This window comes from Homalodisca vitripennis, chromosome 8 (genome assembly GCF_021130785.1).
Source record: "Homalodisca vitripennis isolate AUS2020 chromosome 8, UT_GWSS_2.1, whole genome shotgun sequence".
In the NCBI taxonomy this organism is placed as follows: domain Eukaryota; kingdom Metazoa; phylum Arthropoda; class Insecta; order Hemiptera; family Cicadellidae; genus Homalodisca; species Homalodisca vitripennis.
The window spans coordinates 126,704,223-126,776,311 of NC_060214.1; the positions used below are offsets into that span (position 1 = coordinate 126,704,223).

The window sequence follows — 72,089 nt, forward strand, 5'->3', positions numbered from 1 at the left end:
ATATAAAAACAACATAAAATACAGGGTGTTCCATAAAATATTTTAAAGTTGGCCGCCATATTGGCAAAAATTATGAAAACTTCCAGTCCACATAGCTCCTGAACCATTAGAGATATTGAAAAACTCTCAAAAGCAAAAATGTATTATTTTGTTGAGTAGAATCTAAAAACAACATAAAATACAGGGTGTTCCATAAGAGATTTTAAAGTTGACCGCCATATTGGAAAATGGCGGCTATCTTCAAAAAAATTTGAAAGTGTATCCCTGAGTGAAACTTAAAATTGGGCAAGTTCCAAGTTTAAAGTGTGGTGCTAAGTCGTGTAATTAAAAAGTTAGCTATGGGATCACTTTAAAAAACTCACCCTGTATAGTCATAATAAAATAAAATTTTCATTTTCATTTATTGTCAATTTTGCATTGCTATAGACAACATTAAGAAAAATAATGTATAATACATTACACTATACAAAACATACATACTATACATTATGTTAATTTAAAATACATAATAGTATAATTAGTCTAAACATGATCAAGTGTAAGACTGTGTCCACACTGCCCAAAGGCCTGTTCCATCCAGACACATTGAAGCGCTTATATAAAACATGGAAAGAATACTATAATAGATTCAGGTCAGTGCAAACAGAAAAATTCATCCTCAGAAAGTGAGAAACTGCCACACATCCATCTATTCTAAGGTAAATTAATATTTGTTGTAAAAAATTCAAGTGAATAAAAGGCCTTACTTATAAGCCAACGTGACAATTTACATGAATATGGTTGAAATTCTAAACTTCTGAACTCTTGTGGTAGTTTGTTAAAACACTTAATTTGGAAATGTCTATGACTAGCTATAGTCTTCTGTATATAATAAAGGTATAATAATATCCTGTGCCCTTCGAGTATAATAGTCATGGACCTCATTAAAACAAACAAATTCATTTTGGTTTTTCTTTACATGTATTAAATTTTGAAATATAAAAATAGAAGGAACTGTCATTATATTAAAATCAATAAAACATTGCTTACAATCATTCTGATAAGCTAAATTGGCCAAAATTCTCACTGCCTTTCTTTGCCATGTGAAAACCTGGCTAGCACCCTTACTATTTCCCCACAGCATTGCAGCATATAGCAAGTGAGAGTGAAATTCACTAAAGTAGGAGATAAGCATCATATCTCCACCAACACAAGATTTTAATTTTCAAAGTAGAAAACAGGCCCTAGACAGTTTTGAAACTACTGTGTTGGTGTGAGCCTCCCAAGAAAGCTTCTGGTCAAAAACCACTCCAAGCAACTTAACTGGTTTAGAAAAATTTTCTTTTACGTTCAACTTTTTCAATGTGAAGCAAATTGATTCTGTTTTATCAGTATTGACTTGTAGATTATTACAATTAAACCAAGAATAAGCAACCTCCATTACCTTATCACTATGTGTTTTTACCTCATCATAAAGAGAATTAAAAGTCATCAGCATAAAGAGTGGTCTTACATGGAACATTGAAAGGCAGATCGTTAATGTATATAATAAACAAAAGCAGACCCAGAACAGATCCCTGTGGAACAACATTTGAGACATAAAATTTAAAAAACAAACAATACACTTTAAAATTTACTATGAAATATTTTAATTTCATATTTTAAAATATGTGTGATTAACAAGAAAAAATTAAATGCATTCTAAAAATACCTGTGACTATAATAGTAAAACAATTTTTAAACGAATTTAATTTCTAGTTATACAATAAACAACTAGATTAATACATGTACTCCAATTTCCCCACATTTGAATTACTGCTTTCTTTGGAGATGCTGCTACTGGTCCCCTCCTTTCTGTAACCAAATGTTCAAGCATATTAAGAGGCCATCATGATAAGTAAGTTCATTCAATAAGTAGTTTTTCTCATTATATCGGACACATGTAGTTTAATAAAATAATTTGAGTTCATTAAATTAGCATCTGACTACTTTTATTCTTATAAGCTGATCGAGAGTATTTGGTCAAGATAACATCAAATGTAATCGATATTTGCAAGTTGTCTGAATTATTGCATCACAGAGGAACAACAGCCAGAGATGATATTTTTAGTTGCAAAGGGTGTAAAAAGTAGTGAAATCCATGAGAGAATGTTGAAAGTGTACATGACTATAAACATGTATATTACTTATTGGCTGATCCTATGAGGTCAATCCTTGGTCTTTATGGCTAATGGAAGGAGCATTATATGTAATGCCATTAGCCATTTCAAACTTATCAGACAGAACATATCGTGCATGTAAAGTAAATACATAAATTAGTAAACAAATTCTACTTAGAAGTTATGTTATTAAAATTAATGAAACAGCCAAAAGATTTTATAGAAGTCTCTATATTATTGAATTTATAAAATAATTCTTTTAATATCTCACGATATTAAAAGATTCACACATTACCGATTCACATTGGTAATGTGTGTGTTTTAACCAACAAATTATCAAGTGCAATGTTGGACATAGTGTCCTATAAAACTACAATATGTTTCCAGATTATCATACGAAATTTTGTGGTTATCCGTTTAATGGTTTTTGAGATTTATGCAAAGATACGAAGTATTATCAATTTCTCTTATCCGGATTGTTTAACCTGGAATTTGTTAACTTATTAACTTTGTTAATATTGCATTTGTCATATCTAAGACTCAGTGTCATTGACATTAAAACGGAACTACTGTATTATTATTTATTGGTTGCTAAATTATAAAATAAATAGTAAGTAATCCAAAGGAGGAATTCAATTTTAATATTCAAATTCGCCAATTTTTATTACTGAACATTGTGTTAGTATGTGTCTATACACACACAAAAACAAACAAAAAATATATGAAAACAGATAAAATAACAATCAAGCTAGTAATACTTGTAATTTTTAAGGCTTGATACTCTTTAGAAAACAATCTGCCACACAAAATAATTGCTGTAGTGCCAGCTAGCAAGATAAATAGAAGGGATATAGGGGGGGGACCTTAGCTTGGATATTTATTACCCTTTTGCTACAATCAGATTTGTATCCTTTTCTAAAAAAAATACGGCTTACAATGTATTCCTTTATTACAAATTATCCTCTGTATATTTTACTAAGAAAAATTTTTTATATTGTATATTTTATCTGTTCCGAAAAAAGTGCAAATAGTAAATAAAAATTATACATGATGTTAATAATACGATATAGGTATAATTTGTCAAAATACAGTAGAACCCCTCATATCCGGCCTCGGATTATCCGGCCACTTCCCGGAAGCCAATATCGAAATTTATTTACCACGGCTTGCAGACACGCAGTTACACGCACTAGTCTCCCACGACTCTTGCGTTATTTTGGTGTATCTATTTGTTTACATTTTCCTGTGTTGTCCTCAGTTGAGCTAATAGGTTTAACCTGTAAACAGTTCGTTGATTATTTCCAGTGCGGTTAGTACAGTACAGTACAATTGTTTTGTTTCGTCAAGTGTTGTGTACTGTAGGTTGGTTTATCCGGCCAGGGGCTCGGTCCCGTGGTGGCCGGATATGAGGGGTTCTACTGTACTATTAAAATATGTGGTATACTAACGTTTCTTATCTTGTGTGCCTCAGTTTCCTTTGTAGAAGCCATCTAGTCATGACCATTCCTGCAGCGGCCTTGGTTGTATATTCAATATGAGCTCTAGACCAATGGAGCTGTAAAATACAAAATAAAAATTTCAGATGATGCAAGCATATTTTTGTCACCAAAGGTCTGTCCTGATTGGTAACAATGAGTATTTTATTAAAAGCAGACTTCTATATTTCTTTCAATTTTAAAAATTTAAATTTATATACATTATTTTTAATAAATACGAGTATGTTATGGAAAAGTATTACCTAAAGTATTGATTTACTGCAATTAGTTTTTTCTTTTTTCCCTGCAAGAATCGATTTCTATGTACAGCTGACATCTAACAAAAACAATTATATTTCTTACTTATGTAGTTGTTTTTATTTATAAAAAAAGATTGTAAAAATTAACTGGTTTTTTGTAGGGCAATTTTATAGTGTATAACGTAAACTACTTGATAGCGTTGTAGTATTGTCACTACTGTTAAGCTATTGAGTTTTATAATTTTCTATGATTTAGTCTTCATGTATTATGCAAGAAAACTTTAGAGATCAGTCAATTGATCTTAAAATATATAGTATTAATATAGTACAATACAGTATATAATGTTTAGATTTTAGTATTTTATAAAAATTTTCCTTTACCTACCATAAAAATGTTAGTTTGATATAACAGAATAAGAACAGGTGCGTATATTCGTTGTATATTTTTGAATTAGTCCAAAAATTAATAAAGTTATACATTTCAAGTTTTGGTCCAAAAGACTGTTACACAACTGCATATATATGTATATATAGATCATCACATACGGACATTGCTCACATCTACACGTGAATAACCACAAAGGTTTCTACCCGCCGCATGAACTTTACCATCGCAAAGACACTTTTGGGCTCACAAGATATACAAATATACTATCAATTATATACAATGGTTGTAATAACGATTGTATATAATTAAAAAACTGCATACAGTGTCTGATATATTGCTTTGTGATTACACTTGCAGTTACCCGTGGCTTCGCACGCAATGTTACAGGCTTTTTACGTGTATGAGTAATTTTGGTTTCAGTCAATTATATTTCCAATGTCAATGTTGCGTTTGCTTTGTTGCCTCGACCAAGATAATCACTAAAACAGTGTATATTTATAGCCATTGTAATTTAATTCAATCTACTTTTACTACGATCTGATTTTACTAATGAAATTAAGTTTTGAACGTTATTAAAAACTTAAAAAATAAAAACTCCTCTGGATTTGAAAATTTTACTGTTTTCTTCTTAAAAGCTATTTCAAATCATATCGCACCAGTTTTAACACACACACACTAAATTTAAGTTTTAAATTATGGTTAGTTTTAGTTTTAGTATATGGTGTTTCCTGTAATATTAAAAACTAGCATTGTTGTTCCAATCTTTAAAAAGGAAAACTTCATAAAATTGGATAACCTAAGACCTATTAGCTTACTTTCAGTCTTTTCAAAGGTGTTGGAAATAATAATGAGAAATAAACTTATTAGTTACCTACACGGCATCTATTTCTTCAATCCAAACCAATTTGATTTTATGAAGGGTAAATCAACAGACGATGTGCTAATTAAATTCACAAATAAAATTTACGACGGTTTAAATAATGGTTGCTAAACAACAGGGCTTCGTTGATTTCAAAAAAGCATTTGACCGTGTAAATTACAAAATTCTTTTAAATAAAATGGAGGGAGCAGATGTGAAAGGTTCTGGACCAGTCCAAACCCATTCAGAACCATTATGAATGGCAGGACTCAGTGTGTGCAGATTGGAGAATGCCTGAGTCAGCCTTTACAGTACCTGTGAGGGCAGGGGTGGAACAAGCCTCGGTTATCTCAGCAACCCTCTTCTTAATTTTTATAAATGACCTTTAAAATTTTAAATTTGTCGGTAATAGAACTGCATTCGCTGACAACATCGCTTTCTCATACTCCGAAATAGACAAAGTTATGCATTAATATAAATAAAGTTCTATATTTGTTGACCCAATGGAGTTATGTCAATAATATGAAAGTTAATGTTAGTAAAACCAAGTTCATAAACTTTGAATATCTTGTGCCAAGTTACAGATAAAGTTAGTAATTTTAAGTACCTGGGTGTGGTTTTGGATGAAAAATTAAATTGGGACGAACATGTAATTAATTTTCTAAGCAATCTTTGCTTAAAATTTTATATCATTCTTTGATACATTCAAAACTGCAATAAGGAATTACATGTTGGGGGAGGGAACTTTTACTTACCTTATTAATAAAATCAGAACAAGTCAAATTTTTTTATAAAAATAATTTTACATAAAAAAATGCTGGACAGTTAATTTCCTCTTTTTTGCTCATTGAATATTTTACCCGTACAACACCTGTAAGCGTACAAATTACTGCGGTTATTTTATTTAAGGACTGGCAATAGGGGTAGCATAAATATTCCTCATTACATTAGAAGTTCTAGACAACGGATGTTTAGATTACCAAAGGTTAATATAAATCCATTTTCAAACATTCCTTTCAGTATGCGGGACTCAAATGTTTTAATAAATTACCCCAGCATCTCAAAATTATTCAGAACCTACCAAAGTTTGCAAGAAGCTTAAGATCTGGTTACTTGAGCATGACAGTTTGGAATTTCTTAAGGAATTGTTGCAATAGTGCAAACATCTAATCAATCAGTCTTGATAATCTTTTATAATCTTTGTAAGATAGTCTGGTTATTATTATAAACATGATCAAAGACTAATGTCCTAATACTGCTCTTTATTATAATTATTACTGCTCTGTATTTGTGTTTATAATTTATCCTTCTGTATAATAGTGTATATTTGTCAAAACTGTAGCCGACGCCACTGAGCTAAAGGTTTTAGTTGTTATGTTACTGGACTCTTTCAGTTTGTTAACTATTTTGTTTTTGTGCATTTTTGATTTGACTTTTTTGTTCCGAATAGCTGCCACATAACTTGATAACGTGGCAGTTAATTTCTAAGACATTGTTGCATGTACATTGATTGTATAAAAAGGGAGAAATAAATCATTTTCATTTACCTTGTTTCCCAATGTAGAAAATATATACACGAGATCTCGTACATACACAGATCTGAGATGCCTGCTTCTGTCAAAAGGCAACTAAGATGGGTTTTATGACGGTCTTTAAATTTATAGTAAAAGTTATATGGTAACTATGGCTTTTAAATGTTCATTTCATTACTGACCAAGCACTGCGTACGTCATATTTTCTAAAATTTACAGTTCAAACTATGTTTAACAAAACTTTTAATTTTCTTCTATTTCTTTCAGAATAGGTTGAAATAAGAAGTGTTACTATCAAGATTACTCTATGCCTTCAAAATTTAAAATGTAAACAAGTTAAAAATATTGGTTAAATGATATAATCATATGTTTGTGCTGTTATAAAACAATTTTTATACACAAAAATTTATTACATTTAACAGGTGCTTTAAATTAATAATATTCGTTTGCTGGAATGCAACTTTAGACACCAAGATGGTGTGTTTTGTAACTTTAGAGAGCAGTGAGGAGTAGCTCGGAGGGATTTTTGAATTAAGGCCTATATTCATCCCAGGTATTCTAAGAATGTCCATGTAAAATTTCAGTACAACGGTTGAATGGTTTATGCATGAAAATAAACAAACAAACAAAGACACTTTCGTGTTTATAGTATTATTAGGGGATTAAGAAGTGTTCTTACTGAAAATGTTTCATATATGGACTTATCATACGTTGTTCATTGTTCATATCAAATGTTGAGTTGATTATTGTAATTTGTCATACTAGTAACCATCTAATTATAATTTACTAGAGTACTGAAGTTGTCTTTGGCGAACTATAAATCAAAATTAATACAAAATATTTTAATTGCTAACAAGTAAAATATTTTGTATTTAGGTAGTTACCTGGTTTCCTAGATCTAAATCTAGGAAAGCAGGTAACTACCTAACAGAGTTCGTCTCTGAAATCCAATATTTTACCATTGAGCTATACCTGCCACCACCTCTTTTGACTTTTAACGTTTAAATTGTTTTAAAATTTCAGTTTTAAAATGTAAATGATCCTGAACTAACAAAACCTGTAAGTGATCCTGAGTTTATAGCTAATCATTTCAACCAATTCTTTTCTGAAGAAGCTGAAGAAACCCTAAAACAGAAACCCACTTTACCTAATTTTCAGCAACCAGTTACATTCAACTATTCCGGTCATTTTAGATTTAAACATGTCACTCAGAAAGATATTCAAGATGCAATAGCTTCCTTAAAACCTAAGCTCTCCTGTGGAATTGTTGAGATGCCAGCGAAAGTAGTAAAGCATTGCGCTCTGCAACTCGCGGCTCCTATTGCTGCCATAGTCAACAAGTCTTTTGCACTCAGCCAGTTTCCAGCCTCACTAAAAATCGTAAAAATGTACCCTTTACATAAAAAAGGCTCACACACTGAAATAAAAAAACTATAGACCAATTTCATTAATTTCTCCATTTTCTGAAATTATTGAAAAGATTGTCCTGACCAATTATTAACCTACCTTAACCTGCATAACAATAGTTCTCTTGGTTATGTTTTATAACTGAACAAATAATTATAATACCAACCACCCTTGATAAGTAAAATATTATTATGCTTCCTATATTTATTTCATTTCATTTTACATTCCTAAGGTAGAATAGTATGATTTTACATTCCTGCATAATTACAATTGAGAGCTTCGCAATTTCAACGGTATGCGAAATGTGGGTATGTGCGGTATGTGGGTACTTTAGAGCACATTACTAATTATTTACATACAAATTCTGGTAGCTTACACTTTTTCTGAAATTTGTTAATATTGCTTATTTATGTTGCTATATGAATTTGGACTAATGTAATTTGTCAAATGGGGACACACTGTATAAATTAATCCTAAACAATGCAATATTAATAAAAATATAATTTGAGAAAGATGCCAACAATTCATCCAATCTGGACTTTAAAAATTGCATCAATTCTCAAAAAAAAAAAAAAAAAAACTATAACATTTATAAAATCTTATATAGCTTACGTTTTAATTTCTTACAAGCATTAACAAAAACTCATATGGTAGTGTTTCTACAATTGTTCTTACCTATGTCCTGTAGGCAGCTGTTGTTTTGTTCATGTTTAGTTGATTCACATAGTTAGGCCACAGGCATCATCACAAAACCACAAAGTTTTCGGTACAAGTTAAATACCATCTGGAAACTCAGCGATTGCGTAGCATTTATCTGTTCCTCTCTCAATACAGCAAGGCAACTGCAATAAATTACAATCTGCATTAAGTATTGAAGTACAAATGTAAACTTTGAGATATGGCTAAGCAATTACATAGCCAATAATAAAAATATGTTTGTAAATACTTTTTGTATATTGATACACATTGCCTACATTGAATACAAGGTAGACACGAACACCTTGTATTCAAGTTGCGGTCCGAGCGCCGATGAGAAGGGACGTCTTATCTCGTTCCGGCCTTATCTGAGCGCCTGCCTTGACCTGCCTAGTGCCTACATTACTGTACATGTCTGGTCTGTTCTAAGTTTGTATATTTCGTTCTTAATTATTTTTGTTCTATTTTCTAAATTTCACTATGAGTGTTAAGTGTGGGAAGTGCGACGCCTTGACCACCGCCGGTGACGCGGCCGTGAAATGTACCGTGTGCAAGTCGTCGTTTCACAACACGTGCGTGCGGAACATCGCGAAGACTAAAACTCGTTCGTGGAAGTGTGAAGGGTGCAGTGATGAGACTTCGTCAGTTTCGTCTGTTGAAAAAGACTCTAGTGAGGACAGAACATGGTTTCTAAGTGCCCTGGAAGACTTGAAAATTAAAATTAACTCTAACACCGATGAAAAAATACTTGGTTTACAAAATGAGCTGTCGCAATTTAAAGCACAACTTGAAGACATATCGACACGAACTAACGTTATGGAATCGTCTCAGCAGCACCTAGTACAACGCTGTGACATGCTGGAGCAAGAAAACGTGCGACTCCTAGGCGAGGTTCTCACAGCCCACGCGAAACTCGCAGACATTGAGCAATACACTCGCGCCAACAACCTGGAGATAATCGGCATACCTGTCACCGCAGAGGAGGACGTCTACACCTGTCTGGAGATGCTATCGGGAGTCATTGGCGTAACCTACAGACGAGATGACGTCTCGATCGCCCATCGGCTTCGCCTTTATTCCAAGAAGCTCTCGTATCCGCCGATCATCGTGCAATTTACTACAAGAACAGCAAAAGACACCTGGCTGTCAGCGGTGAAGCGGAAGAAGACCATCGAGACGTCGGAGATAGCAGCGGCCCTACGACCGGGGAAAGTGTTCGTGAACGAACACCTAACGGCCTACAACAAAACCCTTCTTGGACGTGCCAGACACCTTCAGCGGAACGGGAAGCTGCATTTCGCTCGATACGTCAACGGGAAAATCCTCATTAAGCAGTCCGAGGATGCAGCTCTCATCCGAGTCCAGAGGATGGCGGATATGGACCAATTTGACAAGTGATGACAATACATTTTCAGTACCGTATATCTTAAATGAATGTATAATCTTTTTTTTTTTTTTTTTGTTTAGAGACGTTTGTTTGAGGTGTGTGTTTCTTAGTTTTAAGGATGTATTTTGAAATTATATATATATATATATATATATTCTCAAGTAACTTTATAGAGAATTTAATTCGTATAATTTGGGAAACTATTGAATCACAGAAAATCACATAAAATTTACCTTTAGTAAGTTGAACATTTATAAATCTGTCTTTATATTATTACAAAATTCAACTAATATTAATTACATGTATTAATTACTATGAGTAATAATGTTTTATATATGTCACCTAAGATGTATATCAGAATAGTTCTCACTCACATTTAAATGTTTTATATTATTGTTTTCATAATTTGTTACCTTACGTGATTTTTTAGGAATTAATTTCATTACAGTCTAGTTTCATTACATTTTAAACAGATGTCTATGTACAAGATGTGTAATTTACTATTTTTAATCACTTATTATGTGTGTAAAATAATTAATATAGCAAGGCCTTTTGCTTTTCTTTTAGAGTATAATTTTAAGTTCATTGTTACATAAGGATTGTTAGAATGGCGCGGGCAGGTGGGCTGTTGCTGGATGATGTTCGGTGACAGAGATGAAAACACAAACTTTGTATTTAATAGCTGTTTGGAACTGGATAGTGATTTTGATTGCAATCGTTTTTTCAATGATGTGCCAGTAGACGGTAGTTGTAAAATTTTGCACACAAACATTAGAAGTTTTTCAAAAAATTTTGACAATTTTTTAGTATATCTAGAGTCTCTTTCAACTAAGTTAGATATCATAGTTTTAACGGAGTGTTGGTTGAGTGGGGGGAGATAGCTCACATTGACGGGTTCGACTGTACAATGACAGACACACAAAATAACAGGAATGACGGCGTCATTGTGTTTATCAATAAACGTTTATCTGCTACTGTTACACAAATAAACATTAACCAAGTTTTCGGCTTATCTTTGGAATTCAAACTTTTTAATAAAACGTTTAACATTTTAGCTGTATACAGAACTTTCGACAGTGATATTGTTTCTTTTGTAAATGGGTTAGAAAACTTTTACAATAGCGTAAGCAAAAACAAGACGTGTGTATTTTTGGGTGACATTAACATCGACCTACTTAAAACTGATACAATTACCGACTCTTACCTGAATTGTTTACTGGGCGCTGGACTTACTCAGTGCATTGACAAACCTACCAGAGTGACACATAATACATCTACTTGCATTGACCACATTTTTGTTCGTTTTCACGATATGAGAGGTGTTAAAGCCGCTGTTGTTCATTCATATGTCACGGACCACTACAGTACTGCACTGACTATCTCTACTACTGATAACATAAATACTGACACTATTACAGAGAACCGTAGTCGCACCTACATTGACCACGCACTTTTAACTAGACATATCTCACAAACCGACTGGAGCCCGATTCTTGATAATTATGATGTTAATCAGTCTTCAGCTTATTTTACTACTACATTGAGCAGCTGTATTGAAGCCTCTAGAAAAACAAGCAATCATTGTTCGTCAAGATTCAAAAAAATAAAGCCTTGGATAAATTCGGAATTAATTAAATTCATTCGTAAGAGAGACAAATTAAGTAAAAAACTAAAAATCAACCATTCAATTTATTACTGATAAATACATTTCGATCCTTGCGACATACATTGAACCAAGACATCAAAAAAGCAAAAAAAGATTATTATAGGGGGAAAATAAATGAGTCGAGCAGAAATCCAAAATAGTTTTGGGAAATTATTAACGAGCTGTCTGGTAGACATAACCACAAAGAATCGTTCCCTTTCGAGAAATACCTACCTGGCTCTTCAAATGACTTGAATTTAAAATTGCAAATTTCTAATGATTTTAATTCCTTTTTCACGTCTGTGGGCTCTAGGTTAGCCGGCTCACTCAACTCTGGAGGGGCTCCGGTCATCAACGACGCAGACTATTCACTTGACCCTAACTTTACTTTCAATACTGTCACTCAACTCGACATAGTACGTTACGCCATGGGTCTTCGCGGAGGGTCGGCACCTGGTCATGATGGTATCTCGGCCTTCGTTCTTAAGGATAACATACATTTAATCTGCGCACCTCTCTTGCACATTGTAAACCTGAGCTTGACTTCGGGTGTTTTTCCGGATAATTTAAAATTAGCAAAAATTATTCCACTGCATAAATCCAATGACTTCACAGACATGAATAATTATCGTCCAATTTCTTTGTTAAGTGTTGTAGCTAAGATCATAGAAAAAATTGTCAAAGACCAACTTGTTTTCTATCTCCAACAGTTTCAAATTATTTGCAATTCTCAATATGGGTTTAGAAATGACAAAGACATATCTGATGCTTTATTTCACATTAACAAAGGTATAAATGAGGCAATATCGAATAATAAACGTAGTATGCTAATTTTTTTAGATTTAAAAAAAGCTTTTGATTCAGTTGACAGAAACTGTTTGTTACGAAAACTTGAGTTCATCAGGGTGCGGGGTAGCGCCCTCGCGTGGTTCCGTAGCTATTTCACAGATAGGCTACAGATTGTTTCGCTAGGCGAGGTGTCAAGCGATGTTCTGCCAGTGGACTACGGCGTAGTCCAGGGTTCGAATCTTGGCCCTGTTCTTTTCTTAATTTATATTAATAATATTTCAAAGCTTCAAACCAATGGTAAATTAACTTTATTTGCAGACGACACTCTTATTTTCATTACTGGTTCAACGTGGAAGGAGGTAAAAAACAAGGCAGAATCAGACCTTTTCTTACTAAATAATTGGCTTGACCAAAATATTTTATCCTTAAATATATCAAAAACCAAATTCATGCCTATTTCGTTACGTAAAACAACTGATTACCAACTCGATAATTTAAAAATTCATGTCTGTGGAAGTCCCTTTAATAACGCGTGCTTTTGCAGTGAAATAAACAAAGTGTATTCGTATAAATACCTAGGAATTTTATTTGATTCAAATATGAAGTGGACTGAACATGTACAATTCTTAAAAAATAAATTACGGAAATATATCTTTGCTTTTAATCAGCTTAGTGAAATATTAGAAGAAAAAGAAATTAAAATGGCCTATCATGCTTATATTCAGTCTTTGTTATCGTTTGGTATTATTGCATTTGGAGGAGCTTATAAAACAATTTTACAACCGCTTTGTGTAATTCAAAAATCTATTCTTAAAGTAGCCTTTAAAAAACATCGGAGATATCCAACTGATAATCTTTTCTCAGAAATTGGTGTCCTAACAATTCGTCAGTTGTTTGTAAAATTTATTTTAGTTCATATGTATAAACACTCAGAAAACATTTTCGAAAGAGTATCACATCCTCATAACACCCGCTTTTCTGAGAATGTTGGTATAGTTGTTCCGCAATATGTTAAAACCTTTTCCAAAACAAACTGCTTCTACTTATCTCAAATTATTTATCGTAATATGTGTCAAAAATACCAGAACGTTGATTTGCTCAATTTACCCTCTCTCTTTATTTTCAAAAAGCAAGTGACAGAGTGGCTTATTGCGCTGAGTTCGGAGGACACCGAGGCTGTTATCTCTCTGGGCCGGCCTGACCGTTGACCTCACAACATAACATAACACAATACAATACACTCTCACCGACTCACTTACTGGACCCCTCCCCCACATACCATCACCAATCATCTACTATTAATAGGCACAAGTTCTTTCAGACATAATTAGAATGAGATAGTTATACATTACATATTAGACAGTTCCAAGCTGAAACCCAGACTTACTTTTTCTAAATTATAATAAACTATGTTTATCATTGTTATTTTATTTATTTTTTATTGTCTCTTTCTTTTTTTTTTAATCGTAATATGTTAGTTAAACTTTCTTTTAACTTCTTCATTATCATTTCCCATATTATTAACTTAGCTCACACTGCAACTTAGTCTACGCACAGGCTCTTGCCCATGTAGACTATTTCCTTTTTTTTATTATATTAAGGTGTTTTTAGTTATAATTAGTTACACTTATTTTAAGATTATTAATTTAAAAAATTAATCAACAATATGCTTATTTTTTTTCTTTTCTTTCTTTAGGTATGCACCATGTATATATACTTGTGGTTTGGGAATAAAACGATATTTCATTCATTCATATTTCATTCATTCACCTCATATTTTCTTACTGTACACCCACAGTAAAAATAAAATATCAGCCTTTTGGAGTGGAACACAAATTTGTAGCATACTGAACTTTTTATGTTCTTTTTTTTAAAATATCCTATAAACAATTAATGCTCAGTTTGGTGTCGCATATCATAAGACAAAAATAATGAGGGAACAAACTTCCATAATCAACAATAAATTTGTGGTGTAATTTCTTCGTTGTATATAAACCTGGACATCAAGATTATTGACAACATACATGTAAAGAATCAGCAAAACGTTTAAAAACTCATTATTTTTAAACCTGGACTTCAAGATTATTTACATAAAGAATCAGCCAAACTTTTAAATAATGATTTCTTTCTATACCTGTATTTTAAGAGTTTTTTCACTTACACCCAAATAGTCATAATGACAACGAACAAATCCAACCATTTTTGTAAGGGAGATTTAGTCTTTGTCAAGATGAAAGGATACAGTCATAGGCCAGCAAAAGTTATTGACATGATAAAAAAATTATAAAAATAACTCTTATAAATTAAAAACCCTTTTTTTGGCGACAACACAGTGGCTCAAGTAAATGAGTCAAGCTTACTCAGAAAACATCCACAAATATGGCATCCCATAAGTAGACAACTTTAGAAACAAAGTCTTCAATAAAGCACTAATGGAAGCCAAGTCAGCAAACTTTAACCTCTGACGATACTGTTCAATCTGACATCAGTCTTAAACAAGGTAACTACAAATGTAAGGATGACCATCAAAGAGACTAGAGAGACATCCAAAATAGCTTTCCTGTTCCCCATTTCAGTCAGGACACTTTTAAAAACCCAGATTGTGAAAACCCTCTAGAACAAAGCACAGCCAAAATTAGCTAAGGTAATGTAGTAGAAAAAATCAATAACTACTGGGAGTTGGAGGAGACGGACCTGGAAACATTCCCTTACCCTGGCTACTGAAGTAGGGAATGCCTTACTGCTTGAAAATACAGAGCTCAAACAAGGTATTAATAGACTTCTTAGTCAAATAACTGAACTCAATAACCAAGAAATATCCCTAGAACAAAAATTACAACTCAAACAAGAGAAATCAGCACACGAACATGACATTGAAGACAGGCTCATGTGCAGCCAAGAAAAAGTGAAGAACCTTATCTCAAGGAACTCTGAACTGGAACAAGAAATTACTTTCCTGAACAGAAAACTAGCTAAAGAATATAAATTAAAGGAAGAGCTACTTATACAGTCTAACAATGAAAAGACCTTTTATAGTGATGAAATAAATATTCTTAATGCTAACATTCTAAACCTTAAAGGCAAAATCAATGTACTAAACACTGCACTTTCAAACTTGGAAAATAAAAAAACTGTTGTGGAGGAAAGAATAACTCTTACACTAAAAACAATGAAAAAGTCGCCAAAAAAAGTAGAAGAAGAATGAAAGTTATCTATAACCCTTAAGCTACATCAATGAACTACTTCGAAAACTAAAAGACCAAGAGGGAATAACGAGAGACTATCCCTTTTAAACACTATATATACAAGATCATATTGTTTCAGGCTCAAAGGGTAAAACTCAATTTTTAGGAGGTGGTGAACTTAATATCCTAAATGAAAGCTTATGTTTCACAAGCCCCTCTAATAAACAACATAAACAACAACAACAAACCCCTTCTATACAACGACTTGTTGATAATCGAAAAATAAATAAGCCGACCTTGCCTGTGACACACGAAAACCAAACTTTAGGAGACAGTAATACTACACAAAAAAAATACATACTCTCTCTAGCCAATGCTAAGAAGAGGAACGTGTTTAGAGTCTCCTTGCAAGTAGCAAAAGCTGCAGAAAAATCAAACCACTTGAAATTACAGCTACCTGTCACCTCAAACATAAAAATGAATGTAAGAAAGTCCCCACTATTGAATGGTAAATTGAAAAGAAATGATGAAAATTATGAAGGTTTCTTCTTTAAACACATTATATTCTACAAGGAGCACATAAAACAACACTATGGCTACACTGAGCAAGCAAACCTATCATTGGCCTCTTCTGTTACTAAACCATTAAACTCTCAGCCATTGCAGTCTCTATTAATCACTAATAACCAGTCTCTTCAAGAAAACCATCGCTCAGAACATTTTTTAGAACATGCAAGCTTAATCAAGATCAAAATAAAAGTAGGTGGGACATAAAACCACAGGCGTCACCTAAACAAAACGTTAAAAAAACTCTCACATCTTTCACCAGAATGTAGACAGAGTTACCAATAAAATTGAAAGATTAAATACACTCTTATCTTCATTTGAACCAGATATGGTGGCACTTACAGAACATGGACAGAAGAAAGAAACACAAGATTAATAGGGTACACACTAGTAGCAAAATAAAGCAGAAAGTCACACTTAAAGGGAGGGGTAGCCATTTTTATTAAAGACGTACTGAAGGACAAGGCTGAAATGATTGATATAAGTCATTTAAGTATTGAACTTACATGTAAAGTGGCAACCATTAAGCTAAAGGAAGGCAGAAATACTCTTTTTTCTTGGTGTGTACAAACCACCAAGGAACCTCCAATCCGGCCTTAAAGTTTTATCTGAGACTCTTGACAACATTCCAATTCGGAACCACTCAGTAGTGCTTATGGGTGACATCAATATTGACTGTCTTGACAAGAAACAAGACTATGCACAAATGCATGACATATGTATAGGAGCAGCAACATGTATAGACTAGATCTACCAGCCACACGGATTACTCCGACCTCCCACACATCGATTGACTGTGTGTGCTGTAACAATGATGATCCGGATACTGTAAATATTAAAGTAATAAACACAGCTATCCCTGATCACATGGGGCAACTCTGCACTATCCACTGGACCACAAAACCTGCTTTAACCACTACAACAGAGAGGAGAAACTTCAGTAATAGAAACCTGCTTACACTAAAAAATCTACTTCAACACCAAAACTGGACAGAGGTCTACAACTCCACTGGCACAGATCAACCATATGACAAATTTAGCAACATTCTAAATCAAGCAATAAATCTATCATGTCCAATTGTTAAATCAAAAAGAAAACAAAATTATATGTTAAACCTTTGCACGCCATAAGCGATTTATTCCGCAAGCATATAATTCCGTTTAACGCCCATAGCGATATATATCGCAAACTACGTGTTACAAATCTAAAGGCGCTAATAGTTGTCAAATTATCCGCTAGATGGCAGGACAAGTCACTTTTGTTGCCTGCTGCCATCTGGCAACGTGCAAACCGAACATCTGGGGAGGATCAATAAATAACAGCTGATTCCTTTGTTCTCATCCGTCTTTGCCATACTTCTTCAAACGCCCATAGCGAGTATTTCCACCGCCATTACAGGAGGCTTGTTTGGTGCTCTAGTTTTGTCGTTCTTGCTTACTGATAGTTTTCTTTTGAATTTTAGTACAGTTTTTTTAGTTTATATTACGTTCAGTTGTGACAGGTCAAATTACGACATTTAAATATTCGCGGGGAAATAGCAGACTGTGACGTCATGTTATCGGAATTGAGATTTATTTAATTAATAACAGAGAAATATATTAAACTTTATACGGGAACAAATTTAATTAATTAAAATGAGTTAAACATAACCAAAATTCGTGTTTTACAAAAGTACTAAATAAAATTACGCAGAAAAGCCAATTGTGAGATAAAATGACTTGCGTATTGATGACATCAGAAAGCACATGTTGCAAAAAATTTAAATAAAAAAGCTATAGAAAAATAATAAAAGAAAATAGAAAGACTTAAATTGATCAATTATAGTGAACGTGATAAATTTCGACAATTATAAGAAAAGAATCAAATTATATTCAATCGTGAAGACGCTGATTTGAACGGGAGAGGGGATGAGTATTGTTTGAGCCGGTATGCGTGGTTTTAGAGGGAGATTCCTCTTCTCTCTCTGGACTTGAAGCAGCGAGGTCGTGTACTCATGTAGATCCTCCTGGTACAGTAGTGATGAAATATGAAACTGTACAATAGTGCATTGAAGTTGTAATCAGGGATGGGATGTTGTGTTAGTGAACAAATTATCAAAGCAAAGTGAGTAGAATTAGACAGTATAATATAAAATAAATTGACGTCAAAGTCATTTGCTTTGTCTTTCATTGACTATCCCATCTACAAAGAAATGTGGTAAGTAAGAAATTAAGCTTTAGCTTAAAGAATATTACTTTCAAAACTTTTTAGATTCAAAGTGATTGATAAAAGAACAGTGAATATTTTGTGAACTTTATTATGATATAAACAATCATATTGATCAGAACTTTCAATAGAGTAATATTAAGTTTGAACCATAATTCAACCTACTTAAAAAACCTGAGATAATATAGACCCAGTGCTAGTGATATATGACGTGTAGCCTACTTTCACTAATACAAACTACACTTCCAATAACACCACAGACATTGAAGTTTGATCGTTATTTAAATACAGACTTGGAACAATATGAGTCAGCCAACAGGGGATTACAACACATGTTAAAAAGCGGTTTAAAAAACTGATCGTAAGCAAGTCGCACAACCAACGAGGGGCAGCACACTTAGAAAACTGATTGTGAGCAAATTGGCACAACAAACGGGGGACGACGAACGTAGCAAAATCGCACAGCCACCGTGGGGACTGGATCGTAACACAGTGTTTTGAAAGTTTTTAAATCTTGACATACTTTATGAAAATATTTCCATTATCATGGCTAACGCAGACAACCCGGACTTTGATGACTTCGTTCTTGGGGTTATGAATGCTACGTTTTCGAGTGCAGTTGAGGATGATGAGCAACAGGACATTATTTTGCACAATTTGAGTGAAAGTGAAACTGACCCAGAAGTTGAAAGCGAAGCTTCAACCTCAAATAAGTCTACGAGAAACCTTTCCTGGACTGAGGTATCTAATAGTGATCCAGGTCCTAGCCATACAATACCCATTTACAGTGTAAATCATGAACCTAACTTACCCATTTCTTTTGATTCTGATTCAAAACCAATTGAATATTTTGACCTTTTTTTCAATGATGAAATAATTGATTATATTGTATATGAAACAAATCTGTACGCAAACAAGAAAATCAGCACAAATGTTTCATCCAACTCAAGACTGAAAAGATGGAATGACATCAGCTGTTAAGCATGTGATTTCAAAGCTTTCCTTGGTGTAATAATAAATATAGGTCTGATTCCAATGACCTCTATTGAAGAATACTTCAGTACAAAATGGGAATCACGTATGAAGTTTTTTAATGATGTATTTTCTAAAAACATATTTCTCAACATTTTTTGGCAAATGCACGATTGGGGTGGTATCAAAACAAAAGGCTTCCTTATACAACCTCTAATTGATCATATGAGACAAATGTGTAAATTATTTTACAATCCCAATAGTTATGTTGCTGTGAACGAGAGCACCATCTCATTCAAGGGTATAAGTTTTAGGATTTACAACCCTCAAAAACCAACAAAATTTGGTATGAAAGTATTTGTTTTATCTGATTGCTCAAATGGCTATATTATATGATTTAGTCCAACATTTTGGAAAGCAAGAAATAATACCACATTCGACTTTTCTAATAACTACATAGATAGTCACAACTCTGTGTAAGTCTGTAATTTTGAAAGACCCAGCTCATCCTGCAACTGGCTTACATGTTTACACGACAGATACTACACCAGCCCAGAACTAGCCATGTAGCTACTCAAATCAAATTGTTTCCTCACAGGTACTGTTATGCCAACTAGAGTGGGCATGCCTCCAAATCTAAAAACAATAACTAAAAAAATGAAAAAGGGGGATATTATTTCAAAGAGAAATAATAATATATTGGTTGTTTTTTGGCGAGGGTTGTTCATTTGCTTAGTACAAATAATAAAGGCAGCAAGACAGAAGTTACTGATGTACCCAGTAAGTGGCCAAACAAACTTCCAACAGCCAAACCAAATGTAGTCTTAGACTACACTAAAAATATGGGAGCAGTGGATAGGAGTGACCACTTTATATCATCCTACAACTTTTTGCGACGGACACGAAAGTGGTATAGGAAAACATTTTTGGCTGTTGGAGATAGGGATCGTAAATTCTTACTTATTGTACAAATGTATACAACAACAAAAAAAAACTTGAAAAAGCCAATAACACATGCACAGTTCAGAAAATGCCAGTGCGAGGTGAGTTGTTTGTCTGAAAAGGGGCTTGAGAAAAGAAACAATACACTCATGCAAAACATGCACCGATAACCCAGCCCTGCAGTGTGTTTTGAAGTTTTTCATACCATGAACGACTATTTAAAAACAGAAAACAAAAAACTTGTAGAATAGTTTGTCTTTTTACTGTTTTCCAAAATCTGTACTTCTTTACCTCTCACATAATGTTTTGCCCACGTATGTTTTAGTAAAAAATATACTGTTTTATCAAAATAATATTGTTCAATTATTTCATACCTACTGGTACTATAATGTAAAAAATGCAATACATTTTATAAAAATACCCGAAAATGCATTCTACGGGTGTTTTTCTATTCAAATTAACTATTTAACCAAATAAAAAAATGGCTTTAAGTTAAAAACAAATAATACAAATATTCTGTAATTTGGCGCTAGGGTAAAATACCTATACAAGAATTTGGTGTTTAAAGGGTTAAGTGATACCACAGCAGTCAATTTAAAGCAAAGGTTTAATGCAGCTCAAAACCTTTAAAATACAACAAGTGAAGAGGAACACAAAAGAAGAGCTTCACTTCTAAAGAAAAGAGTATGGCCTTCACCTTAGACACTTAAGATAACACGAAAATATCTCAAGGATTGTCGACGCAGAAAACAAAACAAAGGCTGTCTGAAACGTAATTAACAATGAAAGAAAGCAAAAAGAAGACACATTATTACCCTAAAAACTTGACATTGACGGACGCGAAATGACTAACCCACACGATATTGCGAACCATCTTAATGGCTATTTCGTCAATATAGCTGAAGATATAATTTTAAAAAATGGACCACATGTAACACAAGCAATAAACCTTCCAGTCCAGAAGGAATATTCCAAATTTAATCCTAAGGCCAACAACTAAACAAGAAATTAACCAAATTATTAGCTCACTAAAAACAAAGACCTCAGCAGGATATGATGGGATCTCCTCTAAGCTATTAAAAACATGCAAAGAAGAACTTATCAATCCTCTGGTTGATATAACTAATTAATAAGTCATTTGGTTCAGGAGTTTTCCCAACACCATTGAAACTGGCCAAAATTTATCCTAAATTCAAGAATCCATCAAACTATAGACCAATTTCACTGATCCCTACTTTCTCAAAGTTAATAGAAAAAGTGCCACTAGTAAGACTACTTGAGCACCTATCAATATATCAGCTTTTAACAACCTTGCAATAAATAGATTTTAAGCAACTGTAATAAGAATGGTTTTGTATTCAAAAGTGTAGCTATTTATAATAGATAATTTGGTTCACTGATTCGATTGTCTTGATGATCACTTATTAAACTGCAGCTGACACAAAGTTTGGAGGTTATAATAGTTTTACTAGTTTGCTCAACTTGTGTCATGATGACGATTATCTAAGTTACACCACATAAAAACATTGTTAATACAGTAAAATCTTGAGATAATTGTACCATTTGAGAAAGAAAATACAAAAGTAACAACATATATTATGTTACTTAAATTATATGAATTTGCAAAAACATGATTTAGTTTATTGCAGATTCTTTACCAAGACAGGTTAAGGGGGGGGTACGGGTAGTGTATGATAAGCGGACTCGGTATTTTATATCGAAGAATATAATAATCGATACCTAATATTCGCATCTCGAATCCTAGACTATCAATTGATATAAAAGTAGTCCTCCTCCGTAGACTAATGGATATAGTCTCGGCTCTCTAACTGAGAGATCACGGGTTCAAATCCCGGGGAGGTTCAATCAGACATAGACACGATTGATAGTGTACTTTGCAAATAAATATCAGTGTAATAAAATAAATATCAGAGTACAATGAAGCCAGCACACCTTAACGCTGACGCTTAAAAAAGAAGAAAAAAAAAATCAAAGTATCTGTAGTCCTAAATAACAATCATATGTTTTACATTAAAATATGAGTAGGCTATATATGACTATAGGTAAACTCATAAATAATAAAGAAATTACATAAATAATAAACGAACGAGAATGAGATCGATCAAACAGGAAAACATATAAATAATTATGAGCCACAATTCGTATCGGTTATGTCATAATTATTGAATTGTTTATAATTATACACACGTAATTATATATCATTATGTGTATGTATAATAATTATTATATATATATAATAATATATTATTATTTATTTATATATATATATATATATATATATATATATATATAGCGTATATATATATACGCTTCGAAGGACGAGCGATTCAAAGACCTTAGCCAAGGTTGACTGGATAATTATAGGGCGATAGTTCTTAATATCAGAAGGAGATCCAGACTTTAAAATAGGTGTTATATATCCAATCTTTAAATTAGTAGGGAAGATGCCAGCAGCCATAAGAGCGTTGAAATAAACTGTGATATGAGGCGATATTACACCGCTGCAATGCCTCAGGATCATAGGAGAGATATCATCGGGGCCAGCACCCTTGTTTGTGTCGAGCGACTTCAACTCAGCCTCCACTTCTTCACAGGTGAATTGACATGAAAATATAGAAGTTGTTGCTTCAAGGTTGTACACTGGTGGATTTTGTAGACAGAGGAAAAGAACTTGGCGAACAAATCACAGATACCCTGCGGGTTGTCCGCAGATTCATCATCAAGCTGCATTTTTGAGGGAAGAGACGGTACCCTCTTAGAAGATTTTATATGATTTCAGAAGGCACGAATGTTTCCTTGAATAGACGAGTCAACAGTGCGGATGTATGTCGAGTAGCATTCTCTCGCCAGTCTTTTGCAGGTAGCACGAGCACCACAGAACTGAAGATAAGTCCGATCATCAAGACTCTGTTTGAAGCGCCTAGTCTTCTTTTTGATTATCATCTGTTTGAGATCGGGAGAAAACCAAACAGGGAAGCGCTTGATTCCCATATATTTGGGTGGGCTTGCTTTTCTAATAGTGCAACTTAACTGTGAGCAAAATTCAAAAAACCTATGGTCAACAGAGTCTGTAACATCAAGTAGAGGGTAATTTAGGTGTTGCACCCATTCAAACACGAAGTTAAGGTCACATTTTCTTATATTGGGAGTAAAGACACAATAATTCAGTTCTTCTTTGGGGCACGTTGCAAGATGTTAAATTGGCTATTAAAAAGTTAAAATCTAAAACTACTTCAGGACCTGATTTGTTACCTCAGTACATATTCAAAGGCTGTGAAGATATTTTAATCAAACCGTTAAAATGTTTATACAATTTAAGTTTAAAATCAAGCACTTTTCCTGAAAAATGGAAATTGACTAAAGTAACGCCTATTTTTAAAAGTGGGAAGGAATACCAAATACAAAATCATAGACCTGTAGCCGTTTTGTCAACACCTGCTAAAATATTTGAAAGCATTATTTACAAATATTTATTTAACTTTTTTAGTAAATACGTATCTTCTAATCAACATGGTTTCTTGCCTGGACGCTCAATTAACACAAACCTATTAAATTTTACGGATTACGTCTCCTTGGGGTTGGACTCGTTGACCCAGATTGATGCAATATATCTTGATCTGTCCAAGGCATTCGACACAGTGGACCACTTGATTTTATTGAAAAAACTGCACCATTATGGATTGCCAAGTAACTTAATACATTTTTTCCATTCTTATTTAATAAACCGAAAACAGTTTGTATGTTATAAGGGTTATTTGTCATCTAATTTCTTGGTGGAATCTGGGGTACCTCAGGGGTCAAATTTAGGTCCTTGTTTATTCTTAATTATGATTAACGATTTGTGTGACCACGTTTAAAACAGTAAAGTCTTTGTTATTTGCAGACGATTTAAAACTTTTTTATTACATTTCTTCAATAAGGGACGCTGAAATACTACAAGCTGATCTGGATAATGTGTATAAATAGGCTAGCCAAAATAAAATGAATTTTAAATCGCAAAGTGCCATGTAATGTCCTTTACCAAATCAAATAGTTCCATAATACACAACTACAATTTAAATAGACAGTCAATTACAAGAGTCAATTTAGTTAATGACTTGGGCGTTACAATTGATAATGAATTATCGTTCAGTACTCATATAGAAACTTGCGTGAATGCTGCGAGTAGAATGATGGGCTTTATTATGAGACAAGGTGCGAGTTTTAGAAACATCGGGTTTTTTATGGTGTTGTACACATCCTTGGTCAGATCGAGACTTAAAAGCGCCGCCATTGTATGGAATCCTACACATTTAATTTATAATGATATGCTTGAAAGAGTGCAAAAGAAGTTTTTGAGATATTTATACTTCAAGTGTTTTAATGTATACACGTATTTAGTTCCATACAATGAGCTGTTGGAGATGTTTGGGTTGACGAGCCTGAGCCTGAGGAGGCGGGTCTTGGAGCAAGTACATTTGTGGGGCCTGGTCCGGGGTCGGGTGGATGACGCGTACTATTTGGGGACCCTCAGCTACCGAACTTTAACAGCAGAAACAAGTTTTTGTTTAATTTACCTCACTCACGCACAGTGATGCGATCGTCTTTTCCTCTGTTGCGGATGATGAGGGGTTATAACGCAATGCTTTTGGCTGGATCCGACATCGATGTTCAATTTGACAGTTTGAATATCTTTAAAGAGAAATGCATTTCATTAATTTTGTAGGGTCGGTCGGGGTAAAATGGGTACAAAAACATGCTCTTTTTAACTTTAAGGCCTTTTAAAAAGTTTCCTTGAAATAATTACAAAATAATTTACAGGTTCCAGCTTATCATTGTGACCTCTTAGAATAGTTTAATATGTAATAAAAGTTAATAAACTATTTAGTATAAAAGTAATTATTTTTTTTATAGTATACCTATTTTACCCCATGGTTTGGGGGAAAACGGTATAGTAATGTTTTCATAGTAAAACACAATAATTACAAGTGCTGTACTTATTTTAACCCCAGTTATTTGTGTAAAGTAGGCACAGTTAAAAATAACTAATGAAATATTTTGGTCACAAAAAATTTATTATTATTACTAAAAATATCAGTTAGACAAGTAATTTATTTAAAAAAATTAAAACATAGAAACAGTTCGTTGAGAGGGGCACTTCACACAAACTTGAAAAATCTTCCATTATAATCTGGTACAGAAAAAAACATTAGAAATTTTGTCCTAAATCAACCCACTCAATGTCTTCTTTATCAGGAAAAATGTAACGCTCTCCTTCACCTTTGCATTTTGTCAAAAACTTTACGGAATATCGCTCCTTGTTGCGAAGATCTTGTGCAGTAATTTGTCCCCTGTACTCCTTCACAACCGTGCCACATTCACTTTGGTAGTTTATACCTACCCATGATCCTACAGTGGGGTTCAGTAGGTTTTACGTTTTTAGGTAGGCTGCTTTCATCGGTCACTTTCTGCCGTATCAAATAAGCGTTTAGTAGCTCTAGGTTTTTTTTGCGGCTTTGCTTGGACCAATCCAGGCTCTTGTTTTATTGTTTTTCCTAAGGCTGTAATGGGTTTAGGGCCTATTAGTTTTACTTTTTATTTTCTCTTTTCTGGCATCTTCTTCTTCTTTCAGTCTGTCCATTACTTCATTTGTTGTCATTACTTCACCACAACTTCCTTGAACTCGTCGCCTTTTTGTCTTAGAATTTTTCAATGCATCTTTTACACTTGATGACTGTTCAGGTGACAATGTACTTAAAATTGCTTCTCTCAGTTTTCTTCATTGGTTGAAGGAGAAATTTCAGGTAGGCCTGCTACAGAACTTGATGGGCCGGGTAAATCTTGTACAGGATTAGCTAACTTTAATCCAGTGGGTTCTGGTCGGCCAATGGGTGCCTCTGCGATGTCTTTGGGTGTTTCGATGGAGTTTTGCTTAGGTTGTGCTCCACTTTGTAAGTCCATTGGCCTAGTTGGTTGTACTGAAACAATCCTTTTTTCTAAAACAGACTTATTCACAGGATAGATCCCAGAGCCCTTAAAAACCACCAATAATGTGCTCAGATTTGAATGAAGTCGATACCAGGTTTACTTAGAAGACTTGGAAAAAACAGCCTTGTCAACATTTTTAAGCCGCGATTCACGATACCAGTTCTTCAAAATTTCTCTCCACGCACTTTTCATAGGAGCAAATACCCCAACATCCAATGGCTGAAGTGCATGGGATGTATTTGGGGGCAAACACAGAAGAATAATGTCATTGTCTCTTGCCACTCGGGTTACGTTATAGGTCAAGTGACTTCCATGTCCGTCAAACAAGACAAGAACTGGTTTTTCAAGATTTTTTGTCTGATTTGCAAAATTAAATGAGCCATTTCTCAAAAATGAAATCCTTGCATCCAGCCAGACTGTGTGACTCCATAGAGTGCACCTGGCGGTCCTCCTTGAACCCAAGTACTTTGCAAATCTCCCTGTCCTTTAAAAACAACACAAGGTGGGTAGCGTTCACCGGATGCACTGGCTACAAAAAGAACACTGTATTGCAGTCTGCCAGCTCCTCCTGATCTTGAATAGGACACTTTTGCACTTTTAGGGACAAAGACCTTACCCTTAGTGGGATCTGTGCCTAGGCCAGTTTCGTCCAAGTTGAAAATACGTTCTGGGTGATTTTCTAACCCATTTTCCACAAGAACTTGCTCATAAATTTTAAAAAACTCATCTACCACAAACTGAGACAGTCCTTCAGCCCTTGCTTTTGTTAATATTTCGGGTTTCCGTTTTGATAGTTCATGTGCCCACCTTTTTTTTCAAACCCTCTTAAAAAGTCATACCCTGGCATATCGTCCTTGAATGGGCGTCTTTCTACCCACTGATTTTACATAGCTACACACCATATATTGCAAGTCTTTTCTATCTAGTGGATAACCACATTTTGCTGCATACAATAAAGCCTCCACAATATAGTTCTCCTCTTCTTTTGATAGCACTGTTGCCTTTCCAGAACCAGGAGTTTTAGGAGGATTTTCACTCCACCGCCGAAGGGTTTTCATAAGGAATGTTATATTTTTCTTGCTGCAGCATATACTGAGCTTCCATTTGTCAACTTCCTTTACTGCTTCCTTCAAAGAATCTTCATCATATTTTTGGGTTTTTTTCTTTATGTATGTGCGTGGCATGATCTAAAACAAAAAAGTGAGGTTAGTTTTCAGTTTTTTAAAATATTATACCTATTTTACCCCATGTTAACAAATTATGAATAGCAATAAAACCTATTAAACTTTAAAACATTAAACAAGTTAAAAGTTAAAGTATATATGTGTAATGTATACATACCTGAATTTGAAACTTCTATTTGATTAGGTTAACTTTTAACAATGTCATCAGTTAGGTTGTCTTGGTTACACTGACTCCTGTGAACATATGTTTTTTTTCATTTTAAGAAGCTACCAGCAGTTTAGCCAACTCACTTTCAGTATAATATCATATAAGATGATGTTATACATTTTATGGTATTTTTTTCTGATCCAAAACATCAATAACTCAAGTTTTATAATATAAAATAATGTTTATACCCGTTTCACCCCAGTATACCCATTTTACCCCGACCGACCCTATACCAGTCCTTCATAGTATATATTTCCTTTTACAATTTCTTAAATTCAAGCTATATTTATTAAATGTTGATTTATTATTAATTTATTAATTAAAATTCCATTAATTTATTAAACTAATAACCTGATATTGTCATTACCATATACTGTATTTGTTATTTATCTGAATGTGTATTATTTATTGTTTATTTATTTATAATAGTGCCTAGATGTAACGTTTAGAATAATATGTATTTATAGTTATTTTGTTTATAAATATTCCGGTGATACAATGGATATGGGACTTGGACTCAAACCACTTATTTAACATTTTGATTTGTTTGTACTGCTATAATGTAATTGGGTGTATTTCCTGTTTTATAGCATGAAAATAAAATAAAATAAATAAATAAATAAAATATAGAATTAACAGAACTATCAATCGATATCAACGTATATAAATTACTAAACTAAATTAACATATTTAAAATGAATAGAAATAGTTTAACAATATGTTATGTCATAAATAATAAAAACCCCACAACCATTAATGAAACAAAAAAATTAAGACAAGTGATCGGGAAAATGTAATTCAAATAATAAAGATAACTTAACAACAGAACAAACATCTTGATACTAAGAAAGATATCTATACAAGATACAAAAAAAAACTATACAAAAGTAAAGTTTCTTAAAATAAGATCTTATTTTATTTAAAAAAAAGTTATGTGCAGAACAAATTCCTTTAAGAATACAGTAGATTTCTCTGTACAGTTAGTGCAGATGATTTAGTTATTTTTTTAATTACAGTAATTACTATTGGTTTATTACATTGATGGTTAAACATAGTTTGGCAGTTTCGATATAAAAAATCCGGGTCCGCTTATCATACTCTACCCCAGGTTAATTTTTTAATAATGTTTTAGTTATTTATGTTATACCTCTATCTCGATAAAATTAAGTAGTGTACAGGCCTACAATTTATTAATTAGGCACTAAAGCAATATACTTTCTGTTCATAGCTTTTAAAATTTGTACTGTAGGCCTAAACAATTTCAAAAGAAACTGGGATCTAACAGAGTATTAAAAAGATATGTCTAGTGATTAAGCTTTGAAATATACGTTACCTAGTATTACAAGTTGGTAGAAACATTCATAATATTCTAATTTCGCGGATTATTTGCAAAATAGCCAAGATATGTTATAGGTTAATCACTTGATAAAGTTTGAGTGAGTTCTTTGTAAGCCCTATTTCGACAAACACAAAGCATAATATTAAAATATACAATATGATACATTTAAAATGACTGTGAAATTCGATTTAATAAAGCTTTAAACACTAGAAAAAGTCTGGTAATACTAGGTAAACAATCAGTGATTAATATTGAATGGGTGAACAATAACATTATTAGTCTACTGGAAAAAATTGCTGAGACTTACCTTCAAATCCTAATAAATCTTTGATGACAGTAAACCAACTACAACACAACACATAAAATAAACGCGGAAATACCGCTTATGGAAGCAAATACAAACAAAAACTTTACGACGAGCGACGACGCATAGTGACAACAAGATAACCAAACTCAAAACTGCCATGATGCGCATTGCGCATGCGCAATAGACAGTTGCATTGTGGGATTTTTTTAAATTATTTTTTTTTCATCTCTCTTTTTTTAATTCTTTTTTAAGCCTCAGCTTTAAGCTATGCTGGCTTCGATGTACACTGATATTTTTTTATTACACTGGTATTTTTTATTTACAAAGTACACTATCAATCGTGTCTAAGTATTTATTTATAAAGTACACTATCAATCGGGTCTATGCCTGATTGGACCTCCCCGGGATTTGAACCCGTGATCTCTCGGTTAGAGAGCCGAGACTATAACCATTAGTCTACGGAGGAGGACATTTTTCATCTCATTTGAAGGGGTTTGGAGGAAATTTTTTTAATTTTGGTTTTTAGTTATTTTTTGATCCCTAACATCTTAGAATTAATTTAAGACCAACTACATATATTTCTGACATGTAGAATAAAAGTTATTTAATTTTTATTAGATCAATGTCATACGTTTAGTCCGTTTTTGGCCATATGGAGAAGAGTGTGAAATTGAGAAAATGGAGTGCTGTGGACATGTCCAAAAGCGAATGGGTGCTCGTCTGAAAAAAATTAAAACAAACACTTGGAAAGACAGTTCTATCTGATGGTAAAACAATCGGTGTGAGAAACCGTCTTACTGACGACCGGATTTTATTCATTCAAAAATGTTACGGATTGGCTATTAGAAGGAACACTGGTGACTTGAATAAAATGAAAACAGCAGTGTGAGACACATATTTTTAACGAATCACCTCAACATGAGCTGTGCGAAAGAGGCGAACATAGCTTGTGCAAATATCAGTGTGCGGTTGCAAAAGGTGAGTCATATAACCACAACAAATATACACACAATCCTGAAGTGGTAATGTTACACACCAAAAAGATATTTAGAGATTTGTCAAACCCTGATTTATTGAAGAAGTGCCTACATGGAAAGTCACAGAATCCTAATGAATCTGTGAATGCCATAATTTTGTCGCGGCTACCGAAAACAGTGTTTGTAGGCTTGCAAACAATGTTGGGTGGTGTTTTTGATGCTGTTCTGAGCTTCAACAAAGGCAATATGACTAGATGCCTAGTTCTAAAGGAGCAACTGTGAGCCAGAATACAAGTGCTGTGTTCTGTGAGTCCGTCCATACAGGGGACTCCGTGTGCTCAGGGGAGAACAAAATATGCTGTCAAACTTCATGGAAAAAGCCAGACAACGCCGTAAGACCACTAAAAGGAAGCTGAAGGAAGCATTTGCAGATGAAGAAGACCCAGACCAACCAGCCTATGGTGCTTTAATGCAATAAATATGTCATTTATAGAGTAAGTTACACCTAATACATGTATTTTAACTTAAATCACGTTTTGCAAAAACCGTGTTTTTTGTGTATATATCCCATTATTTTAAAAACTGCTTAAGATAGAGATCTGAAATTTTTACCATACATATTTGTAGCTATAAATAAAACTTTAACAACAGATTTTTGAGCTATGAAGCTTTGTTATTATTTTATAACAAAAAACATGGAAAAATATAATTTGTTTTGTAATAGCATTTTTTTAAAATCATAAAATCCAAAAATAGACTTACTAAAAAACCTCATGTTAAAGTTAGCACCACATAACATAAAAGTAGTGAAAAAATCCGCCTTGTATCTATAAGGAAACGTAGCAAATTTAACATAGGAAAGATACGGCCCTCCGAACCCCCTTAAGCCTCAGCGTCAGCTATGCCGGCTTCGAAGTGCACTGGTTTTTTATTAAAGTACAAAGTACATGATTGGACCTCCCCAGGATTTGAACCCGTGATCTCTCGGTTATAGAGCCGAGACTATAACCATTAGTCTACGGAGGAGGACAATTGTGGGATATAATACGAAACATCTAGGTAACATCTGATACGTATATGATACGAGATAGGTGTCATGATGGCATTGTCATAGTCTTAGTTACATATATGAAATATACTCATCGATATGTAACGTGAATGTTACAAAGATACATATCTGAGATGTATCGTATACTTCGGATGCTATGTGGGTAAGATATCTGTAGTCCTGTTGCGCGCCGAATCCCAGTATGGTAGTGATGTGCTGGTGGCTTGACCATGTTCCTTGGGTGGATATAAGATATCTGTAGACCTGGTGCGTGCCGGCTCCCAGTAGAAGGATGGTAGTGGCTTGGCCATATTCCATGGGTGGGTATAGGACATCTGTAATGCTGGTGCGTACAGGATCCCAGTAGGATGGCGGTGGTTTGCCGGTCGATTTACCACGTTCTATGGTTGGGTATAAGACATTATTTTGTAGTACTGGTGCGTGCCGGAACCCAGTAGGATGGTAGTGGTTTGCCGGTGGCTTGGCCATGTTCAATGGGTGGGTGCAGGACGTAATCTATATTGAAACAGTGTAAAGAATGACCAAAGTGGCTCAGGCCCGATTCTATAAATGGGCAGAATGGGTACTTGCGCAAGGGCCTCGGATGTAAAGGGAGTGCAAGAGAAGTAAAGAGACAAATTAATAGAACTAATGGACAAAATTGTGGGAGAATAAATTAAACTCTGATAAAAGTTCACAAAGAACACCAAGGTCTATTATGTTAGTTAAACTGAACTGTAGAGCAGCTTCAGTAGAGTTAACAATGCAGAGTTTCACTTTGAGCTGTAGAGAGGACACGCGCGTACCAACTGTAGTTACCGCCTCTACCGCTGCTCAACTGCCACCCCCTCCACTCTCTTAGGCTACCCGGGCGCTCTTTCATCAAAGTATCTTGCTTAGTTTGTTGTCGTTTGCCCTTGTCAATTGATTATTACTCTCTTTTTTCATTCTGTCTTCTACGAAATGCTGTCTGTATTCTGTGATTCCCAGTTGTGATACCAGAAACCCGACTATTCTGATTTCGGTTTATAATATTTGTAGTGTTAGGAGTTTGGACTACGATAGTACCGTTGTGTGTTAGCTGACGATAAAAAGCCTAATAATGGTAAATTGCGTAAACATGCCGCTCAGAAACAGATGCAAGATGAAAACGTTTCTTAAAACGATGCCTAGAATCAATAATTTGTTACTACCTCCCCTCCCCCTAAACCAAAATCGTCCCAAAAAACCATAGGACCATTGTTAAGGCCTAGAAATATACGAGTAGTGTTTTTCTCCCTCAAGTATTATAACTTCAGATTCAGACATCAACTTACAACAAAGTGTTCAACAACCATCCTCATATGGAGTGATAGACTCTAACATAAAATTGCGTTGCACAGATCCAGTCCCTCCAGGACAAGAGCCTAAAAACTGAAAAAATTAGATTTTCATCTAGATGACCCAGATACGTGGATAAAACATGAGCACGTGCAGAAAGCATTTAAACAAGACTTAACGGTAGAATTTTCAAAATGTAAACGTTGTTGTAAGGTTGCTAACCACTCACAAGCTAGTGGTCCTAAGTTTATTTTCCGGTCTGCTTCTAAATGGTGAGATTTTTAAAAGGGACTGGCTGCTGTACACTAAAACTACAGATTGTGAATTTTGTGTTTCCTTCTGCCCGCTTTTCGGATCTGAAAATAAACGTTCGTCTTTTTCCCAAGGTTTCAAGGGTTAGAGGCATGCTTATGAGTTAGCCTAGCTTTACGAACAATCAAATGATCATCATGTAAATGTACTTTACTCAATTTCAAGAATAGTCGATTCTGTTGAATCTCTGTTGAAGTGCTAACAAAACATGAAAAAGAAGTAAAGTATTGGAGAGATGTGCTAACTAGAGTGGCGAGTGATGTAAAGTTTTATCAACCAGAGATCTCCCGTTACGTAATGTTTCTAAGTCTAATGGTCTATTCCTTGGACTCCTTGAACATACTAGCGAGTTTCACCCATTCTTCAAGAACTATCAAGAACATATGTCCATTGTCCATACATAAGCTTAAAAAGACTACTTTGTCCAAATGCATCTACTTCTATAGCTTTGCAATATGCATAACACTACTGATAAAGCACTGTATAATGATTCAATATTTTCTAAAAATTTAAGTGTAAACAAATGTTTTTGCCACTTTGGTGAAGTTTAGTTGAAAGGGCCAAAAGCAGTTTAGGGCCAGTTAACTTTGGATTACGTGTCGTAAATATTATAACTATTTTCAATAATTATTAAATATTATGAGAAGTGTTTCCAATGTTTCTCGCTTTTTAAACCTTCCTTAGACTTTTACAAATATTTAAACACGAAACTTAGGCAAATCGGTTCAGCCGTTCTTGAGTTTTAGTGAGACTAAAACGAGTGAGACAAACGTCTTCGCATTTTTATATATAGAGATTAGCTCTTGCTCGCCAAATATTGTAAATTGAGGTAGTACGATTCACAGTTATTGGTATTCTGGAAGTTCTGCATCTGAAAACACAATCAGTAGACAGATATAGGCTAAACATAATTACTGAAATACATTAATACAATACAGTATTACCGTACCGGTTGGGGGGGGGGGGGGTAGAGAGTGAGAACCCTTAAGAACTAAAGATCCGTCAGTATTACAACATTTCCAAACAATTGTTTAATAATCATTCAGATTAATGTCTCTCCAATTTAGCAATTCCCCGACATTGTAGACAACCACGCTTGCATAGCACTCTCCAGGTTCACAGGATCGGGCCACTTCTCGGGCAGCGCATTAAAGAACTTTGCTCGAAGGTATGATGTCATTTCTCGAAGAGCTATGTGCGATGGCAAGGAAGATTGTAATTACGAGCAAACTTACGTTGCGTCCATGTAGGTTAGCATGTTTTAGCAGTGCCTTTTTCACTGACAGAAGAACAATTTCGTAGACAAATAATGCCACTGTGGTTAGTATTGACTTACCCGGAGAAATTTTAACCGGAGTTCTTCCCCCGGTAACCAATTTTCTTCCCTCTCTTCTCGGTCTCTGTTTTTGTATTTTTGTACACGTATATACCTACACACGTACATATATACAAGACACTCATTCATACATGTTTTATTCATAATACTTATGATATATATTTTTGAAATGTACATTGTTTTTTTAATTCATATCAATAGTAAAAATTATAGGTAGAAGAAAATTACTACCAAGCATTTTGTTATACATAACATCAATAAACAAACGTTGATTTTGTGAATTATAACATCAGTATCAATACAATAATATACGAGTATAACAACAACAATACAGTTACATATTAAATATAAAGGTAAATCGCAAAATGTGTATCAGTAATAAAAACAAAATTACTTATTAAACAGGTACTTAAATTGAGGAGAATATTTATATTTATAATCTACATAAACGTAACACACATTTATCTCGATACGCCATACAAAAAATCGATATTATATTATTAAAAAAACTAATGTTTCAATCAAAGGAAAAATTATATTATTTAATGATTAAGTCTCCAAAAGAAAACAAATTAAAAACTTGTAAAGAAAAGAATTTCTATTACGTACTAATATAATAACAGTCAAATTAGAGCATACTAGAAATGTCAAAGCGAACTAGGTCTAATTACTTTGGTGGCAGATGTGAATTAAGGTTGAAGTCGAAAAAATATCGATTATTTCAAAAGCTGAGAGTCAACAACGGTAAAACCCGAGGAAAGGTTTAAGCTAAGGATAGTTAAGGGGGTAACCAAGGGGGAGGGGACTTGGTGGTAAGAATGAATTAAAGTTGATGAAGTCGAGAAAAACATCTATTATTTCAAAAGCTGAGAGTCAATAACGGTAAAACCCGAGGAAAGGTTTAAGCTAAGGATAGTTAAGGGGGTAACCAAGGGGGAGGGGACTTGGTGGTAAGAATGAATTAAAGTTGATGAAGTCGAGAAAAACATCTATTATTTCAAAAGCTGAGAGTCAATAACGGTAAAACCCGAGGAAAGGTTTAAGCTAAGGATAGTTAAGGGGGTAACCAAGGGGGAGGGGACTTGGTGGTAAGAATGAATTAAAGTTGATGAAGTCGAGAAAAACATCTATTATTTCAAAAGCTGAGAGTCAATAACGGTAAAACCCGAGGAAAGGTTTAAGCTAAGGATAGTTAAGGGTGTACAAAGGGGGAGGGGACTTGGTGGTAAGAATGAATTAATGTTGATGAAGTCGAGAAAAACATCTATTATTTCAAAAGCTGAGAGCCAATAACGGTAAAACCCGAGGAAAGGTTTAAGCTAAGGATAGTTAAGGGGGTAACCAAGGGGGAGGGGACTTGGTGGTAAGAATGAATTAATGTTGATGAAGTCGAGAAAAACATCTATTATTTCAAAAGCTGAGAGCCAATAACGGTAAAACCCGAGGAAAGGTTTAAGCTAAGGATAGTTAAGGGGGTAACCAAGGGGGAGGGGACTTGGTGGTAAGAATGAATTAAAGTTGATGAAGTCGAGAAAAACATCTATTATTTCAAAAGCTGAGAGTCAATAACGGTAAAACCCGAGGAAAGGTTTAAGCTAAGGATAGTTAAGGGGGTAACCAAGGGGGAGGGGACTTGGTGGTAAGAATGAATTAAAGTTGATGAAGTCGAGAAAAACATCTATTATTTCAAAAGCTGAGAGTCAATAACGGTAAAACCCGAGGAAAGGTTTAAGCTAAGGATAGTTAAGGGTGTACAAAGGGGGAGGGGACTTGGTGGTAAGAATGAATTAATGTTGATGAAGTCGAGAAAAACATCTATTATTTCAAAAGCTGAGAGCCAATAACGGTAAAACCCGAGGAAAGGTTTAAGCTAAGGATAGTTAAGGGGGTAACCAAGGGGGAGGGGACTTGGTGGTAAGAATGAATTAAAGTTGATGAAGTCGAGAAAAACATCTACTCGTATTATTTCAAAAGCTGAGAGCCAATTACGGTAAGCCCTGAGGAAAGGTTTGAAGTAAGGACAAGTTGAGGCGATTGCCGGGGAGTGGGGTGGGGATAAGGATGAATAATTGCTCTCACCACCGAGAAGGATCTGGCAATAAGTAAAAGACGTGCTTTTCTCCGTAAACACAATTGAAGACTCAGAGATTTGTCAGCCTCCCACCGCACAGGTCCTCTCGCCACACTCAGTCGCGCTGTTGTTGTTCTGTCACCGTCACCGATGTTGTTGTGGCTGTTGTTGTGTGTTGTTGTGAGTCACCCTACTCACTCGTCACCTCTGCTGATCCAGAGCTTGCACGCAGTCCTGGATTATGGCTTTATAAATGGAATTAACGATTTGAATTTTCTCTTGGGTGTCGCCATAGCTAGAGGTACTTTTGATAATATTGCACTTATAATGAAAAATCATCTTTGTATTTGTATTTACAGCAACGTGAATGACGTTTAATAACGTTATTAGAAAGTACGCATTTATAAGTACAGAGATCATTAAAAATGAAAATGAAATGAGAAACAAAACAGAGGTGCAATCTTGTTTCCTGTTTCTATCTCGATAATCCTGCACTTGAGTTTACTCGCAGCGCAGAGTTTACTTGTGTTTAATACACAATGAAACGTCTCTAGTTTACAACAAAATATTAACACGATAGTAGCGGAATCACTTAAATGGTTTCGCTATAAAGTAACGTAAATGCAAATTCTATCTACTAAAGAATAGCAAAGTGATAGATAGTGAACTAATATTGAATTGTTTTGCTCCCATACGAGCAAAATATGAATATACTTTGAATATATATAATATATTTATATGAATATATATGAACGTATACTCGTATATGAATATATCAGTGAAGGTTATGTCAAGCTTTAATGTTAGTACGAGGTGTTTATAGATAGTTTTCCACAAACTAGTCCGGCGATCTAAAACTCTAGAGAGCAATGTAAAATAAAATACTTTAGGTAACATTGTGCAAATAAATAAAACAATAAATGGCCTACCAATGGAATACATGGAATGGATAAAAAAGGGCGATTATACGAGTAGTATGAATATTCTACAGACAATACATGTTCTTAATATTGTTAGTGCTTGTTAAATTGACAAAATACATACTATTTAACATTAATAGCTTCCTTTGTCAAACAGTTTAATCAGTAGTCATAACACTATTATGGTTTCAACTGCTGGTGAGACGTTGTCTGGCGTTTATAAGTACGTACTAAAAGCGAAGATTCATCTGGAGTCGTCATAGTTTAACATTTACGATATTTACGAGACCTGCTTGACGGAGGTGTATGTTCATGTATTAGACGTGGTGATGTATTAACGCTACTCAGTTAAGGACTATAATAATATGGAAAATAATTTCAAATTAAATATGATACTTTAAAATTTAAAATGTTTTTGTATGAAAATTCTCCAAAATTCGAAACCATTTATTTAAATTATGTAACACCTCCTAAATTTAACTCTAACGATCTTTGGTTGAATCCAATTTAGAATTGTATCGAAGCTGATTTTTCATTTAACGAATTACCGTATACAATGAAATGTAACACAATCAAGTTTATATTTTAAAATGTATTAAGTATATATATATATATATATATATATATATATATATATATATATATATACCCGGCAAGTGAGAGATCCGGGTTCGAGTCCCGGCGGAGCAAGGACTTTTTGTGATTCAATGTTTATCGAAGTTAAATTCGGCTATTGCCGTTTATACAAATTAAATTTATATATATATATATATAACAACAATATATATATATATATATATATAGTTTTAGTTAAGTTAGATGTGCTCACACACACACACACTGAGTTCCTTATCAGTTAGTCATATATTATCTTTTTTTTACTACCCAAAGTTTTTATCAGAAGCGCTTGGCATTGCCACGAGTCAGGAAGAGTTCTGAAATTAAAGTCGAGTTTTAAATGTAATCATCTAGAAAGTGTCCCGGGATCAGTTTTTAAAGAATTAAGAATGTAATCAGATATTTTGAGATACTATTCTGAAATGCAGACCTTAATATTCCTCACTATTTAGTTATATTTCTGGTACTTCACTCGCTAAACAGTGGTCACAAAGCTCAGAAATTCTTCAAACCCTAAATTCTTGAGTTTTACCCTATTAGAACAATGTTACACTTGAACAGCCTGATGATATTGTTGTATTATATAATTACAGAGGCGGATTTCTTATTACATAGAGATACCTCTACAAGCTTTTTTATTAATCAAACATTTATAGGGTTTTTTCAAGAAAGTGTGTACTATTTATATACGATACAGTTAAATGTCATAGATTATTCCTGTACGTTTGAATTTGCATCATTGATAAAATAACAATCAATATTCTTGGCATAAAAGTGTTTGCTTTAAGAGCGTAACATTTGTGTTATAGGAACAATATAAGATGTCTATACTGACTTGTTGTATTATACTTGTCCTTCAATTACGTGTCACATGGTGACAGATTGCATTTAAGAAAGTAAATACATTGACAAAAGAAGATAATAACATTATAATATAGTTCTACGTATATAAACAATTTTACTTATAAATACGAACTGTACGTATACAGTGACATACTCATATTGCAGATCATGGAGCCCCCGGGGGCAATAATAACTTTCGTCATGAGCAACCATGTGCAGTTTATCTCGATATTAGAATCGCTGATTTTGTCAAACAAGAAATCGGGTTTAATGGCAACAGTCTCGGTTAAGTACATTTATTATTGTGGTGGCAGTTGGCTTCAAAGCAGACATGACATTTTCGATCTAACTGATGATTATATAATACCTAGATATACATCTAAATAGCTCCTTCTGGTTGTATTTATTAAACAAGCTCAAGAAATCAAATTCTGATGTACTGTAAGCTTAAACATATTGTTGCAGGCCAGTTGAGTGTAAAAAATAACCATATAGCTGGGGGTGAACATTTGACATCGGAGCTTGCAATCCTGATACAAAAATGTGACATTTTATTAGAATTCAGGAATGAAACCGAGGATCCACGTACGTACTTTTAATACCAATTTAATTTTTAAATTCTGCATTAATCATTTATTAGTTTTTATTTTTATTTGATTTTTTTGTTGACCTAAGGAAGCGATCATTTCTATAGTGGAATCAAATAGAAACGACGCGACGCGCGACGGCTCAAGGTCAAGGTTTGAAACAGTTAACCTTATCCTTCTTAGCGTTGCACATGTATTTGTTTTCAAAGCTTCACCTCGACTCGCTAGTTCTATTATTGAGTTTACTATACAATATACAGAATTTTTGAGAAGTTCTCAAAAATAGACATCCTAGACTATAGTTCATATCCGCTTATACAGGTGATTTGAATGGGGAAAGTTGTATCGTGATTGGCTACATCCAATAAATGACCTTCATGAATGAATGAAGGAATGAATCAGCTCTTTATTTTGAGAGGCAAAACCTTTAAGTCTTCACACACCTAATCTGTTTCAATAAATGTACTATAAATAGTTATAGTACGAGAAAGATTAACGCAAGCCCAGACGATTGGGCAGATACAAAATTTCCTCCCTCACCATGCGGCTTGTTAGTATGTGCCACGTGATGACGTGTCTCCTCGGTCCTGTTGTTTACATCCGTTGTGTTCTTCGACGTTCAATTATTCTGAATTTTTTATCTGTTTTTAATTGCTCTTCTATTGCTATTTCACTGCTACTTTTTGCTTAAACCAAGCTTCAATTTTCGAAAATGTGGGTTGGGCCGTTCAAGTAGTATAGTTGGCTCACTTTTGTGTTTTATGTGAATTTTGTTTTTCAGCGAACCCACCAAATAGTAAACAACTAATAAACATTAAAAAACTTATAAATTGGCCCACTAGGCATTCTTTAATATGCCAAACTTATGTTACATCATATTTGATATGATAGTCCATTTGGACACTTGACTTTCTCTGATAGGGTTGGCCCAGTCTGTTTAAGAAAATAACAGAAAAATCTGTTTTGGACCAACAGGTTTTCATCAATATAAAAAAGTACAGCTCGTAATGGTTGATCCATTTTGCATTATGTAGATCTTTTTTCTTCTAAAGGCAGTCAATAAAATAATATAAAAAATTAATATGTTTTGGTTGGTCCACTTTGCATAACGACCATTCAATGATGGTGACATTTAGCACTCAGATACCTAAAAGGATGGATACAATAAATTGTGTGAATTGGTGCCCTGTGTACCGAATTTCAATACTCTCATATAACTTCCTAGTCGTAATCAAAAGTAAGTGAAAGTTACAAAAATAGTGAAAGCTTATTGTTCTAAAATCCGATTAAACTTTATGTTTAAAACAATGATATTTCTATGTTGTAAGAATTCGGGTAAGGTACCTTTATCGGAAGCCAAACACATCATAAATTCATCTGCATAACGAATCCTTTTGTGTTTTACCTTTTGCACTGTTTCCGATGCGATCTTATCCATGTTTTCTATGTGTTAAAGTCTGGTTTGTGGTAGCTTCTCCAACAAAACATGAAAGTTTAATTGAAACATAAAAAAAAATATCGCAAGTGCCTTTGAAAGGCTCAGTGCTGGAGTTATTGGGTTACTTTTGGTATTGTGTTAGCTTAACACTTACTGTACAAGTAAGCTCCGCAAGTGTGTGATTATTACTTTGTACACCAGAGTACATCCACCTACACTTTTCTTGTCACTTCAGTGCTGGAGTTATTGGGTTACTTTTGGTATTGTGTTAGCTTGACACGTACTGCACAAGTAAGCTCCGCAAGTGTGTGTTTATTACTTTGTACACCAGAGTACATCCACCTACACTTTTCTTGTCACTTCAGTGCTGGAGTTATTGGGTTACTTTTGGTATTGTGTTAGCTTGACACGTACTGCACAAGTAAGCTCCGCAAGTGTGTGTTTATTACTTTGTACACCAGAGTACATCCACCTACACTTTTCTTGTCACTTCAGTTCTGGAGTTATTGGGTTACTTTTGGTATTGTGTTAGCTTGACACGTACTGCACAAGTAAGCTCCGCAAGTGTGTGTTTATTACTTTGTACACCAGAGTACATCCACCTACACTTTTCTTGTCACTTCAGTGCTGGAGTTATTGGGTTACTTTTGGTATTGTGTTAGCTTGACACGTACTGCACAAGTAAGCTCCGCAAGTGTGTGTTTATTACTTTGTATACCAGAGTACATCCACCTACACTTTTCTTGTCACTTCAGTTCTGGAGTTATTGGGTTACTTTTGGTATTGTGTTAGCTTGACACGTACTGCACAAGTAAGCTCCGCAAGTGTGTGTTTATTACTTTGTACACCACAGTACATCCACCTACACTTTTCTTGTCACTTCAGTGCTGGAGTTATTGGGTTACTTTTGGTATTGTGTTAGCTTGACACGTACTGCACAAGTAAGCTCCGCAAGTGTGTGTTTATTACTTTGTACACCAGAGTACATCCACCTACACTTTTCTTGTCACTTCAGTTCTGGAATGAATCGAATAGCCTTCTATTCTTCTGTCTAAATTCATTTTAAAACGATGGCTTTTCTGCATCAGTATGTACCTAGTAAAATATAAATAAGTATTGCAAAAAATATATCAGAATATACTATTTCCACCATTAACGAAACCTAAGTGATGTTGCAATGAAAATATGCAAAAATATAGTTTTGACTGCTAACGTTGTATAAGGTGTATATGTAAGGCCATTGTCATTTATTCCTGTTTTTCTATATCATAGTTGATTTCACCTTGTTTTCCAAATTTATAGTAAAAGTTGATAACTTTGTGTTTGATACCTGCATTACAGTATTGACCAAGCACTGCATATTTAATATTTGCTAAGACGTACAGTTGTATTGTCTCTAAAACACAATTTTCTTATCTGGATAAACTAAGTGCTCACGGCGATTTTAGTAACAATTGAAATAAGAAGTTTTGTTACTACAAAGCTCAACCTTTCGTTTTCAAGACTAACCAACACACAGTGTAATTTTGTAATAGGTACATTAATTATTAACATTTGATTGTGCTGTCATATAACAATGTTTACATAAAAGATAATTACATTTAACTGGAGCTTTCAATTAATAACATATGTTTGCTTTTGTTCTTTCTAAACGTCGCACTGACGAAACTAGCCATAAGCGAGAACTGAACTGAACTAACATTTGACAGGTGTAGTCATACTTGCTTTTCCGTCAAATTTTTCGATATTTTAATAGGTATTCTGATGTTCGGTGTGGAGATTAATCGAATAAAACAGAGATCATTGCAATCAGTACAGTAAATGGTTTATAACTCAAGAATTTGTTTTATTTACATAGATTTTAATGTGACATGTCTTGGATAATTGTGCAAGATATGAATCGATTATAGTGTATTAAAATGTAGAAAAACCTTATAAGTTAATATTTTTCTGTTTTCAGTGTCTCAAGCACTTTCCCCACACCTCTGGACTCAAGACTCCTCCCCCCGCCCCCTTCCCACAGCCCCCCTCAGCCCCTCTTTCTCCCACCTCTCCCCCCCGCAGTCGAACAGCTGTATCCGCTCCGTCCTACGGTCGTGTTCTATCCCGGAAGAATGTGTCAGGGCCGAGTTCCAAGATATGGTAAACGGATATTCGCTGACACACCAAGTGCTCTATTGGACTCTCCTCGGTAAGGTAAGGTGTGTTGCCCCCATCTTCAGGGTTTATGAACCTTGGCTAAAGTCTGATCTACTTATAAAGCATAAGGAGATGGAGTAGAATAGCTCTGGTCTAATGTTAAAACCTATCTAGTCAGCCCTCTTCTACCGCCTACTGTACAATACATAGAGTAATGAAATAATATACTAATCGTTTGATTAAAATTATATATCTGATCTATGAAAAATTTTGTTTCTATGGAATATGACCGTACTGTAAACATCTGTGGAACATTTTACTAATATCAAAGTCTACATGTAGCGTGTTTGTAATGTTTTTTTATCTTCCTCAAGTATTTATACGAATAATCTTTTCATTTTTTAGGATCACTGTTACACCACTGCTAGAAAAAAATATTGGAAAATGTCAAGAATTTGCTGGTAGCAGTCAAAATAAAATTTACAACGCAAACCATACTATATGACAAATGATATGTCTAGAAAAGTAGTGTGTATCTATATTACTGATAAAACCTTGAAATAAAAAAATGTGTATTAACTGAAATAATAATGAAGAAAATTAGTGTGTCTGAAAGTTGGAACTTGAAAGAAGAGGGCGTGTTTTCACGATATAACTGAGATAACCTCGATAATATCGGAGTGTAAATGTTACACTCAAACTCTGAATTCGGACAATGTCCGAAATTTTTACTCACTTCGCGATGTGGACAACGTGAATTACCCACGTCGCGGAGTGAGCATTTTATTCGGACATTGGCCAAAGCGAAATACCCAGAAGGCTTGTGGCTAAACGAAAGTTCGTTTACCGGAGATTGAGCAAAACCATAATACCCACATCAGGTTGTGGGTATTTGTAATATGCGCATACGCTGAAAAGCGTCCAACACAACCATACCCTACACTAATTCCATAATAACAAGTAAAATCAAATCAAATTTTCCTTGAAATTCAATTTATTTTATAAAAAAAAACTAAACAGTAAAATACAACAAGTTTCTTATTATTCAAAATACAAAACAAATAAATATTAAACGTTTTCATGCATATAAGTAACTTATATGAGTCGTTTTCATACCTGTACCACTTTCAATGTTTATTACAATGCTTTTCAGCAAATATTCAGTTTACTTGTTAGTGCTACCCTGACATTTAGAATTGTATTTTATGTTTGATTTTACACATCTGCAAGATTTGCCCGAACAGTTCTTCTTGCATCCACATCTGATGAAACCTTGTTTGGATCCGGATGACATCATTGCTTCTTTACGGATATTGAGCTGTTCATCATGTACATCGATGTTCTTAATAAATTTAATAGGAGCTACCCGGAACTGATTTCTGGAAAACTGTTTGTCAAGAACTCCATGCTTTGTACTAGGAATCATCGCTCTTATTTATTACAACAGCCTTTACATTTCTTGGAGCTAGTCGGCCCCAGTCAATATCAGGAATGTTTACCAAAACGTTAACGCTCACTGAAACTGGGGTTAATTTTATTTCAGCAAACTTTAGCATTTTGGCTGCCTTTTTAATGCAGTTACACAGTTTTCTCCTGTTGTGTCTATGGCAGATTTTCTTGGTCAAGAGTGCACAAAGGTAAGTCTAAGTCTTCGTTATTTGAAACTTCATCATAGATGTGCTGACCACATTCAAAACAACTGTTTCCTTTGTCACAATTAATATCACAGAGTGTTAAGTTATCGCTGAACATAATTTCTTTTTCTACGTGTTTATTGTTTTCTACTGTCCTTGTTAAAATCTCCGACGCATCTTCATCGACAGCATTTATTATTTCGTTATCTTCTGCATTAAAACTTCTTTTAAGCTTAGATAACTCTCCTACTAGTTCTAGTAAAAAATGTTTTATAATTTTAACACTGATTATACAGAGGATCATATTGGAGCAGCTCTGAGTGCGATGTGACACTCAGTCATATAACATTGGTCGTATGGAACAATTATCGGTTGTCATGAAACCGATAATATTTGATGATTTAAAGTGATAGCTTTATGAATAAAATGGTTCTTGTAACTTCTGGACCGTGAAAAAACGGATTTCAGCGTATGCCCAAATTACAAATACCCACAACCCGACGTGGGTGAAATACATTACCCACGTCGGTTATGGGTATTAAGGTTTTGTTCAATCTCCGGTGAACGTGTTTATTTCGGAAATTGAGTACTTTCGTTTAGCCACAATGCTTCTGACATTGTTCGAATCCAAAGTTTGAGTGTAACATAAACACATAAAATGACTGAATTAACCTCGATAAAATCGGAGTGTAAACACATAACATGACTGAGATAACCTCGATAAAATTGGAGTGTAAACACATAACATGACTGAGATAACTTTGATAAAATCGGAGTGTATACACATAACATGACTGAGATAACCTTGATAAAATCGGAGTGTAAACACATAACATGACTGAGATAACTTTGATAAAATCGGAGTGTAAACACATAACATGACTGAGATAACCTCGATAAAATTGGAGTGTAAACACATAACATGACTGAGATAACTTTGATAAAATCGGAGTGTATACACATAACATGACTGAGATAACCTTGATAAAATCGGAGTGTAAACACATAACATGACTGAGATAACTTTGATAAAATCGGAGTGTATACACATAACATGACTGAGATAACTTTGATAAAATCGGAGTGTAAACACATAACATGACTGAGATAACTTTAATAAAATCGGAGTGTATACACATAACATGACTGAGATAACCTTGATAAAATCGAAGTGTATACACATAACATGACTGAGATAACCTTGATAAAATCGGAGTGTATACACATAACATGACTGAGATAACCATGATAAAATCGGAGTGTAAACACATAACATGGCTGAGATAACATCGATAAAATCGGAGTGTAAACACATAACATGGCTGAGATAACATCGATAAAATCGGAGTGTAAACACATAACATGACTGAGATAACTTTGATAAAATCGGAGTGTATACACATAACATGACTGAGATAACCTTGATCAAATCGGAGTGTATACACATAACATGACTGAGATAAACTCGATAAAATCGGAGTGTAAACACATAACATGACTGAGATAAACTCGATAAAATCGGAGTGTAAACACATAACATGACTGAGATAAACTCGATAAAATCGGAGTGTAAACACATAACATGACTGAGATAATCTAGATAAAATCGGAGTGTAAACACATAACATGACTGAGATAACCTTGAAAGAGAGTCTATACAAACAGTATCACTGTAATAACATCAAAAGAACGGGAGTTTAATCGCACAACATTCTGATATAACTATGATAGAGAATGAGTTGTATATAAACAATATCACTTCCTTATCTAGAAGGGACGGGGATTTGCATACACAATATATCACTGACATACACTGAACAAACGGGGATATGAACACACAATATATAGTTCAGATACCTCGAAGTAACGGGGATGTGCACACAATATATCGCTGATATACTTAGCAAAAGATATAGATATGTGCACACAGACAATATCACTGAGATACCTCCAAGAAAGGGGATGTGCACATACAATATGTCGTTGATATACTTCCAAGAAACAGAGATGTGCACACAGGCATATCACTGAGATACCTTGACGAACCGATGATATGCACACAACATCACTGAGATAGGCATACTAGAAATGTGTATGACCAAACTTTATTACTTGAGAAAACACGTAGAAAATAGTTATAGTTAATTATTGTTATATTCAGTTTTTAATCAATATAATTTTTGATTTCAGGTATGCAAGACGAAGAATATGTTATTGGATGGCTTTACACGAATAAAACATAAATGTAGCAGAATTTTAAATGAACATGTAAGCATACTGGAGATGGGCTTGCCTGCTATTTGGCGAGACCTGTATTTCGAACAAGGTAACTTAGGTAGCATTTAAATGAGAATGTACTATTAAATATTTTGTTAGGTTTTGAAATAAATTACGTATTAAAACAAAAAAATTAAAACATTCTACATAACTTTACCAAAAATGAGCGCTACAGTTATCTATAAACTATTTTAAAGTTCAGTATGTTTTTCCAGTAGGTAAAAGAATTTTAATTTGTAAATACAACGTATTCAAAACCAAATTTTAATACGATAAATGTCAAAGCGAAATGAGTAATTACAGAAATGTGAGTTAGAAACTGTGGATTGTTTTTATTACAATTCAAGTAGTTAGAACACTGATCAAATATGTTAATGTTGCAGTTGTGGTGTGCGGGTTATACGGATATGTCCAGTTTCTGTCTCGTTCCCACCACCGGGCACTCCTGTCCCTGCAAACTCCTGAGGACTGTAAACATTCAAAGCAAGTAAGGTATTGATACAAATATGTTAATGTTGCAGTTGTGGTGTGCGGGTTACACGGATATGTCCAGTTTCTGTCTCGTTCCCACCACCGGGCACTCCTGTCCCTGCAAACTCCTGAGGACTGTAAACATTCTAAGCAAGTAAGGTATTGATACAAATATGTTAATGTTGCAGTTGTGGTGTGCGGGTTACACGGATATGTAAAGTTTCTGTCTCGTTCCCACCACCGGGCACTCCTGTCCCTGCAAACTCCTGAGGACTGTAAACACTCTAAGCAAGTAAGGTATTGATACAAATATGTTAATGTTGCAGTTGTGGTGTGCGGGTTACACGGATATGTAAAGTTTCTGTCTCGTTCCCACCACCGGGCACTCCTGTCCCTGCAAATTCCTGAGGACTGTAAACATTCTAAGCAAGTAAGGTATTGATACAAATATGTTAATGTTGCAGTTGTGGTGTGCGGGTTACACGGATATGTAAAGTTTCTGTCTCGTTCCCACCACCGGGCACTCCTGTCCCTGCAAATTCCTGAGGACTGTAAACATTCTAAGCAAGTAAGGTATTGATACAAATATGTTAATGTTGCAGTTGTGGTGTGCGGGTTACACGGATATGTCCAGTTTCTGTCTCGTTCCCACCACCGGGCACTCCTGTCCCTGCAAACTCCTGAGGACTGTAAACACTCTAAGCAAGTAAGGTATTGATACAAATATGTTAATGTTGCAGTTGTGGTGTGCGGGTTACACGGATATGTAAAGTTTCTGTCTCGTTCCCACCACCGGGCACTCCTGTCCCTGCAAATTCCTGAGGACTGTAAACACTCTAAGCAAGTAAGGTATTGATACAAATATGTTAATGTTGCAGTTGTGGTGTGCGGGTTACACGGATATGTCCAGTTTCTGTCTCGTTCCCACCACCGGGCACTCCTGTCCCTGCAAACTCCTGAGGACTGTAAACACTCTAAGCAAGTAAGGTATTGATACAAATATGTTAATGTTGCAGTTGTGGTGTGCGGGTTACACGGATATGTAAAGTTTCTGTCTCGTTCCCACCACCGGGCACTCCTGTCCCTGCAAATTCCTGAGGACTGTAAACATTCTAAGCAAGTAAGGTATTGATACAAATATGTTAATGTTGCAGTTGTGGTGTGCGGGTTACACGGATATGTCCAGTTTCTGTCTCGTTCCCACCACCGGGCACTCCTGTCCCTGCAAACTCCTGAGGACTGTAAACACTCTAAGCAAGTAAGGTATTGATACAAATATGTTAATGTTGCAGTTGTGGTGTGCGGGTTACACGGATATGTCCAGTTTCTGTCTCGTTCCCACCACCGGGCACTCCTGTCCCTGCAAATTCCTGAGGGCTGTTTCGCTTTAATCAAGTAAGGATACAAATTTGTATTATTATTATTATAGATCGTTTCCAAAAACTAGACGTCTTCTACTTCTATTAGAAAAGGTCTAGTAATTCCATACAGCTAAGTTTAGATCATTTTAGGCATGGCTTTACAAAATATTACGACCATCAGTTAGACTAGATCAGTTGTTCCATTGTATTTTCTCAAACTCCTTAACGTCCAAACATAACCTCCAACAATTTGTGTTGGATCACACATTTAAACAAGATCAAATAGGTACTGCAATGCAGAGCAGATTCGTGCTGTATGGTAGACAGCATTCGATCCCGGTATCATAATTATATTTTAATGTGCCATAACATTTAAAAGGTAAAGTTAGGTCTAAAGCGCAAAATGAAGCTATTGAATAAATGATTCACAAAAATCAAGAACAGTGTCACTGCACTGTATCAAGCGATTAACATCATCAAAATCCAATTTCGAAAGAGTTGTAAAGACATTTTCAAAATGAACCTTATTAAATTTTAAATACATCAAATTACACAAGATGCCAATCTGGAACGTAAATACTTTGCGGCTATTACGCTTATTCTCTTAGGATAAGAAACTTAGATATTACACTTAGTCGTAAAAGGACTGCTTCCAGAAAGTCAGGATATTCTGGATGGACATGGGTATGGACCGCCTTCTGTCAAGAACCATGACGATGGATGGTGGGCATTAATCCCAGCCATGTCCCCTGGGCAGCCTCTACCGCTCCTGGGCATCCCATAGTGTTGCCCAAATCTACGTGACACGTCGATTTTTGCTCTACTCAGTGAGGTTCAACTGGAAGATACAAGCTACTGAACCCTCCTGGGAGTATTGCGCTTATTTATTTATGCAAACTTTCTAGTACAGGTAGTGTTTACTGGTGAAGCCACGTTACATGTGTGTGGAAAGTAAATAAACAAATCGTGCAGATATGGCCTAATGAAAGACATCAAATTCGTAAACATGCCACGGGTTAAGTGGGTGGTGTGCTACTTCCTGTGCCGGACATCTGGCCCCTTTTATTCAGTGAAAAAGCAATTAATGGTAGCATTTATCTACACCTGTTGGGAAAATATGCACGCCAACCCTTATGAATATGGCTTGTGTTATTTGTCAACAATGTGTTGTTCCTCCTCCGCACTGGAAATTAATTTTAAAAGAATCGCGTGATAAGACTTTCCCTTGTCGGTGCCAGTGGATTGGGCACAGTGGTGCCATTTCCCTGGTTTTATTTCCCGTTTATCGAGGTATTTGTAAAAGATCTGAAATTGTGAGTAAAATACCTAAGGGTGGTTTAAAGTCTTGGTTAAAAAATTAAGGCCTTGAGTTTGCATTACCGAGGCCATTACAAGCTTTACGCCTAATAATAATACGTATCATCGAGTGTGGGCAGAGTTGAATTGCCGGAGTGCTTTCTTTTGCCAGCAATGGAAAGCATGACGAACTTCACGAATAAAGGTTATGCCCTAGACACCGTAAGGTTACGTGTTACCTAAAACTAAGTCTCTCTATTATCTGTGTGTTACTGAAATATTTACAATCCAACAAAGTTGTTTGCTTAGTTGGGACACAATGTATTGTATAATGTTACGCATAACTCGTTCTCAGGTTTGGTGTAAACTTTAATTGTAAGGCAAATCCAAGTGTGGTGCGAGCTCGGAGGCTACTCAAGTCATGAAAGACCGTTTTCAAAAACCTGCACGCATCTAAAGTAATAAAAACACTCTTCATTTAAATTATTTTATGTATTGTTATATTTTTTTACTTGAAACTATAATATACATAGTTTAAAAAAGGTTAGTGGATTATTAAAGATAAATCGAAGACAAATACTAGATTTAAAATAATACGCCCAGGAAACGGCCAACATAAAAAAAAAAATTGAAACTGATCATCAGACATTTTAAAATCTGTCTGGCAACATCAGCGACAACAGGTTTCTGTGGATCACGCTTGACATTTAATCTTGACCACGCACACAGACTAACGTTGTAGTAAGCTGAACTCTAGCGTCCACGCACACAGACTAACGTTGTAGTAAGCTGAACTCTAGCGTCCACGCACACAGACTAACCTTGTAGTAAGCTGAACTCTAGCGTCCACGTAACAAAGTAGCAAAGTGACCTAACAACACAAGACCAGCGTTATTCGCAATTTTCTAAGTCACTCAAGACATGTCATTCTGCTGTCTGGGAAGCACCGTTCTCAGCAAATATCCAAAGAATCTTGTTGGTGCAAAAGAAAGGTAATGGGTATCCTGGCTGGACTTCAGAGACTATACAGACTGCTGTACAGAGGCGTTCAAGTCACTTGGAGTCAACCATCACATATAAGAAGTTGTGATGCATGTTTACACACGCACGACAGACTTAGTGAGTGCTCAAATCTAGTCTTGCAGCTCACCGCCTGCCTCAATATGAAAAACCATAGAATATAACATCTTCACCCTGAAACAGTCTAAGAAATAGCTCGTTCCTTCAACTCAGACACATGCGCTTATTCCATGATTTGACGTGTGCCTCAACCATATTGTCACAATGCTGACAGTCCTACAGACAAAATATGAACTCAAAATGACAGTTCTGCTACTGCTACTGTTCGATGTTGTGTTTGAGCTACATACCTGTCGTTATGGTGCAGGGCGCTGTTATGAGTACTCCGCTAACGAAGCAGCTGTATCAGCAGCGCCTGTACGGAGCTAAATCTTATTCGAGATAAATATTAAAACTTAAAAACCTTAAAGATTAACTCAAATTTATATACTGAGGTACTTTATCCATTAAATTTTACGAGGTTTAATTTTGTAAACGTATAAATCAAGTTTAACTCTGGTTTTCCAGCTCAAGAGTAACACGGCTTTGTGACGATCACCTAACGGGGGTGGCGACAGCCGCTGCGGCTGTTCTGCTACGACATGAATTGGTGCAGTAGGTCTCTAAGATTTGTAAAATACCCAGTAAACGTATAACTCACGTTTAACTCTTGTTTTCCAGCTCAAGAGTACCACAGCTTTGTGATGATCACCTGACGGGGGTGGCGACAGCCGCTGCGGCTGTTTTGCTACGACATGAATTGTTGCAGTAGGTCTCTAAGATTTGTAAAGTACCCAATAAACGTTGGTTTTGGTTGTGACCGTCTAAATCTTTTCTCAACGTCTCAAGGCTCATTGTATCCGCCTACTATCAACTCAGTAACGCCATTGGGTCTGGGGTGTTAAAGCTCTATATATTTTATCGGTGTCCCAAAACTGTCATAAATTGAATTATAATTTATGGGAAATCATAACTTTGATTTTATTTTCGAAATAAAAGTAATATATAAACCCATACTATGTATTAACATCGTAACTACGTATCACTGCTTAATAGCAGTGATACGTAGTTAGTGAGTACACTGTTGATTTAGTGACTACCGGACTTGCGATATCTGGCCTAACGACATCCGGTCTCGTGGCAAAAGATAAAATATTTGTTAAATGTCAGCTTTAAGAGCAAGGAATACCACATTTGTCTTAGACTTAGGTTGTGAGGGGGGGGGGGAGTAGGAGATGAGCAAGTGAGGGATGGAAATTAAGTTCTCCATATGAAGTGTCATTAACAATGTGTGACGGTATCGTGGTACTTGTACCCGTATCCATAGATACGAGTCATTGTTAATGACAGGTCATAACCTGACTCAATGAGTGACGGTGCTTGTACCCGTATCTATGTCCTGTCAGTAACAATGAGTGACGGTGCTTGTACCCATATCTATGACCTGTCATTAACAATGAGTGACGGTATCGTGGTGCTTGTACCCGTATCTATGACCTGTCATTAACAATGAGTGACGGTGCTTGTACCCATATCTATGACCTGTCATTAACAATGAGTGACGGTATCATGGTGCTTGTACCCGTATCTATGACCTGTCATTAACAATGAGTGACGGTGCTTGTACCCATATCTATGACCTGTCATTAACAATGAGTGACGGTATCGTGGTGCTTGTACCCGTATCTATGACCTGTCATTAACAATGAGTGACGGTGCTTGTACCCATATCTATGACCTGTCATTAACAATGAGTGACGGTATCGTGGTGCTTGTACCCGTATCTATGACCTGTCATTAACAATGAGTGACGGTGCTTGTACCCATATCTATGACCTGTCATTAACAATGAGTGACGGTGCTTGTACCCATATCTATGACCTGTCATTAACAATGAGTGACGGTATCGTGATGCTTGTACTCGTATCTATGACCTGTCATTAACAATGAGTGATGGTATCATGGTGCTTGTACCCGTATTTTATGACCTGTCATTAACAATGAGTGACGGTGCTTGTACCCATATCTATGACCTGTCATTAACAATGAGTGACGGTATCGTGGTGCTTGTACCTGTATCTATGACCTGTCATTATTGTAACTGTGGCATATAAGGTTGATTCAATATACCTAATGTGCTGGAAATTGTTTTACATTTAAATTAATAAATAAAATTTTTGTACTCCAGGTTAAGTTGCCTTTGAGTAGGCAATCACATAGGATATGGGTACTGGTGAATTTTGATGAATTTGGTAACACTTTATTAACCAAACATCTAGGTTTTTCAAGATTACTCTTATTAAAATGCTATTCATACGATATTACTTTTGTGAAGACCTGGATGGTATTGAATTAACTTTGAATCGATGCTTTCAGATTTATAATTATAAGGGTAGTTTTTTATTAAATTTGTTCTTTAATAGTTCACTTTTGGATTCCCTCGTTTAAAGAATTCGTTCTTTACATTGTCTGTGTATCACTCCTAGCCTATTGTATTAAGACTTATTTGAGCTTCAGATTATCTCTATTCTTCTTGATGTGTACAGCACTTGTCGTTTAAATATTGCAAAGCGTTTACTCGTTTCACGTTTATTTAACTATTTAATATCAGTTTTGATCAATATTTCTGTATCTGAAAGTTGTACTGAAGTAAAAGACTTTTCAAATGTTAATTTTAATTTTCTGCATTCCTTTAAATGTGTAAGAAATAATGTTAAATTAATATTTGTCCGAATAAAACATATGTCCTATTAATTCGTCTCCAAAATATAGGTTTATAATTTTGGCTGATGAGAAAATCCGATTCTATACGAGTACCAACGACTGCGCCCTTTTATTCTAGGTAAACTATAGATGTAAGAGTGAATTAGTGTAGGATTAAAATACAATGTTATACCGCTTCAAATCCTCAATTGCATTCTATGCACGTGTATAAAGATGATACATCAGTAGCTGCCTACCAACATTGCATCCTTAGGAAGAAGACTGGGTATACACGTCAGTTTATGAAAGAACTTATCCTGGATGTTTATGAATAATGATAGCTTTTTAACGAAGTAACTGGTGATCCAATATATACAGAGTGTTCCAAATCACCCGTCTCAAGTGACTAGCGGTCAAACGGACTAGCAGAGTCTTGGTTAAAACAATTCTCCACTGAAATCGAAAGAATTTGTTCAAAATTATTTAAACTCTGTAAAAATACAGTGTAGCAAAATAGAAGGTATCATGTTCGAATCTCAAAACTTTTGAACAGAAAAAAGGATCATCATGAATTTTCAATATTTTGAACTTATCCAAATCAATAACAAGACAGGTGTTTTATTAACAATACAGTTCCTTCAAGGTGCTGTTTGCAAGCCAGACAAGAGTATTTTAATCTTCTTGAATTTTCAATAATGGAACTTATTCAAATCAATAACAATACAGGTGTTTGTTACAGGGACTAACAATATAGTCCCTTGAAGGTGCTGCCTCAAAGCAAGACAAGAGTACAATTGTATTGATAGACTACATCATAAATGCATATAATAATACTACACATTATTACCTTTTAATCATTTATCTTCAGTCTAAAAATTTACTCAGGACTAGAGTATGTGCCTAGAACTGAAATTAGATTAACAAAAAGATTTTTATTTACCGCAAAAATAAAGCTAATGTGTAAACACTGAGATAAAGCGAATGTGGCAACTCAGATGGAATTATGAAATAAATATTTAAACACCAATAGTGATGTATATTTTAACAATAATGTTGCAGAATAATATTAAATCTTAGAAACAATAGATAAAAAATACATGTAACATAAGTTCAAAAAATTATAAGTATAAAAAAGAAAAGCGTTTCTCTAATAATGTAAAGTAATTGATTTTCATAATAAAGCGATTATTATTAATCTTATGATAAGATTTCTTGAGAAATGAACTATTTGCGTGGTTAAAGTGAAAGTGGTCAAGAACAGAACACTCATAATAATAATATAAATATGTTTATCAAAATGAATAAAAATGCAAAGGAATATTAGTAACGAAATGATTTCATAAGTAATGTATTTATCCAAATTAACGAACAATACTGCTTTTCCACATTCATTATTAATAATTCAGAGTAAAAAAATACAACATTCATAAAAAGTGCAAATAATTCATTGTAGATCAAATACATCTTACATCAACATAACATAAAATAGTTTTATTAATATAACTCATTTCATATCGAGAATCATTGATTTAAAGTCACTGACGGTGTCAAAAACACTTATCAATAATTCATTTTTATACGTTAAAAAGTTTTGTGGTTTGTCTCGAATTAAAGCATACAGGAAGGCTGCTAAAACTATAAGGGTATTTATACATTAACATTATATCAACACTTTTACAATTAATATTTTAGTTAAAAAATATGTGGATGCAAATTACATTCTTCATACAAACTTCATTCATATACAAAGCGTACATATCATTTAGCGAATTCGAATGTACGCCAGATCAGCTCCTATGATAACATTGTGTGTATCTCATGAATATGGATCACGTTCCTTCATGAACTCCAAGACTTCATTAGGCAATTCAATTTCCACAACAGGGATATTCTCTAATACGAGTAGATCGACCTCCTCCTGATTTTCCACCTTGATTATAGGAGCCGGCATCGGCTCTAAAATGGTGGTCAAATCACTCGGACAGTATATAACAGAGTCATCAATACTCAGCCTATCAGAATCTGGTGAAATCGCTGCAAACTGGTACTCGTTGTCTGAAAGTCCTTGCTGGTTCGACTCGATGGGCCGTTCTGCAGACGTACTTGCTTGCCAGTCGTTGTTCTCTGAAGACATCGAGGGCTCTTGTGACTTCAATGTATCCTCAATCTCGACATTCACTAAAGTATAGGGTCTACTCTGATTAACAGTGACATTTGGGACCTGGTGTACAGACTGAGAGGGGTACGTGTAAGATTTTGTTTGATCTCGTTTTCTGTGTTGTTTAGCGAGCATGCCATCTTTATTCTTAACGGTTGTCAGTGAAGCATTAGCTTGACTCGACATTGTATCAGTTCCATCGTTCACATTTGTATACTGACTGAGAGGCATGTTGGAAAAGGCATTCTCACTGCATGCAGGACCTTGGCGAGATACTGCCGAGTTCTCAGCAGCACTGGAATAACTGTTTGCAGGACAAGGAAGTGGTGCTGTGGAGTTACCGGAGTACGGGTATTGGGGACCGGCCTGTGGTTGTTGGGGGTATACTGTTTGTTCGTTAGGCCAAAATGATGTGCTGGGTTGGGGAACGAACGGGTAAACAGGTGGTGGAGAGTAAGTAGAAGGAATATTAGGAGTAGGAATAGGAGTGGGAGTAGGAGGAGGTGGAGGACGAAAAAGCATTGTTTCAACTAAATCTGGGTACAATCCGTTGTTTGGTAGATGGTGAATTAATTGAGTGGGTGCTGACTGATTTTGGAACATTTGGGAATCATTCCAAGAATAAGGATACGTCGTTTGTGACGGTTGAGGTTGAGGACAGCTCGCTTGGGCGTACATGTGTCGAGCAAATGGAGCTGGAAAATGGTTCGAGTTATTAGATTCTTGAACTTGGGGAGTTTGAGGATAATTTGGTGGAAAACCATGACCGGAGATTGGCTGAAAGGATGTACTTGATGTTGCTCGATTGTTTCCTGCACTAACAGAAGATATCATGCCTTGACAATTCCACGGACGGTGAAAACCGCCTCCAGAAGATGCACTTGCTGTATTTTCCTGAGCGATGGGCGAGCTAGAGTTAGAATTGAAGTGAGATGCTCTGGTCACGCTCTTTCCACTTTGGTTAGGAGAAGGTGGCGGCATCATGTTTTGACGAGTTTGTCCATAAGCCTGACTATACGGATAATTTTGATTGGTGGTGAATGTGTAAGGAGGCGGCTGAGGAAACTGTTGTTGCCAGACCGCGGGCTGTTGAGAACGATACGGGTCCCTCGAAGATGGTAAAATAAAGTTGGATACTGTAGAGGAGTTTGTGTTAGAGGTGATTGTGTCTTGGGGTCTTGTAAAACTCGTGGTCTGTGTTTGCATGAGCTGCGGAGGGCCGAGATCCTGCCTCTCCTGCCTGTGCCGAGGACGTTGCGCTCTGTGCTCCTTGCGGCCTGTTTTTCCACCTCTCTGTCTGCGGTGCTGGACTTGACTATTGCTACCGCCCGCCAGCTGTAAGAGATGTTTTACCATAATGTCACCTAACTTCTGCTCGATGAATGTATCCCCACGTGCCAAGGGGAAGAGAATCCTGCCCAGGTGTAAAGCGTGTGCGTAGTTTACTGGCGGGGAGAAGCCCATGAATACCGGACATCTTGGCATAGTACTACTGTTGTCTACTGTGGACAAGAAGTGAAAACTGACCCCTGAAATAAAAACAAGTATATACATTTTCTGTTGAGAGTTTGTGATATATAAAATTCCTACTTTTTTGGCGATAAGCTACACAAGCTTCATTATCATGTTGGTAGTCGGCATAATATTTTTGAAAATGAAGGTATACAAAATGTGTAGTTTTGTAGTTTAATAAACAGAGCTAGTTTCTTCTAATACAAAGTACGAGGTATACAATAATAGTTTTAGTGCAAGTACATGCTTTGAAAGTGTACAGTAGTTTAGGGCATGGGTTTTTAAAGTGATATTTGTGATAAAACTTTCAATTAAACAGTATTTATTCTACATATCATCAGGTCTAAAACCTAAAAAACAATTTTGCGTAAAACCTTTTCGTTGTTTCAGTTCAACGTAATTATTATTCCTCCTTCTGGTCTTTAAGTAGAATCTACTCGTTGTTATTAACTTGTTTGTTTTATCGCAAATTAAATAATCAAATAAAATACTAACCGCAATAAATTCGTTATTAGAGTTTCCTAATGAATTCAAGTCTCAATTATAGGTAATTTACATTACAAAATGTTGTTGGTGAATTTTAATAAACCACAAAATTTCACATGTAGTTGGTGCTGACCGCCTTGTTCATACATAAATTCAGCAGCTCAGTACTTCAATAGCTCTTTCTTAATCGGCTGGAATAATGCCTCGTGTTTAATAAGATTATCTGCAAAAAAATTTGGTTTCAAAAAGCAAACTTCAACTTCGCATGCTATTTTTAACTTCTTTTCACAGACTGTATATTCACTTGACACATGAAGACACACATTGTGTGTCTTGTCACTGTTGTGCATAAAGACACATACGCTTTGTTTTTAGACCAAAGTAAAAATGTTTGACGCAGTTCCGCACAGTCTGCTTCTTGAGAATGTATTAGAGGTAAGGCATTAGAGTAAGGTATTAGAGGTAAGGCATTAGAGTAAGGTATTAGAGGTAAGGCATTAGAGTAAGGTATTAGAGGTAAGGCATTTGGGTTTAGTCCTTCATTGTCAAACGTAAGCAGGTTGTGGCTGTTCCCTATACTGACAGTATAGGCTGCCTTCGGATATTTGAATCTAGTGAACTGCCCACATTAGCGGATGTACCACAGGGTTCCATCCTGGGGCTGATACTTTTTCTTCTGTTGATAATGATATTCTCTCAGGAACTATTAGAGACTGAAATTTTCACTTAAGGCAGTTTTATACTTTAATGGCTTTAGCAAAATCGTCTTCACTTAAATAAAAGACCAAGTTAATTTATTTTTGTCTAAAGTCTTCTGAAAATAACTCAAATCGGTTTGATGTATTTATAGGAAATTTCCTCACTGGCTCTAGTTCTTTTACGGACTTTCTAGGTTTTGAGATCGACTATAACTTATCTTTTCACAAGCACATCCATTAAGTCTCAAAAAAGCTAAGCATAAGTCTGTTTGTTTTGCACAGGATAGCCTTGTTAGCAAGTAGAGAAGACTTGAAAACAGCATATTACGGCTACTTCTAAACGCACTTGAATTATGTGGATTAACCATGGGTGGAAAATTTGCAAATGGATGAAAGTTGCATGAATGTTGAATTGTATGTTTGAGTGGAGTGTTGTTCTGATGTGGTGAGAATGTACAAAAGTTTAGCTCTGATGCCTTTTATTGACGGGCCGCTATACATGTGAATCATCTCTGCAATAACCATTGATTGATAGATTTATTTATTCTTGCTTCTCACTTAATAATTTGCTTTTTTACAATCTACTTTGACCTATTTGATACAATCCTTCTTTTTGTACAACGCCATGATATTGAACCATCTGTCAATATTCCAAATAAACTAAATTTAAAATTGTTACTCACCAAGTGTTGTTTCCCATCACTTAGGACTAATTTAAAAGTTATTTTTTAATTTAAAATAAATAATATGTAATTAATACTATGTTGCAGTATCACCGAGTTCTCATTTAGTCACATATGGTCACATATTAAACTGTGAGGCTCACCTTCGATGATAAGTGTGCCTTGCTTCCTAGATCCCAATACGTTGAGAAATGATCTGGGAACGTGAAGTATCACCGACTTCTCATTTAAAACCTGTTTAATGGTGGAGTCAGGTGGAAATCCTGCAAGAAAAAAGAAAGTTCAGACAGTAATATGTAATAAATTCACTCTTGTCAATAGTTGTTGTTAGGGTCTGTGAGAAATATACGATATCTAAAAAATGAAATAACTTGAAATGTTGCACGATGCTTCATTTCTAGATAAGAACACTTAGCTCGTTGATTGTACACGTCAATAAAAGGGATTTAGCTGAGCTTTAGCGAGTTTATTGCACTGGTTTTGTGCGTAACCATCGGACAATGAAAAAAATAGCGGATATATTTGTAAACAGAGTTAGTACAAACATAACATGAGACATTTTTATTCATAGCGTAAATAATAAAATGAGAGTGGAAAGTCAACTTTAAAAGTTTTATATTCAAAATTTCATTTAAAGGATCTACTGAATATTTGTACCCTTCCTAGCCCAACAGAACTTCTTTATTTTTACACTGCTATGAAACACATGTTAAGGAACAAAAACATGTTTGTTAATGGGCAAGATATTTCGAGAATTTCATTTGTAGAATTTAAAATTTGCTTGAAACTTCATTTCTACATAAAAAATAGTGTATTTTAAGATGATGCATATCCAGCCATAGAATTTGGCTGAGCACAACTTTTGTGCCAATTTCTTTTCGTTATGACTCTCTGTATGTCAATCTGCCCATAATAAATAAATAAATATATGTATATATGTTTTTATTATATATATATATATATATATATATATATAAATTAAGTAAGTTACTGATTAAAGGTTTTGCAGGTAACCTAAGCGGAACCTGTTACGTGAGGTGGCATAATCCTACCTTGTCTAGAAAAGAGAACTAAAGGTTTCTTATAAAATTAACGCACTGGAATAGTTTTAAGTGCAATGGTTTCAAAAGAGAGACATAGTTTTGTTTGATACTGTAGGTAAGTACAATGCAGAGAGCATAGTTTTGTTTGTTACTGAAGGTAACTACAATGCAGGGAGACATAGTTTTGTTTGTTACTGAAGGTAACTACAATGCAGGGAGACATAGTTTTGTTTGTTACTGTAGGTAACTACAATGCAGGGAGACATAGTTTTGTTTGTTACTGAAGGTAACTACAATGCAGGGAGACATAGTTTTGTTTGTTACTGTAGGTAAGTACAATGCAGGGAGACATAGTTTTGTTTGTTACTGTAGGTAAGCACAATGCAAAGATACATTGTTTTGTTTGCTACTGTAGGTAACTACAATGCAGGGAGACATAGTTTTGTTTGTTACTGAAGGTAAGTACAATGCAAAGATACATAGTTTTGTTTGTTACTGTAGGTAACTACAATGCAGGGAGACATAGTTTTGTTTGTTACTGTAGGTAAGTACAATGCACAGATACATTGTTTTGTTTGTTACTGTAGGTAACTACAATGCAGGGAGACATTGTTTTGTTTGCTACTGTAGGTAAGTACAATGCAGAGAGACATTGTTTTGTTTACAGTACAATGCAGGATATGTGTCACATCATAGTTACAGCGGAGTGAAGATCATTTACTTTTGTAATAAACTCAGAAATATTTTTTTAACTCAACATCAAATTTTTTGCCGTTAATAATATACATGACACGGCGAAAGTCATGATTGCTATTACAACAATGGTGATCACAATTAAAACAATGATACACACATGTTACACAATACTACAATGCTCATCACAATTAAAACAATGATACACAAATGTTACACAATACTACAATGATACACACATGTTACACAATACTACAATGTCACAATGTTACACGATTACATCTAGGAGTTGTGTGTAGGCACCGTGGAATTAAATGAGATTTAGATTTGAAATGTTGCGTCCAACCTTAGCGTGCCTGTGGCGTACTCCTCTATTCATATAATGGAATAGTATAAAAGACAGTTTCATTTGTAAATGTAGCTAAACGTATTAAACAAGAATTCATGCAAAATCCCTTAATTAGTTGTTAATGCTAGGTAATAAACAAAAATATGAACGCAAGAATTCTTTTAGCGGCTCCTGACCTGGTTGTGTGTTGTGTCGGCTAAGCTGACAGTATAGCCGACACAGCAACACAACCAGGTCAGGACTACACAGAAGGTGACTGTGTCGGTGCTGGTCCTGGGGACAATGACGTCATCGCTCAGACATGTGCCAGTCAGTGATACAGAGCCGCAGACTTTCGAGAAAGGTTTAATCTGTAGGCTTTAAATTTTCCTCAATACTTCATTTCTACATAGAAAAGAATGTATTCTGATTATTCATGTCGAGACATGTAATTTGTTGAGTGTAATTTTTGTATGATTTTCTTTTTTTATGATTGTCTGCCCGCAGGATATCTAGATAATTAAGTGAGTTACAGAATAGAATGTTGCATGCAACCTAACGACACTTGTTGCGTACAACCTTGTTTATATATTCATTGGTGGATTTCCTAAATCCCTAGGCCCGAAAAGATTTTCAATATTATACCTAAAGAAGTTATGTAGAGTAAATTCGTAAGAATTACGTTTTTGTTGCATTTTTAAAAGTAAGCACAGGGTACCATAATTTGAATGACCAATCGATGAGAAAACCATTAGTGCTTGGTTATTATTATAGCAATAACAATCCTCTAAGGTTGCAGTCCATAGGCCAAGGTAGTGAGTTATGCTTGCATATTCCCATCACCTCAATGTCCTGACTATCTTACACACTTGTTGCGCCCACTGCAAGAAATCATTGTCTGATTTACACAACAATCACGGATGGTTCAAAGTACCTATAAATAGCTTATAGCACAAGGGAACATACACACGTCACTTTAGTAGGGTGACGTGGTCGACAATATGTGTATGATCATAAATCTTACTGGAGTAAAAATAAATAGTCCCTCGTTTAGTGAAGGTTTATAATGACTAAAATATAAATAACTCTTGGAACTTTAGTCACAAAGTAAAAAATAAAAAAGCAAAAGATTTATACATGGAAAATACAATTTTTTGCAAACATTAGTAATTTCTTATAACAATGTGGTTTATTCTAGTTAACAAACTTAGCATATAAGGAAACTCCTACTTAAAAATAAAAAAAACATGAAAGGAACATTGAGAATCTGAGAAAACAGCACAATTCAAACTGGTATTTTAACTACCGTGGGTTGTCAGCTGTGTTGAATGTTCTATTTGTTGTTTAAAATATCGTGCTGTATGACGCGTGGAGGGGCAAGTATTACAACAGTGACGTCATTTTACTGCCGATTGTACCTACATTTCTCTGCAACGCCTCGTTTTAATGAGATATAACCTCCAATTGTTGTGCCGGGTTCGGTTCGTTAAAAGTTTATTCTAAATCAATACAGTCAGATTGATAACAAAATCTAAGATATAATAATGAAATATCGCGATAATTAAGTATGCAGAGTTTTAAACAGTATCTCGCTAACTACGTCCAGAAATGTAATATATTAGTTAAACATGAGAGAATATTGTGTAAGAACTAACCTGCCATCTCCATGGTCAAACGTCAACTGCTTCTAGGTAAGGTCTGCCTGTGGAGGTAGTGTTATCAGTAGCTCGGTCAGCAAAGTCTCAGGACACGGGCGGCGGAGATAAATGTGTCCACCGAGCACAGATCACTTCTTAATTATTGTGTAAGAACTAAACTGCCATCTCCATGGTCAAAACGTCAACTGCTTCTAGGTAAGGTCTGCCGGTGGAAGTAGTGTTATCAGTAGCTCGGTCAGCAAAGGCTCAGGACGCGGGCGGCGGAGATAAATGTGTCCAGCGAGCACCGATCTCTTCTTAATTATTGTGTAAGAACTAAACTGCCATCTCCATGGTCAAACGTCAACTGCTTCTAGGTAAGGTCTGCCGGTGGAAGTAGTGTTATCAGTAGCTCGGTCAGCAAAGGCTCAGGACGCGGGCGGCGGAGATAAATGTGTCCAGCGAGCACCGATCTCTTCTTCATTATTTCAGTTGCTAATGTTTTACTTGCATTATTTTCTCACTTTCACATTTTTTACAGTGCTTGAATTACAAAAAGTTCTATGTTATACAAAGTGTTTACTAAGAGCAATAAATCTTTAAATACTCCGCGATGTATTTATTTTAAAGCTAGCATTTACCCGTGGCTTCGCTCTCAATTCCATTTTGAAAAGCGGGACACCTTGGACGTATTGTTTTTGAATGGCATCCCAACCAATCCTGGGACAAGTTCTTTATTTTAATGGAAGGGATTATTTTTAGGGAGTGATAAGTTTTTTGATAAGTAATAAGATAAAAGATATAATATAAGTTTGTGAATGAACCAAAAGTTCATTTTAAGGCACTAAAAACTTTATTTTCTTGTCGGACATAAAGGGGTAGTTTTTAAGAATTTCAAGGGTAGAAAAGTAATTTAACTTCATGCATTAAATATAAAATCTTTAAAATCACTCTATTCCACATATTTTAACATGAATTAAATCCTTTATATTACAAAATCTGTACTTCCCGATTTTTTTTTGTACAAGGGTAGTTCCCAACTTCCCACCCAACTTGCAAAAAACACACATCGAGGCAATATCACTTTTAAAATAAAGGGTCAGATGAGGTAGTGGTAGTATGCAAACTTTCAAGTAAACACACGCAATGTGAAATAATTTTACCTTATTTTCACCTTCAGTGACTGTACTAGTGAAAAATGTGAGATAAAAGTATTGTTAGTCTATTGTGCAGGTAGACCTGTGTGTACCAAGACTCGACTCGCTTGTCGCCAGACTGTCGCTACACTGTCAGCGATATTTAACAAGGCTCCTTTACCTGGAAAAATCTTATCGCTGAATGTTAAAGCCACTCAGAAACACGCCTCTTAGAAATGAATAGAGTTATTAATAATATTGTCTGTTCATCAAACTATTTTAGTAATACATATAACTGAATAATAGGTAATACATATAACCTATAAAAGAGTAACCTAATTTCAAAATCAGATAGATAACATTTCTCGATGTTAAGGTTGTCCATATGTGACCGCAGCACACTGTGACCGCTAGAGCGTGTCCTGAGTGTAGTGATAATACCGCCTGCTGGCCTTTCTCCTCCACTCCGGGTAGCTGGGAGTTGTTATTGAGGGTGATTGTAACCCCCCCTCACTCTCACTCTCTCTCCCCCTCTCTCCCTCACTCTCTCTCATTCCCTCTCTCTCTGTCTCTCAACCCTAAATCTGGTGTAAGGTGTCAAGCTTTCTATCATTACATCAACACCTGCAAGTTCCTTCTGACAAAAGTCTTTGTTTATTGGAAGTTTTTGGGAATATCATCTTTAGAGCAGAGTGATAAAAAAAGAAAAATCACCATGTCGCTTTATTCAAGAAGCAGTTCAATTTTACAATTATGAGTTGTAATTTCTTTGTTCATGTAACATATCATTTGACTGGTTGGCTTTAGTTTTTAGAAAGAGACAGAAAGAAAAGACAGACACTACCACCACCAGACTTCACCAGGAGACAGTTCACAAGACTCAGCCTACACAAAAGCTCGAGTTACACCCAAACTTCATCCTCCAAGATGTCCCTGACAGATTCCAAGAGTGTGGTTCACTAATCGTAAATGTGCTGATGAAACTTTGGAAAATCATAATAATTTAAGCTCTACATCATTTGTAAACTATTTTATCTTTGATTTTTAGTTAGGCCCTAAGTTATGTACTCTTTCATTGATATTTTTACCTTTAAAACTTCTTTTTACATTGTAAGTTTCACTAGTTGTATTTTTAATTATAGAAGTTAAAAATGTATTTATGTCAGATTTTAGCACAATGATATTTGTAGTATTAAGAAATAAGGAACTATATATCATCTAGAATTTTATAGAGGATGTTTCACAAAACGTTGCCACAACTTCTGGATATGATTCTAGACACAAAACAAACAAAAAAGTTCATATGTTCTATCTCCCTTAATTTAATATCTGTCTGTCCAGGTTTTTTTATTTAAAAACGTATTTATGTCACATAACTCAGAACTCGTTGGAGCAAATAACATGAAACTTGGTATTTATGTTAAGTTAATTTAAGGGAAAATTTAAAAAATGTAAATACCTACATATTTTTGCTTCACATTTTAAAATTGAGGCATTTAAAATTTTTCAAACTTAAATTTTTCAAAAACTGTTAATCTTAAATAAAAATTGCAAGACTAATTATTTGTTGAAAATGTAATTACAAAACAATTTATACCAAATATGTTTTAATCGGTTGATAAATAAAATAATTACATTAATTTTAGATGGTGAATGTTTATGATTTCAAAGATGTAAATAGTAGATTCTTTTGTCCAAGTCTCAATGATTTATTATTTGTTGGTTTTTGGAGTATTGACAGCTGCTGTTTTCTTGTTAATAATCTAAAATTATAAAGTATTCCCGTAATAATAGTTTTAAGATCGTTTCATTACAAGGCTACAACATGTTTGTAATTAATATTTTTTTTATTTGGCTTTGATTGCCGTTCATTGGCACTATTTATTCCTTTACAGTAGTAATTATTTCAAAGATGGCTATGTACAGCAATGAGCAGTACGTTGATGTAGCGTTTAGCGTACGGTGCTACTTGGGGAAACAGTGCTGAAGCAAACAGGATTTACATAGAGCTTTTAAGCTACAATCACTCGGTGTAGTGGCAAAAGCTGCAGAATGGTTTTTCAACTACTTATCTGACAGACATCAGGTTGTAGAACTGATGTGTCAAGGAAAGGGTTTGAACAAAAAATTCTTTCAACGCCTTTATCAGTAAAAAAGGGGTGCTCCAGCCATCATGTACGCAGATGACACCAAGGTGCTGGGTAATGACAACCTTGAACAACTTCAACCTGAACGCTTTTATTGCTACAAACCTAGCCACTCAGTACTGCCACGAGAATGACCTAGTTGTAAATACACAAAAAACAAAGCAACTCATGTTTGAGAGAATAGGAAGGGAGGAAACAGCTTTGCCTGAGGTAGAAGTGGAGGACAGTGCACGTTTCCTGGGAGTTACCATTGCCAGCTGCTTTACTTGGACAGTCCACATTGACTGCATATGCAAGACATTAAACACTGGTATATATTTAATACAACGAATGATGCAAATTGGCATGCCTGAAATTGCAAAAATAATTTATCATGCTTTTTGTGAAACTCACATAATGTATGTTATTGCAGCATGGGGTGGTACTTCTAAGAAAAACATGGACAGTATTCTAATACTACAAAAGAGAGCAATAAGAACTATAGCAGGCATAAATTATATGGAGAGCTGCCGTGAGCACTTTAAAAACCTTCACATATTGACTGTTTATGCATTATACATCTGTGAGGTGGGACACAACAACCTGCCCGAAGAACTGCCCTGCACAACTATAATACGAGACATGCCAACCTTTTCAACCTACCAGCTCACCGAACTTCTGTATTTGCAAGAAAACCAATATATGTCGGTATTATAGTTGTCAACCACCTACCTCAAGATCTCAGGGAAGAAACTGGTGCTAATTAAATAAGGACAATCTCCTAATGGACAATCAAATTTACTCTATGGATGAATTTTTTCAAATGACCTGAACTTAATGTTATTAATTTTATTGTGTACTTTACAAAACATAATTCTGTACATATGGCACTATTACATTCCTTGAAGAAATTGTTAATAAAGAATATTCTGATTTCTTGGCAGACATATCTCTGATCTCAAGAATTGAACCTATTCTTTGCCGTTAAAGAGAGATAACCATCAACGATGATGTTGTGTTGTAATAATTATTAAGGAAAGGTCCACAGGTTGAACTAAACCACAAGATAGAAAAAAACATTTTTTAAACTGTTGAACAGGCCCGTGCTGGCCCGGGGGGACTGGGGGACGTGTCCCCCTGCGCCCTTGCCTTAAAGGTAAACCGGCGCCCTCTTGAAACTAGACGAAAAAGCCAAAAATCATTCGAGAAAAGAGCTAAAAAGGAAAAGGAAACAGGAGAGAAGAAAAAGATAGTCGGAAGAGGTAGCCACGTGACATTTCTCAGCAATACAACATTGATTAAAATTGTTAAAATTCTTCGTGATGAAATTGTAAATAATATATCAGCTCAAGTGAAGGAAGCGGTAAACTTCTCCATTTTAATGGACACTACAATAGACATATCAGGAAATGATCAATGTTCAGACGTTGTTCGGTTCGTAAACGGAGGCCAAGTGCAGGAAAGACTGATAGCTTTACAATGTGTATCATCAACTAAAGCCGATGCTCTGATGGATTCTTTAGAACATACATTGAAAAATGTCGGAATTCCAGTGGAAAATTGTATAGCTAATGCTTTTGATGGGGCGTCAAATATGAGTGGAGCCTATGCAGGCTTAACTGCTAAATTGTCAGAGAGAATTCCGAAACATATACACACTTTGTGCTACGCTCATGTTTTAAACCTAGTTCTTACTGATATAGCACAAATACTTCCTTCAACGATCACATTTTTTTGTTTGCTCCAATAGGCACAAGTATTTTTAAAGGAATCATTAAAGAGACAACAGTTTTATTCAGCAGAAAATCCTGTTTTTAAACTCGGCGCTATTGGTGCTGCATGTCGGCGGAGTAAGTGTGATGCTACCACTAAGATATTTGGCAGGATTGATAATTGGACAACAAGCACCCCACTTGACCTTTCACATCAAGCCAAACATGTATTCCATGAACTGACCGTAGCGTTACTAGAGTTTGAAACAACAGTTATTGCAATGACCTTCCTGCAAATATTTAAAGTTACTACACCGTTATCAGACTACCTCCAAACGAAGAATCTTGACTTTGCTCAAGCCTGGAGGCTAATACAGTCAGCAACTGAAAGACTGAAAGACCTGCGAAATTGGTTTTATGAAACTCTAGAAGCAGCACACACATTCGTTAGGAAATTCAACGAGAAGATCGAGGCGTCCTCAGAATTTGAGGATCTGAAAGATTTGATGATGGAAACTACATTCAAAAAGTCAAGGTCAAGGATAGTAAAAAAATGGCCGGTGAAAAATGTAGTGATGAAAGTGATGATACTTCTTTCAGGATAACTGTCTATAACTGTGTTGTAGACACTATATTACAAACGATGGAAACTCGTTTGAGTTAAAACGTTGTTTAAAATGTAACATGTAAGCCTTGCCGAATTGCTGACTGAGCGGGTCTACACATTTGCGCAGTGGCAGTGGGCGATTCTATAACGCAGTCGTGTTGGGGGAGGGTAGGAAAGAGGAGATGCTCGAAAAAATTAACAACTTAATTAGTTCAAAGTGTTTGCAACTAACTACCATTTATTTATTTTCCTTTTTCGAGGTATATACGTTCAAATTTATTGATTTCATTCTTATTTTTTAAATTGATAATGCATAAAAATAAGCAATGTTCGTTCATTACAATTTGTAAGTGTCAAATAAGGTAAAAAACGCAGATTTAAGTGGTTTATTAAATTTTTTGTACCTTTGATTTGTGTGCATTATTTGTAATATTTTTACAATGAACAGGTCTTTGCTAAAGTGTAAATTTTCTTCGTTACTGCTTGAAGAAAAATGTGCTTCACGTAGCTTAAAAACACGTTTTTAGGTGTTTATTTTTTCAACAATTCCCGGGGGGGGAACCCCCGGACCCCCCGCCATCATGGGGGGTATTCCATACCCCCCGGTATCCCAGTTGGTTGGCGCCCTCACCACCCCTGTCCCCCGCCCTTTCGACGTACCCAGCACGGGCCTGCTGTTGAAGGAAGTGCAGGGACAAGTGTAAGGAGAATTCCAAATGGATTAAATTAATGGATTAGTGTAAATAGATGAAATGTAAACCAAACTGCAGTGTGGTGTACGATTGACTCAAATAGTCTATTTCTATTTCACCTGACTAAAGTGCAAAAGTAACTCCCACAAGATTACCCTCCAATGATTGAATATTTTAATTGCCAACTTACAAGTCATATTCAGAATCTAAATTATTTTAAGAAAGTGTTGTTTACAGACGAAGCTATACTTTCCAGAGATAGTATAATAAATTCCCATAACATACTGGGGCACTAGAGAATCCTCACGAATATGTGAGTAGGTCTCATCATCAGCAATTCAGTTTACATGTATGGTGTGGTATACTTCACCACACCATGCATAGGGTGGTGTGGTAGGGTTATGTTGAGATCACCGGCTGAGCCACATATTCTTCCGTCCCGTCTCAATGGACACATTTTACCTAGATTTTTTAGAACTACTTTGTTAGATTTACTAGACGATGTTTCGTCTTGCAATAAATGAATCAAATCAAATCAAATCAAATCAACATTTATTCCTTAAACAAAATGCACACTTTAGAAATACAAATTATAATACAGGAATAATCCCCGCAAAGACTGTAGGTCTGTGAGCGGGGAGAGTTCAACGGAACAGTTGCACACATTAATCTAAAAATACAAAATAATAAAACCTTCTTACACATGGTATTTAATTAAATATACATTGTAGGTTTATAATTTAAAAAAAAGTTAACTAATATAAATATATTCTAAAATATATAATTACTTTGTACTATTTAAAATATTTAGATTATCAAGTTTGGAGTATCCATCAGAATATGCGATGCTGACATGTTACTAGTAATTATACTACAAGAAAATAAAATTATGTTAAAAATAAGGAGAACGCAACAGCCTCTCAGCAGCCTCCCAGCCAATGCGGTACAACCATCGACTCACCCTCTGTTTGTAGACAGCCACACTTTCACTCTCCATTTTTAATACCTCTGGCAAGTTTCTAAAGATGATTTGAGCAAGATAAAAAGAGTTAATAAGTTCTGAACCATGATTTAATTTAGGGGTAATGAATCCGTAGTTAGTCCTGTGCCTTGTTGTATAGCCATGCTGTATTTCTGATAAAATTTCAATCTTATTGATTTTGATGTATAATAATAAATTTTTTATATATAACTGCCTCACATTTAATACTGGAAATTCGTTGAAAAGAGTTTTAGTAGAATACCTATGATTTTTCTTGAGTACAGTTTTGATGAGAGACCTCTGTGCGACCGCGAGTGGTTCTAAGACATTGGCTGACACCCCTCCCCACGCCAGGATACCATACTGCAAGACTGACTGCACGTAGGCAAAATAAACAGACCTGCACTGACCCACGGTCAACACCTGGCTTAACTGTGTGAACCCGTATATTAGCTTTCTAAGTTTAGATTTAACGTTTAGGACGTGTGGACACCAAGAAAGTTTATGATCTATTGTTACACCTAAATATTTATATTGGTCCACACGCTCAATAAGACCACAGTCACAGGCAGCAGACCGCACATCACCGCAGGAATGAATTCTTAATACTCTCTCATCCGGGTCTGTTTGGTTACGAGTAACTATTGGCATGAATTTTGTTTTACTTACATTTACTGTTAAAGAGTTGTGATCAAACCAATTTTTTACTTTCGCTAAGTCCGCCGATGCATTATAATAAGCTTCATCCCAAGTGCAGCCAGAAGAAACCACAGCCGTGTCATCAGCAAACAGAAATATGCTACCCTGTAAGACCAGCTTGGAAATATTATATATATATATATATATATATATATATATATATATATATATATATATATTAGAAATAATAGAGGCCCCAGAGTACTCCCTTGCACGACTCCATAAGGTACTTCAATAGTGTCATTAGTATTTCCGTTTATATAAACCATCTGTTGTCCATTTTGAAAGTAACTCTTAAACCACTCTAATGAGGTATTTTTTACTCCAATCATGTCTAACTTAAAAAAAGCTTAAATCTATCAACTGAGTCAAAAGCTTTAGCCAAGTCCAGAAAGCTGACAAGAACACGTTTCTTTTGACTGAATTGATTTGAGATGGATTTTGTAATATCAAAAAGTGCGTTTGAAGTGTTTTTATTGAATCTGAACCCATATTGATTTCCTGAAATAATCTTCTGCTGCTCTAAATAGTTAGTTAGTTGCAATTTTACGCATTTCTCAATGATCTTAGATAGTGAAATTAAGAGGGAGATGGGTCTATAGTTAGAAAATTCGTTTTTCACGCCAGATTTAAAGATAGGTATTACTTTGGCAATTTTAAAGGCGTTTGGAAAAATTCCAGTTCTAATGCTAAGGTTTATAATGTGTAACAGAGGTTGGGATAAGCTATAAATATTATTTTTAATAATTTTTGTTGGAATTAAGTCCCACCCAGGTGCGGATCCACCTTTCATTGTACTTATTACATTAACAAGATCTTGGTGAGTGACAGGCTGCATCTCAAATACCGCATCCACGGCGTGGTCAGCATCATTAACTTCCTGAGGCCCTTTGGGTTGGATAGCCCCTGCCAACTCTGATCCCACAGAGGAAAAATATTCATTAATTGAGTTACTTATTTCTGTAATATTATCCTGAGTGACAGTGTCGCCGCGCTCCAAGAATGCCCCGACC

At 35.1% G+C, this 72,089-nt stretch overlaps 1 long non-coding RNA gene across 1 annotated transcript; it reads right to left on the reverse strand.

The window, feature by feature from the left end:
• Positions 1 to 278: 278 nt before the first annotated feature.
• LOC124368261 lies at positions 279 to 29,621 on the reverse strand. Its single transcript, XR_006922939.1, has 4 exons — positions 29,475 to 29,621; positions 8,735 to 8,901; positions 3,587 to 3,693; positions 279 to 1,833 (listed from the first exon to the last, which is right to left on the reverse strand). It is a non-coding gene; the product is annotated as an uncharacterized LOC124368261 (long non-coding RNA).
• Positions 29,622 to 72,089: the final 42,468 nt, after the last annotated feature.